The sequence below is a fragment of the Aristolochia californica genome, unplaced genomic scaffold (assembly GCF_029961685.1).
Source record: "Aristolochia californica isolate CCGP_79_NKW_82.1479 unplaced genomic scaffold, dmAriCali1.0.hap1 SCAF_14, whole genome shotgun sequence".
NCBI classification, from domain to species: domain Eukaryota; kingdom Viridiplantae; phylum Streptophyta; class Magnoliopsida; order Piperales; family Aristolochiaceae; genus Aristolochia; species Aristolochia californica.
This window is the reverse complement of record NW_027181815.1, coordinates 12,820,696-12,892,784: the sequence shown is the minus strand read 5'-3', so window position 1 is coordinate 12,892,784 and position 72,089 is coordinate 12,820,696. Positions and strand designations below refer to the sequence as shown.

Genomic DNA, 72,089 nt, shown 5'->3' with positions numbered 1-72,089 from the left:
CATTTCATATAAAAATATCATCTTCATCAACAGGTGGTCCTCGGGTAGTGAGGTCACCAAGTAGGTCTTTGGTTATGAGAAACCTCCTAACCGAGGTGGACCAACTCATAAAATTTGATACCCCACATAAGGGTATGGTGGTGAATCTCAGTATATCACCTTTGATATTCATATTATCATCAGCCATGATAGGCTCTTCTTCAAAAACTTTTAATAATCACAACATGTAGCACTTCTTCAATCACCTCGGTATATATGAATATAGGATCAATGCTAAATTATAAATTTTTTCAAAAAGCCACTCATAAGAGGCTCAATAGAAATCTTCTATATCAGGTAACTCTTATCCCATGAAAAACAAAATTCAATAATCTAAGTATGGACTGGTCTCGGCAAATAGAATTTCCAAACCGATAAAACTGTTTTGATAGCTCCTTCTAGATAGAGGGGCATGCATATCCATAAAATAATAAGATGAAAGAATTCACATATTCATCCTTGAATCATCATCTAAATTTGAAAACCAGTAGCATAAAAAAAATATTTTTGAACACTTATCTCTCGGCTAGTGTTCTTCCTTCATACAAGAGCCTTCTTTGATTGGTGTTGATCATCACTTCTCTAGAGCATTCTTTTGTCGAGGGATCCTAAATATACTGTTCTGATAGCATGTTGAATTTAGGATCCCTTTTCCATGATCACTAACAAGAAAAAGAAGAAAGAAAAAAAAGAGAAAAGGGAAGGAAAGGTCTCGGGTAGAGAGAAAAAAAATAAAAAGAGAAGAGGAGGTTGCGCCAAGCAAAGAGAGGAAGAGAGAGAACCAACTCGGGATTGAATGTGTCACTTGATTAATTCTGAATTACAACACCTCTATTTATAGTAGAGTACGAGGTAGAGTCCTTATACAACTTGTCCTTCAATCCTAATTACATTCCAACTCTAACTCTTTAAAATAAATATATTCAAACTAAACTACTAGACGACTAACTTAAGTTGTACTAGGAGTCCTTCATTATGTACATGAATGTAATGGATAAACCAGCTCGTAAGATATTTGTGGGTCCCACTTGATCTCCAAGTCTTCTAAATCAATTCAGCTTATGCTTGTTTATTCCTTAATTCGTGCTTGCTTTGGGTGAGGACTCTTCTTTGTGTCCCACGTCCTCTAGGACTCTTCTTGATGACCTACGTCCTCATGGTGGATCCCACCAGCTTGAGCACCATGGTGGGTCCCACAATGTAATAGATTCCGAATCCATAAGTCATTTCTTGTAAAAATATAGCCCGTTATGCATGATAAATCATTTTACAATCATTTAGGATTGCTAGGTGAGCTTTTTGTAAATGGGTAAAATAATTGTTTGTTTGATTCGGGTAAATATCCCACCGCACATTCACTTGAGAATTTAATAAGCGTTTGTTATTCTCTTTAAAAGGTTTGGATATATAGGTCATTTGCATCTTTAACATGTTTCAAGTATGCATATCCATTTTTAAAACATGTGTAGAAGAAATCTCTTTCTTATAAAATTCCAAGCTATTAGGTTTGAACTAGTGGAATTTCCCAAACATGGATACCAAAACTTTTGTGTTCATTTCTGGTGTGTTAATAAATTTTCTTTACTTACATTTGTTATTTTTTAAATTTTTTCCATGCATAAACTCTAAAATTTTTATTTTGTTGTGATCTATTTGCCTTTTTATCTCTTTTTGTTTACGAGATGAAGGGAGAGCAAAAACTCAATGTTTTGATTTATGAAAAAAGTATACATCTAAAACGGGAATGCACAATACACAAATATAGAGAGAGATAATTCCTAAGAGTGATAGTAATTTTTAGGTATTGTAAACTCTTTTTTGCTTTTATAATTAGGTTTTGCAATCATCCGGAAAAGGGAGAGGCGGGGGATTTTTAACTGAGTGTTGGCTCCCAATCCAGAAGTCATTTCTTAAAAAAATATAGCCTGTTACGCATGATAAATCACTTTACAATCATCTATGATTGTTAGGTCAACTTTTTGAAAATGGGCAAAATAATGCCGTGTTTGACTCAAGTAAATTTTCCACTACACGTTAACTTCAAAATTTAATGAGTGTTTGTTATTCTCTTTAAAAGGTTTGAATACATAGGTCATTTGCATCTTTAACATGTTTCAAGCATGCATATCCACTTTTAAAACCTGTGTAGAAGAAATATCTTTCTTATAAAATCCCAAGCTATTAGGGTTAAACTAGTGGAATTTTCAAACTTGGATAACGAAGCTTTTTTGTTCATTTGTGGTGTGTAAATAAATTTTCTTTACTTACATTTGTTATTGTTTTAAATTTTTTCCATACATAAACTCTTAAATTTTCATATTATTGTGATCTAACTGACCTATTTATTTCTTTTTTGTTTACAAGATGAAGGGAGAGTGAAAACTCAAAGTTTTGATTTAAGAAAAAAGTACACATCTAAAATGGGAATGCACGATATACAAATGTAGAGAGAGATAATTCCAAAGTGTGTCTGTAATTTTTAGGTATTGTAAACTCTATTTTTTTATATATTAGGTTTTGCAATCATCAGGAAAAGGGGGAGGAGGGCGATTTTTAACTGAGTGTTGACTCCCAATCCTTAAGTCATTTCGTAAAAATATATAGCCTGTTACACATGATAAATCACTTTAAAATCATCTATGATTGTTAGGTCAGCTTTTTGAAAATGGGCAAAATAATGGCTTGTTTGCCTCGGGTAAATATCCCACCACACGTTCACTTCAGAATTTAATGAGCGTTTTCTTTTCTCTTTAAAAGGTTTGGATCCATAGGTTATTTGCATCTTTAACATGTTTCAACCATGCATATCCACTAAAAAAACATGTGTAGAAGAAATCTCTTTCTTATAAAATTCCAAGCTATTAGGGTTAAACTAGTGGAATTTCCCAAACTTTGATAACAAAACTTTTGTGTTCATTTGTGGGGTCTGAATAAATTTTTTTTTACTAACATTTGTTATTGTTTTAAATTTTTACCATACATAAACTCTAAAATTTTCATTTTATTGTGATCTATTTGCCTTTTTATCTCTTTTTTGTTTACGAGATGAAGGGAGAGCGAAAACTCAAAGTTTTGATTGAAGAAAAAAGTGTACATCTAAAATGGGAATGCCCAATGCACAAATATAGAGAAAAATAATTCCAAAGAATGTCAGTAATATTTAGGGATTGTAAACTCTTTTTAGTCTTTATATATTATATCATCAAAAAAGGGGAGGTCGGGGATTTTTTACTCAGTATTGACTCCTAATCCATAAGTCATTTCTAATAAAAATATAGCCTGTTATGCATGATAAATCACTTTACAATCATCAATCATTGTTAGGTCAACTTTTGGTAAATTGGCAAAATAATGGCTTGTTTAACTCGGCTAAATATCGCACTGCACTTTCACTTGAGAATTTAATGAGCTTTTGTTATTCTCTTTAAAAGGTTTTGATCCATAGGTCATTTGCATATTTAACTTGTTTCAGGCATGCATATCCATTTTTAAAACACGTGTAGAAGAAATCTCTTTCTTATAAAATTCAAAGCTATTAGGGTTGACCTAGTGGAATTTCCCGAACTTGGATAACAAAACTTTTGTGTTTATTTGTGGTGACTGATTAAATTTTTTACCCACATTTGTTAATGTTTTAAAATTTTTCCATACATAAAGTCTAAAATTTTCATTTTTTTGTGATCTATTTACCTTTTTATCTCTTTTTTGTTTACGAGATGAAGGGAGAGAGAAACTCAAAGCTTTGATTTAAGAAAAAAATATACGTCTAAAATGGGAATGCGCTATACATAAATGTAGAGAGAGATAATTCCAAAGAGTGATTGTAATACTTAGGGATTGCAAACTCTTTTTACTTTTTATATATTAGGTTTCGTAATCAGCAAGCAAAGGGGGAGGCAGTGGATTTTTAACTGAGTGTTGCTCCCATCCATAAGTCATTTATTACAAAAATATAGGCTTTTACGCATAATAAATAACTTTACAATCATCTATGATTCTTAGGTGACCGTTTGGTAAATGGGCAAAACAATTGCTTGTTTGACTCAGGTAAATATCCCACCGCACGTTCACTTGAGAATTCATTGAGTGTTTGTTATTCTCTTTAAAAGGTTTGGATCCATAGGTCATTTGCATCTTTAACAATTTTCAAGCATGCATATCCATCTTTAAAACATGTGTAGAAGAAATCTCTTTCTCATAAAATTCCAAGCTATTAGGGTTGATCTAGTGGAATTTCCCAAACTTGGATAGCAATACTTTTGTGTTCATTTTTGGTGTGTACATAAATTTTCTTTACTCACATTTTTTATAGTTTAAAAATTTTATCCATACATAAACTCTAAAATTTTCATTTTGTTGTGATCTATTTGCCTTTTTATCTCTTTTTTGTTTGCGAGATGAAAGGAGAGACAAAAACTCAAAGTTTTGATTTAAGAAGAAAGCGTACATCTAAAATGGGAATGCATAATGCACAAATATAGTGAGAGATAATTCCAAAGAGTGTCTATAGTTTTTAGGGATTGTAAACTGTTTTTAGTTTTTATATATTATGTTTTGGAATTGTCGGGAAATGGTGGAGGTGGGGGATTTATAACTGTGTTGACTCCCAATCCATATGTCATTTCTTACAAAAATATAGCCCGTTACACAAGATAAATCACTTTACAACCATCTATGATTGTTAGGTCAGCTTTTTGAAAATGGGCAAAATAATGGCTTGTTTGACTATGGAAAATATCCCAACGCATGTTCACTTGAGAATTTAATGAGCGTTTGTTATTCTCTTTAAAAGGTTTGGATACATAGGTCATTTTTATCTTTAACATGTTTCAAGCATGCACATCCATTTTTAAAACATGGGTAGAAGAAATCTCTTTCTAATAAAATTCCAAGCTAATTAGGGTTGAACTAGTGGAATTTCCCAAACATGGATAAAAAAACATTTTTGTTAATTTTTACTGTGTGAATAAATTTTCTTTACTTACATTCGTTATTTTTTTAAATATTTTCCATACATAAACTCTAAAATTTTCATTTTGTTGTGATCTATTTGCCTATTTATCAGTTTTTTGTTTATGAGATGAAGGGAGAGCGAAAACTCAAAGTTTTGATTGAAGAAAAAAGTATACATCTAAATGAGAATGCACAATGCACAAATGTAGAGAGATACAATTCCAGAGAGGGTCTTTAGTTTTTAGGGATTGTAAACTCTTTTTAGTTTTTATATATTATATCGTCGGGAAAAGGGGGAGGCGGGGGATTTTGACTGAGTGTTGATTCCCGATCAATAAGTCATTTCTTACAAAAATATAGCCAGTTATGCATGATAAATCACTATATAATCATCTATGATTATTAGGTCAGCTCTTTGTAAATGGGTAATATAATGGTTTGTTTGACTCGAGTAAATATCCCACCACACGTTCTCTTGAGAATTTAATGAGCGTTTGTTATTCTCTTTAAAAGGTTTGGATCCATAGGTCATTTGCATCTTTAACATGTTTTAGGCATGCATATCCATTTTAAAAACACGTGTAGAAGAAATCTCTTTCTTTTAAAATTCCAAGCTATTAGGGTTGAACTAGTGGAATTTCCCAAACTTGGATAACAAAACTTTTGTTTTCATTTACTTTGTGTGAATAAATTTGCCTTTTTACATTGTTGTAAATTTCCCAAACTTACATTTTCTATTGTTGTAAGTTTTTTCCATACATAAACTCTAAAATTTTCATTTTGTTGTGATCTATTTGCCTTTTTATCTCTTATTAGTTTACGAGATGAAGGGAGAGAGAAAACTCAAATTTTTTATTTAAGAAAAAAGCATACGTCTAAAATGGGATGCATAATACACAAATGTAGAGAGAGATAATTCCAAAGAGGATCTGTACTTTTTAGGGATTGTAAACTCTTTTTAGTTTTTATATATTAGGCTTTGTAATCATCAAGAAAAGGGGGAGGCGGTGGATTTTTATCTGAGTGTTGACTCCCATTCCATAAGTAATTTCTTGAAAAAATAAAGCCTTTTACGCATGACAAATTACTTTACAATCATCTATGATTGTTTGGTGACCTTTTTGCAAATGGGCAAAATAATGGCTTGTTTGACTCGGGTAAATATCCTACCACACATTCACTTGAGTATTCAATGTGCCTTTGTTATTCTCATTAAGAGGTTGTGATCCATTGGGTATTTGTATCTTTCACATTTTTCAAACATGTGTAGAAGAAATCTCTTTCTTATAAAATTCCAAGCTATTAGGGTTAAACTAGTGGAATTTCCAAAATTTGGATAACAAAACTTTTGTGTTCATTTGTGGTGTGTGAATAAATTTTCTTTACTTGCATTTGTTATTGATTTAAATTTTTTCCATACATAAACTCTTAAATTTTCATTTTGTTGCGATCTATTTGCATTTTTATCTCTTTTTTGTTTACGAGATGATGGGAGAACGAAAACTCAAAGTTTTGATTGAATAAAAAAGTCTACATCTAAAATTGGAATGCACAATGCATTAATTTAGAGAGATACAATTCCAAAGAGTGTCTTTAGTTTTTAGGGATTGTAAACTCTTTTTAGTTTTTATATATTATATCGTCGGGAAAAGGGGGAGGCGGGGGATTTTTGACTGCTTGTTGACTCCCAATCAATAAGTCATTTCTTACAAAAATATAGCCCGTTATGCATGATAAATCACTATACAATCATCTATGATTGTTAGGTCAGCTCTTTGTAAATGGGCAAAATAATGATTTGTTTGACTCGAGTAAATATCCCAACGCACGTTCACTTGAGAATTTAATGAGCGTTTGTTATTCTCTTTAAAAGGTTTTGATCCATAGGTCATTTGCATTTTTAACATGTTTCAAGCATGCATATCCATTTTAAAAACACCTGTAGAAGAAATCTCTTTCTTTTAAAATTCCAAGCTATTAGGGTTGAACTAGTGGAATTTCCCAAACTTGGATAATAAAACTTTTGTGTTCATTTCTGGTGTGTGAATAAATTTTCTTTACTTACATTTGTTATTGTTGTAAATTTTTTCCATATATAAACTCTAAAATTTTCAATTTGTTGTGATCTATTTGCCTTTTTATCTCTTTTTAGTTTACGAGATGAAAGGAGAGAGAAAAATCAAATCTTTTATTTAAAAAAAAAAGCACACGTCTAAAGTGGGATGCACAATACACAAATGTAGAGAGCGATAATTCCAAAGAGGATCTGTAATTTCTAGGGATTGTAAACTCTTTTTAGTTTTTATATATTAGGTTTTGTAATCATCATGAAAAGGGGGAGGCGGTGGATTTTTATTTGAGCGTTGACTCCCATTCCATAAGTCATTTCTTGCAAAAACATAGCCTTTTACGCATGACAAATTACTTTACAATCATCTATGATTGTTTGGTGACCTTTTTGCAAATGGGCAAAATAGGGCTTGTTTGACTCGGGTAAATATCCCACCACACATTCACTTGAGAATTCAATGAGCGTTTGTTATTCTCTTTAAGTGGTTTGGATCCATTGGTCCATTTGTATCTGTCACATTTTTCAAGCATGCATAGCCATTTTTAAAACATGTGTAGAAGTAATCTCTTTCTTATAAAATTCCAAGCTATTAGAGTTAAACTAGGGGAATTTCAAAAATTTGGATAACAAAACTTTTGTGTTCATTTGTGCTGTGTGAATAAATTTTCTTTACTTACATTTGTTTTTGATTTAAATTTTTCCTTACATAAACTCTTAAATTTTCATTTTGTTGCAATCTATTTGCATTTTTTTCTCTTTTTTGTTTACGAGATGATGGGAGAGCGAAAACTCAAAGTTTTGATTGAAGAAAAAAGTCTACATCTAAAATGGGAATGCACAATGCAATAATGTAGAGAGAGATAATTCCGAAGAGTGTCTTTAATTTTTAGAGATTGTAAAATCTTTTTAGTTTTTATATATTATATCATCGGGAAAAGGGGGAGGCGCGGAATTTATGACTGAGTGTTGACTCCCAATCCATAAGTTATTTCTTACTAAAATATAGCCCGTTATGTAGGATAAATCACTTTACAGTCAACAATGATTGTTAGGTTAGCTTTTTGAAAATGGGCAAAATAATGGCTTGTTTGACTCGGGTAAATATCCCACCGCACGTTCATTTGAGAATTTAATGAGTGTTTGTTATTCTCTTTAAAAGGTTTGGATCCATAGGACATTTGCATCTTTAACGTGTTTCAAGCATGCATATCCATTTTTAAAACATGAGTAGAAGAAATCACTTGCTTATAAAATTCCACGCTTTTGGGGTTGAACTAGTGGAATTTCCAAAACTTGGATAACAAAACTTTTGTGTTCATTTGTGGTGTGTGAATAAATTTTCTTTACTTACTTTTGTTATTGTTTAAAAATTTTTCCATACATAAACTCTAAAATTTTCATTTTGTTGTGATCTATTTGCCTTTTTATCTCTTTTTTGTTTACAAGATGAAGGGAGAGAGAAAACTCAAAGTTTTGATTGAAGAAAAAAGTATACATCTAAAATGGGAATGCACAATGCACAAATGTAGAGAGAGATAATTCCGAAGAGTGTCTTTAGTTTTTAGGGATTCTAAACTCTTTTTAGTTTTTATATATTATATCGTTGGGAAAAGAGGGAGGCGGGGGATTTTTGACTGAGTGTTGACTCCCAATCCAAAGGTTATTTTTTACAAAAATATAGCCTGTTAGCATGATAAATCACTTTAAAATCGTCAATGATTGTTAGGTCAGCTTTTTGTAAATGGGTAAAATAATGGTGTGTTTTACTCGGGTATATCCCACGACACGTTAACTTGAGAATTTAATGAGCGTTTGTTATTCTCTTTAAAAGGTTTGGATTCATAGGTCATTTGCATCTTTAACATGTTTCAAGCATTCATGTCCATTTTTAAAACATGTGTAGAAGAAATCACTTTCTTATAAAATTCCACGCTATTGGGTTGAACTAGTGGAATTTCCAAAACTCTGATAAAAAATCGTTTGTGTACATTTGTGGTGTGTGAATAAATTTCTTTACTTACATTTTTTATTTTTTAAAATATTTTCCATATATAAACTCTAAAATTTTAATTTTGTTGTGATCTATTTGGCTTTTTATCTTTTTTTTGTTTACGTGATGAAGGGAGAGCGAAAACTCAAAGTTTTGATTTAGTAAAAAATTATACATCTAAAATGGGAATGCACAATGCACAAATGTAAAGAGAGAAAATTCCAAAGAGTGTCTGTAATTTTTAGGGATAGTAAACTCTTTTTATTTTTATTTTTTAAGTTTTGCAATTGTCAGGAAAAGGGGGGGACGGGGGATTTTGAACTGTGTCTTGAATCCCAATCCATAAGTCATTCCACAGAAAAATATAGCCTGTTACGTATGATAAATCACTTTACAATCATCTAAGATTGGTAGGTTTGATTTTTTTAAATGTGAAAAATAATGGCTTGTTGGACTCGGGTAAATATCCCACCGCACGTTCACTAGAGAATTTAATGAGCAATTGTTATTCTCTTTTAAAGGTTTGGATCCATTGGTTATTTGCATCTTTAACATGTTTCAAGCATACATATCCATTTTTAAAACATGTGTAGAAGAAATCTCTTTCTTTTAAAATTCCAAGCTATTAGGGTTGAACTAGTGGAATTTCCCAAACTTGGATATCAATACTTTTGTGTTCATTTGTGGTGTGTGAATAAATTTTCTTTACACACATTTGTTATTTTTTAAAAAATTTTCCATACATAAACTCTAAAATTTTCATTTTTTTCTGATCTATTTGTCTTTTAATCTCTTTTTTGTTTACAAGAAGAAGGGAGAGCGAAAACTCAAATTTTTTATTGAAGAAAAAATTATACATAAAAAATGGGAATGCATAATGAAAAAATGTAGAGAGTGATAATTCCAAAGAGTTTCTTTAATTTTTAGGGATTGTAAACTCTTTTTAGTTTTTATATATCAGGTTTTGCAATCGTCGAGAAAAGGTGGAGGTGGGGGTTTTACAATTGAGTGTTGACACCCAATCCATAAGTCATTTCTTACAAAAATATAGGTCGTGGAGCATGATGAATCACTTTGCAATCATCTATAATTGTTAGGTCAGCTTGTTGAAGAAGGGAAAAATAATGGCTTGTTTGACTCGGGTAAATATCCCACTGCTCCTTCACTTGAGAATTTAATGAGCGTTTATTATTGATATAAAGGGTTTGGATCCATAGGTCATTTGCATCTTTAAAATTTTTCAAGCATGCATATCCACTTTTAAAACATGTGTAGAAGAAATCTCTTTCTTATAAAATTCCGAGCTACAAGGGTTGAACTAGTGGAATTTCCCAAACTTGGATAAGAAAACTTTTGTGTTCATTTTTGGTGTTTGAATAAATTTTATTTACTTACATTCGTTATTGTTTTAAATATTTTCCATACATAAACTTCAAAATTTTCATTTTGTTGTGATCTATTTTCCTTTTTATCTCTTTTTTGTTTACGAGATGAAGGGAGAGTGAAAACTCAAAGTTTTGTTTAAGATAAAAGTATACATCTAAAATGAAAATTCACAATGCACAAATGTACAGAGAGATAATTCCAATGAGTATCTAAAACTTTTAGGGATAGTAAACTCTTTTTAGTTTTTATATATTAGGTTTTGCAAACGTTGGGAAAAAGGAGGAAAGGAATTTTTAACTGAGTGTTGACTCCCAATCCATAAGTCATTTCTTACAAAAAAATATAGCCAGTTACGCAAGATAAATCACTTTACAGTCATTTATGATTGTTTTGTAAATGGGCAAAATAATGGCTTGTTTGACTCGGGTAAATATCCCACCGCACGTTCACTAGAGAATTTAATGTGCGTTTGTTATTCTCATTAAAATGTTTGGATCCATATGTCATTTGCATCTTTAACATGTTTTTAGAAAGCATATCCATTTTAAAAACATGTGTAGAAGAAATCTCTTTCTTATAAAATTCCAAGCTAAGAGGGATGAACTAGTGAAATTTCCTAAACTTGGATAACAAATCTTTTGCGTTCATTTGTGGTGTGTGAATAAATTTTCTTTACTTACATTTGGTATTGTTTTAAATTATTATCATATATGAACTCTAAAATTTTCATTTTGTTGTGATCTATTTGCCTTTTTATCTCTTTTTTTTTAGAGTTGACGTGATAGAAAAATCTCAAAGTTTCTATTTAAGAAAAAAGTATACATCTAAAATGGGAATGGAAAATGCACAAATGTGGAGAGAGATAATTCCAAAGTGTGTCTGTAATTTTTAGGGATTGAAAACTCTTTTTTGTCTTTACGTCTTAGGTTTTGCAATTATCAGGAAAAGGGGGAGGCGGGGGATTTTTAACAGAGTGTTGACTCCCAATCCATAAGTTATTTATTACAAAAAAAGAGCCCATTACTCATGATAAATCACTTTACAATCATCTATGATTGTTACGTCAGCTTTTTGAAAATGGGCAAAATAAGTCTTGTTTGACTAAGGTAAATATCCCACCGCACGTTCACTTGAGAATTTAATGAGTGTTGTTATTCTCTTTAAAAGGTTTGGATCCATAGGTCATTTGCATCTTTAACATATTTCAAGCATGCATATCCACTTTTACAACATGTGTAGAAGAAATCTCTATCTTATAAAATTCCAACCTATTAAGATTAAACTTGTGGAAATTCTCAAACTTGGATAGAAAAACTTTTGTGTTCATTTCTAGTGTGTGAATAAATTTTCTTTACATACATTTGTTATTGTTTTAAATATTTTCCATACATAAACTCTAAAATTTTCACTTTATTTTGATTTATTTGCCTTTTTATGTCTTTTTTGTTTACGAGATGAAGGGTGAGCGAAAAACTCAAAGTTTTGATTGATGAAAATAGTATACATCTAAAATGGGAATGAACAATGCACAAATGTAGAGAGAGATAATTCCAAAGAGTGTCAGTAATTTTTTAGGGATTGTAAACTCTTTTTAGTTTTTATTTATTATATCATCGGGAAAAGGGGGAGGCGGGGGATTTTTTATTGAGTGTTAACTCCCAATCCATATGTCATTTGTTACAAAAATATAGCCCGTTACGCATGACAAATCACTTTACAATCATCTATGATTATTAGGTTAGCTTTTAGTAAATGGGCAAAATAATAGCTAGTTTCACTCGGGTAAATATCCCACCGCATGTTTAGCTTCAGAATTTAACGAGCGTTTGTTATTCTCTTTAAAAGGTTTGGATGCATTGGACATTTTCATCTTTAACATGTTTCAAGTTTGCATATCCATTTTTAAAATTGTGTAGAAGAAATCTCTTTCTTATAAAATTCCAAGCTTTTAGGGTTTAACTAGTGAAATTTCCCAAACTTGGATAACAAAACTTTTGTGTTCATTTGTGGTGTGTGAATAAATTTTATTTACTTACATTCATTGTTGTTTTAAATTTTTTCCATACATAAACTCTAAAATTTTCTTTTTGTTGTGATCTATTTGCCTTTTTATCTCTTTTTTGTTTACGAGATGAAGGGAGAGCGAAAACTCAAAGTTTTGATTTAAGATAAGAAGTATACATCTAAAATGGAAATGCATAATGCACAAATATAGAGAGTGATAATTCCAAAGAGTATCTATTGTTTTTAGGGATTGTAAACTCTTTTTAGTTTTTATATATTAGGTTTTGAATCATCGGGAAAAAGGAGGAGGGGTGGGATTTTTAACTGAGTGTTGACTCCCAATCCATAAGTGATTTCTTACAAAAATATAGCTCGTTATGCATGATAAATCACTTTACAATCAGCTTTGATTTTTAGGTCAACTTTTTGTAAATGGGCAAAATAATGGCTTGTTTGACTCGGGTAAATATCCCACCGCACGTTCACTTGAGAATTTAATGAGCATTTGTTATTCTCATTAAAAGGTTTTGATCCATAGGTCATTTGCATCTTTTAACAAGTTTTTGGCATGCATATCCATTTTTAAAACATGTATAGAAGAAATCTCTTTCTTATAAAATTCCAAGCTATTAGGGTTGAACTGGTGGAATTTCCCAAACTTGGATAACAAAACTTTTGTTTTCAATTGTGGTGACTGAATAAATTTTATTTACTCACATTTTTTATTGTTTTAAATTTTTTCCATACGTAAACTCTTAAATTTTCTTTTTGTTGTGATCTATATGCCTTTTTAACTCTTTTTTTTTTTTTTTGAGAGAAGGTTGAGCAAAAACTCAAAGCTTTGATCTAAAAAAAATGTTTACATCTAAACTAGAAATTCACAATGCACAAATGTAGAGAGAGATAATTCCAAAGAGTGTCTGGAATTTTTAGGGATTGTAAACTCTTTTTTGTTTTTATATATTAGGTTTTGCAATCATCAGGAAAAGGGGGCGGTGGGGGATTTTTAACTGAGTGTTGACTCCCAATCCATAAGTTATTTCTTACAAAAATATAGACCATTACGCATGATAAATCACTTTACAATCATTTGTGATTGTTGGGTGAGCTTTTGGTAAATGGGCAAAATAATGGCTTGTTTGACCTGGGTAAATATCCCACCGCACGTTCACTTGAGAATTTAATGAGCGTTTTTTATTCTCTTTAAAATTTTTGGATCCATAGGTCATTTTATTTTTAACATGTTTCATTCATGCATATCCACTTTTAAAACATGTGTAGAAGAAATCGCTTTGTTATAAAATTCCAAGCTATTGAGGTTGAACTAGTGGAAGGTCCCAAAATTGGATAATAAAACTTTTGTATTCATTTCTGGTGTGGGAATAAAATTTTTTTACCTACATATGTTATTGTTTTAAATTTTTTCCATACATAAACTCTAAAATTTTTATTTTATTGTGATTTATTTGCCTTTTTATCTCTTTTTTGTTTACGAGATGAAGGGATAGCAAAAACTCAAAGTTTTGATTTAAGAAAAAAATATACGTCTAAAATGGGAATGCACAATACACAAATGTAGAGAGAGATAATTCATACGAGTGTATGTAATTTTTAAGGATTTTAAACTCTTTTTAGTTTTTATATTTAAGGTTTTGAAATCGTCAGGAAAAGGGGGGGAGGGGGGGGGGGGGGGGATTTTTAACTGCGTGTTGACTCCAATTACATAAGTCATTTCTTAAAAAAATATAGCCCGTTTTACATGATAAATCACTTTAAAATCATCTATGATTGTTACGTCAGCTTTTTGTAAATGGGCAAAATAATGGGTTTTTTTACTCGGCTAAATATCCCAGTGCACGTTCACTTGAGAATTTAATGAGCTTTTGTTATTCTCTTTAAAAGGTTTGGGTGTTAGTGTATCAATGCCCACCTCTCACGAGTTATTGCTAATCTAATGTATTCACTGGCCCCCAATTAAGAGGAGCGCCAATGTCGATAGTGAGTAAATTAGTTAGCCGTTCTGGCTTAGACGCTGATGAGGTCAAATTGTGACTGCAATGATTATTTGTGAAGAAATTGTAAAATGAAGGCTGGGTTCGGGGCGTCAGCCCCAACGGGGGTCCAAGGGGGCTGGCCCACTTGGCGGCAGGGTCTGGGGATGCCCTTAGTCTCGAATGGGAGACCCAAGCGTGAAAAAAAAATTAAAAGGACTCAAGTGTGAACGGGAATTAATGGAAGCAGTGAAAAAATAGAGGTGCACTCTCTACTGACCATCACAGTGGACAGAGGCATCCATCGGCTCCAGAAGAGAAATGAAGCTTCATTTCCCTTATTTTCGTAGTTGTCTCCCAACTATCTTCCTCGATTCAGTGCTGGAAATCACCTATTAATAGAGGTGTTCTTCAGCAACAAATCGCATCGAGAGTAATACCTATTTCCTTATTCGTTTTATTTTAGTTTCTTCTTCTGTAAGTCCGGAAGCCATTGAAGCTCTTCTAAGAACGTGTGGTGGGACGAAATCAGCTGTATTGAAATAAAGTTCAGCGTTGGCTTTCTTCTTGATTGTTGTTTAGATGTTCCTGGGTTGAGCTTACTCTATTTTACATTGGGTCCATAGGTCATTTGAATTTTTAACTTGTTTCAAGCATGCATATCCATTTTTAAAACATGTGTAGAAGAAATCTCTTTCATATAAAATTCCAAGCTATTAGGGTTGAACTAGTGGAAATTCCCAAACTTGGATAACAAAACTTTTGTGTTCTTTTGTGGTGTGTGAATAAATTTACATTACTTACATTTGTTATTGTTTTAAATTTTTTCCATACATAAAATCTTAAATTTTCATTTTGTTGTGATCTGTTTACCTTTTTATCTCTTTTTAGTTTACGAGATGAAGGGAGAGCGAAAACTCAAGTTTTGATTTAACAAAAAAGTATACAACTAAAATGGGAAAGCACAATGCACAAATGTAGAGAGATAATTCCAAAGAGTGTCTGTAATTTTTAGGGGTTGTAAACTCTTTTTAGTTTTTATATATTAGGTTTTTCAATAGTTAGGAAAAGGGGGAGGTGGGGAATTTTTAACTGAGTGTTGACACCCAATCCATAAGTCATTTAATACAAAAATATTCTCCATTACCCATGACAAATCACTTTACAATCATCGATGATTGTTAGGTCAGCTTTTAGTAAATGGGCAAAATAATGGCTTGTTTGACTTGGGTAAAAATCTCACCGAACGTTCACTTGAGAATTTAACGAGCGTTTGTTATTCTCTTTAAAAATTTGTGAAGCATAGGTCATTTGCATGTTTAACATGTTTCAAGCATGCATATCCATTTTTAAAACATGTGTAGAAGAAATCTATTTCTTATAAATTCCAAGCTATTAGGGTTGAACTAGTCGAATTTCCCAAACTTGGAAAACTAAACTTTTGTGTTCATTTGTAGTGTGAGAATCAATTTTCATTTTTATATTTGTTTTTTTTTTTTTTAAATTTACATACATAAACTCTAATATTTTCATTTTGTTGTGATCTATTCGCTTTTTTATTTATTTTTTGTCTACGAGATGAAGGGAGAGCAAAAACTCAAAGTTTTGATTTAAGAAAAAAGTATACGTCTAAAATGGGAATGCACAATTTACAAATGTAGAGAGAGATAATTCCAAAGAGTGTCTGTAATTTTTAGGGATTGTCAACTTTTTTTAGTTTTTATATATTAGGTTTTGCAATTGTCGAGGAAATGGGGAGTCTGAGGATTTCTAATTGGGTGTTAACTCCCAATCCATAAGTTATTTCATAAAAAAATATGGCCTGTTACGAATGATAAATCACTTTACAATCATCTATGATTGTCAGGTAAAGTTTTTGTAAATGGCCAAAATAATGGATTGTTTGACTCGGGTAAATACCCCACTGAGCGTTCACATGAGAATTTAATGATCATTTTTATTCTCTTTAAAAGGTTTGGGTTCATAGGTCATTTGCATCTTTAACATGTAGAAGAAATCTCTTGCTTATAAAACTCTAAGCTATTAGGGTTAAACTAGCGGAGTTTCCGAAAGTTGGATAACAAAGCTTTTTGTGTTCATTTGTTGTGTGTCAATAAATTTTCTTTACTTACATTGGTTGTTGTTTTAAATTTTTTCCATACATAAACTCTAAAATTTTCATTTTGTTGAGATCTATTTGCCTTTTTATCTCTTTTTAGTTTATGAGATGAAGGGACAGCAAAAACTCAATGTTTTGATTTAAAAACCAACTATACATCTAAAATAGGAATGCACAAAGAACAAATGTGGAGAGATATAATTCTGAAAAATGTATATAATTTATAGGGGTTGTTGTAAAGTCTTTTTAGTTTTTATATATTAGGTTTTGCAATCGTCTGGAAAAGGGGAAGCCTGGGGATTTTTAACTGAGTGTTGATTTCCAATCCATAAGTCATTTCTTACAAAAATATAGCCCGTTACGCATGAAAAATCATTTTACAATCATCTATGATTGTTACGTCAACTTTTTGAAACTGGGCAAAATAATTGCTTGTTTGCCTCGGTAAATATCCCACCACACATTCACTTGAGAATTTAATGAGCGTTTGTCATTCTCTTTCAAAGGTTTGGATGCATAGGTCATTTGCGTCTTTAACATGTTTCAAGAAAGCATATCCAATTTTAAAACATGTGTAGAAGAAATATCTTTCTTATAAAATTCAAAGCTATTAGGGTTAAACTAGTGGAATTTTCCAAACTTGGATAAAAAAACTGTGTTCATTTGTGGTGTGTGAATAAATTTTATTTACTTACATTTGTTATTGTTTTAAATTTTTTCAAGCCATAAATTCTAAAATTTTTATTTTATTGTGATCTATTTGCCTTTTATCTCATTTTTGTTTAAGAGATGAAAGGGCAGCGAAAATTCAAAATTTTGATTAAAGAAAAAAGTAAACATCTAAAATGGGAATGCACAATGCACAATTGTAGAGAGAGAAAATTCCATAGAGTGTGTGTAATTTTTAGGGATTGTAGACTCTGTTTAGTTTTTAAATATTATATCATCGGGAAAAGGGGGAGGACGGGGAATTTTTATTGAGTGTTGACTCCAAATCCATAAGTCATTTCTTACAAAAAAAAATATAGCCCGTTATGCATGATAAATAACTTTACAATCATCTATGGTTGTTAGGTCAACTTTTTGTAAATGGGAAAAATAATGGCATGTTTGACTCGGGTAAATATCCCACAACATGTTCACTTGAGAATTTAATGAGTTTTTGTTATTCTTTTTCAATGTTTTGGATCCATTGGTCAATTGCATCTTAAACATGTTTCAAGCATGCATATCCATTTTTAAAACATGTGTAGAAGAAATCTCTTTCTTATAAAATTCCAAGCTATTAGGGTTGAACTAGTGGAATTTCCCAAACTTGGATAACAAAACTTTTGTGTTCATTTGTGGTGTGTGAATAAATTTTCTTTACTTATATTTGTTAATGTTTTAAATTTTTTCCATACATAAACTCTAAAATTTTCATTTTTTGTGATCTATTTGCCTTTTTATCACTTTTTTGTTTACGAGATGAAGGAAGAGCAAAAACTTAGAGTTTTGATTTAAGAAAATAGTGTACATCTAAAATGGGAATGCACAATGCTAAAATATAGAGGGAGATAATTACAAAGATAGTCTATAATTTTTAGGGATTGTAAACTCTTTTTAGTTTTTATATATTAGGTTTTGCATTCGTCTGGAAAATGGGGAGACGGGGAATTTTTAACTGAGTGTTGACTCCCAATCCATAAGTTATTTCTTACAAAAATATCACCCGTTACGCATTATAAATCACTTATCAATCACCTATGGATGTTAGGTCAGCTTTTTTAAAATGGGGAAAATAATCGCTTGTTTGACTCGGGTAAATTTCCCACCGCACCTTCACTTGAGAATTTAATGAGCGTTTGTTATTATCCTTATAAAATTCAAAGCTATTAGGGTTAAACTATTGGAATTTCCCAAACTTGGATAACAAAACGTTTGTGTTCATTTGTGGTGTGTGAATAAATTTTCTTTACTTACATTTGGTTATTGTTTTAAATTTATTCCATACATAAGCTCTAAAACTTTCATTTGATTATGATCTATTTGCCTTTTTATCTCCTTTTTGTTTACGAGATGAAGAGGCAGTGAAAACTCAAAGTTTCGATTAAAGAAATAAGTATACATCTAAAATGGGAATGCGCAGTGCACAAATGTAGAGAGAGATAATTCCAAAGAGTGTCAGTAATTTTTAGGGATTGTGGACTCTATTTAGTTTTTATATATTATATCGTCGAGAAAAGGGGGAGGAGGCGGATTTTTTACTGAGTGTTGACTCCTAATCCATAAGTCATTTTGGACAAAAAATGTAGCCCGGTATGCCTGATAAATAACTTTACAATCATCTATGGTTGTTAGGTTAGCTTTTTGTAAATGGGCAAAATAATGGCTTGTGTTACTCGGGTGAATATCTCACCACACGTTCACTTGAGAATTTAATGAGAGTTTGTTATTCTCTTTAAAAGGTTTGGATCCATAGGTCATTTGCATCTTTATCATGTTTCAAGCATGCATATCCATTTTTAAAACATGTGTACAAGAAATCTCTTTCTTATAAAATTCCAAGCTATTAGGGTTGAACTAGTGGAATTTCCCAAACTTCGATACCAAAACTTTTGTGTTCATTTGTGGTTGTGTATAAATTTTCTTTACTTAAATTTGTTAATTGTTTAAATTTTTTCCACACGTCAACTCCAAAATTTTCAGTTTGTTGTGATCGATTTGCCTTTTTATCTCTTTTTTGTTTACGAGATGAAGGGAGAGCGAACACTCAAAGTTTTGATTTAAGATAAAAGTATACATATAAAATGGAAATGCACAATGCACAAATATGGAGAGAGAAAATTCCTAAGAGTGTCTGTAATTTTAAGGTATTGTAAAATCTTTTATGTATATATATATATTAGGTTTCGCAATCGTCGGGAGAAAGGGAGAGGCGAGGGATTTTTAACGAGTATTGACTCCCAATCTATAAGTCATTTTTATAAAAATACAGCATGTTATGCATGATAAATCACTTTACAATCATCTATGAATGTTAGGTCAACTTTTTGTAAATGGGAAAAATAATGGCTTGTTTGACTCGGTTAAATATCCTACTGACGTTCACTTGAGATTTTAATGAGGGTTTGTTATTCTCATTAAACGGTTTGGATCCATAGGTCATTTTCACCTTTAACATGTTTCAAGCATGCAGATCCATTTTTGAAACATGTGTACAAGAAATCTCTTTCATATAAAATTCGAAGCAATTAGGGTTGAACAAGAGGATTTGACTGGATAACAAAACTTTTGTGGTTATTTGTGGTGTGTGAATAAAGTTTCTTTACCTACAATTCTTATTGTTTTAAATTTTTATCATACATAAAGTCTAAAATTTTCATATGGTTGAAATCTATTTGCCTTTTTATCTCTTTTTTATACAAGATTAAGAGAGAGTGAAAACTCAAAGTTTTGATTTAAGAAAAAAGTATACATCTAAAATGGGAATGCACAATGCACAAATGTAGAGAGAGACAATTCCCAAGAGTGTCTATAATTTTTAGGGATTGTAAACTCTTTTTAATTTTTATATATTAGGTTTTGTAATCGTCAGGAAAAGGGGGAGGCGGGGGACTTCTAACTAAGTATTGACTCCCAATCCATAAGTTATTTCTTACGAAAATATAGCCCGTTACGCATGATAAATCACTTGGTCAAGTCAACTTTTTGTCTATAGGCAAATTAATGGTTTGTTTGACTCAGGTAAATATCCCACCGCACGTTCACTTGAGAATTTAATGTGTGTTTGTTATTCTCTTTAAAAGGTTTGGGTCCATAGGTCATTTGCATTTTTAACATGTTTCAAGCATGCATATCCATTTTTAAAACTTGTGTAGAAGAAATCTATTTCTTATAAAATTCCAAGTTATTAGGGTTAAACTAGTGGAATTTCCCAAACTTTAAAAAAAAAACTTTTGTGTTCATTTGTGGTGTGCGATTAAATTTTCTTTACTTACATTTTTTATTGTTTTAAATTTTTCTATATATAAACTTTAAAATTTCATTTTATTGTGATCTATTTGCCTTTTTATCTCTTTTTTGTTTACGAGATGAAGGGATAGTGAAAACTCAAAGTTTTTATTGAAAAAAATAGTATTCATCTAAAATTGGAATGCACAATGCACAAATTTAGAGAAAGGTAATTCCAAAGAGTGTCTATAATTTTTAGGGATTGTAAACTCTTTTTAGTTTTTATATATTATAGCTTCGGGAAAAGGGGGAAGTGAGGGATTTATGATTGAGTGTTGACTCCCAATCCATAAGTAATTTCTTACTAAAATATAGCCCGTTATGTATGATAAATCACTTTACAATCATCTATGGTTGTTAGGTCAGCTTTTTGTAAATGGGCAAAATAATGGATTGTTTGACTCGGGTAAATATCCCACCGCACCTTCACTTGAGAATTTAATGAGCGTTTGTTGTTCTCTTTAAAAGGTTTGGGTCCATAGGTCATTTTCATCTTTAACATGTTTCAAGCATGCGTATCTATTTTTAAAACATGTGTAGAAGAAATCTCTTTCTTATAAAATTGCAAGCTATTAAGGTTGAACTAGTGGAATTTTCCAAACTTGGATAACAAAACTTTTGTGTTCATTTGTGGTGTGTGAATAAATTTTCTTTACTTACATTGGTTATAGTTTAAAAAAATTTCTATACATAAACTCTAAAATTTTCATTTTGTTGAGATCTATTTGCCTTTTTTTTTTTTTTTAAGAAGATGAAGGGAGAGAAAAAACTCAAAGTTTTGATTTAAGAAAAAAGTATACATCTAAAATGGAATGCACTACACACAAATTTAGAGAGAGATAATTCCAAAGAGTTTTTGTAATTTTTAGGGATTTTAAACTCTTTTTAGTTTTTATATATTAGTTTTTGCAATCTTCAGGAAATGGGGGAGCGGTGGATTTTTAACTGAGTGTTGAGTCCCAATCCATAAGTCATTTCTTACAAAAATATAGTCTTTTACACATGATAAATCATTATGAAATAATCTATGATTTTTAGGTGAGCTTTTTTTAAACGGGTAAAATAATAGCTTGTTTGAATCGGGTAAATATCCCATTGCACGTTCACTTGAGAATTTAATGGGAGTTTGTCATTTTCTTTAAAAGGTTTGGATCCATAGGTCATTTGCGTCTTTAACATGTTTCAAGCATGCATATCCATTTTTAAAGCATATGTAGATGAAATCTCTTTCTTATAAAATTCGAAGCTATTAGGCTTGGGAGACCGAAAACTCAAAGTTTTGATTTAAGAAAAAAGTATAAATCTAAAAATGGAATCCACAATGCACATATGCATCCAAAGAGTGTCTGTAATTTTTAGGGAGGCAAGGGATTTTTAACTGAGTATTTACTCCCAATCCATAACTCATTTCTTAAAAAAATACAGCCCATTACGCATGATAAATCACTTTACAATCATCTATGATTTTTAGGTCAAATTTTTGTAAATTGGCAAAATAATGGCTTGTTTGACATGGGTAAATATTCCACTGCACGTTCGGTTGAGAATTTAATGAGCGTTTATTATTCTCTCTAAAAGGTTTGGATCCATAGGTCATTTGCATCTTTAACATGTTTCAAGCATGCATAACCTTTTTTAAAACATGTGCAGAAGAAATATCTTTCTTATAAAATTCCAAGCATTTAGGGTTGAAGTAGAGGATTTTCCAAAACTTAGATAACAAAACTTTTGTGTTCATTTGTGGTGAGTGAATAATTTTTTTTACCTACAATTCTTATTGTTTTAAATTTTTATCATACATAAACTCTAAAATTTTCATTTTGTTGTGATCTATTGGCCTTTTTATCTCTTTTTTGTAAGAGATGAAGAGAGAGCAAAAACTAAAAATTTTGTTTTAGAAAAAAAGTTTAAATCTAAAATGGGAATGCACAATTCAAAAATGTAGAGAGAAATAATTCCAAAGAGTGTCTGTATTTTTAGGGATTGTAAACTCTATTTAGTTTTTAAATATTAGTTTTCCAATCGTCGGCAAAAAGGGGGAGGCAGCTGATTATTAACTGATTGTTGACTCACAATCAATAAGTTATTTTTTAAAAAAATATAGCCCGTTACGCATGATAAATCTTTTAACAATCATCTATGATTGTCAGGTCATCTTTTTGTAAATAGGCAAAATAATGACTTGTTTGGCTCGGATGAATATCCCACCGCACATTCACTTGAGAATTTAATGAGCGTTTGTTATTCTCTTTAAAAGGTTTGGGTCCATAAGTCATTTGCATCTTTAACATGTTTCAAACATGCATATCCATTTTTAAAACATGTGTAGAAGAAATATCTATCTTATAAAATCCAAGCTATTACAGTTAAACTAGTGGAATTTCCAAAACTTTAATAACAAAACTTTGTGTTCGATTGTGGTGTGTGAATCAATTTTATTTACTTACATTTTTTATTGTTTTAAATTTTTTTTGATACATAAACTCTAAAATTCTCATTTTATTGTGATATATTTGCCTTTTCATCTCTATTTTGTTTACGAGATGAAGGGACATCAAAAACTCAAAGTTTAGATATAAGAAAAAAATATACATCTAAAATGGGAATGCACGATGCACAAATGAAGAGAGAGATAATTCCAAAGAGTGTCTGTAATTTTTAGGGATTGTAAACTCTTTTTAGTTTTTATATATTATATCGTTGGGAAAAGGGGGAAGTGGGGTATTTTTGATTGAGTGTTGACTCCCAATCCATAAGTTATTTCTTACACAAATATAGCCTGTTATGCATGATAAATCACATTACAATCATCTATGGTTGTTAGGTAAGCTTTTTGTAAATGGGCAAAATAATAGCTTGTTTGACTCGGGTAAATATCCCACCGCACGTTCACTTGAGAATTTAATGAGCGTTTGTTATTATCTTTAAAAGGTTTGGACCCATAAGTCATTTGCATCTTGAACATATTTCAAGCATGCATATCCATTTTTAAAACATGTATAGAAGAAATCTCTTTCTTATAAAATTCCAAGCTATTAAGGTTGAACTAGTGGAATTTCCAAAACTTGGATAACAAAACTTTTGTGTTCATTTGTGGTGTGTGAATAAATTTTCTTTACTTACATTGGTTATTGTTTTAAATTTTTTTGTACATAGACTCTAAAATTTTCATTTTGTTGTTATCTATTTGCCTTTTTATCTCTTTTTTGTTTACGAGAAGAAGGAAGAGCGAAAACTCAAATTTTTGATTTAAGAAAAAAGTATACATCTAAAATGGGAATGCATAATACACAAATATAGAGGGAAATAATTCCAAATAGTGTCTATAATTTTTAGGGATTGTTAAATCTTTTTAGTTTCTATATATTATATTGTCGGGAAAAGGGAGAGGCGGGGGATTTTTACCTGAGTGTTGCCTCCCAATCCATTCGTCATTTCTTAAAAAATATAGCCGATTACACATAATAAATCACTTTAAAATCATCTGTAATTGTTAGGTCATTTTTTTAAAATGGGCAAAATAAAGGCTTGTTTGACCCGAGTAAATATCTCACCGCACCGCACGTTCACTTGATAATTTAATGAGCGTTTGTTATTCTCTTTAAAATGTTTGGATCCATTGGTTATTTTCATCTTTAACATGTTTTAAGCATGCACATCCATTTTTAAAACATGTGTTGATGAAATATCTTTCTTATAAAATTCCAAGCTAGTAGGGTTGAACCAGTGGAATTTCCCAAACATGGATAACAAAACTTTTGTGTTCATTTGTGGAGTGTGAATTAATTTTTTTTACTCACATTTGTTACTTTTTAAATTTTTTTCCATACATAAACTCTAAAAATTTTTTTTGTTGTGATTTATTTGCCTTTTTTGTTTACGAGATGAAGGGAGAGCGAAAACTCAAAGTTTTTATTTAAGAAAAATGTTTACTTCTAAAATGGAAATGCACAATGCACAAATGTAGGGAGAAGGGGGAGGTGGGGGATTTTAAATTGAGTGTTGACTCCCAATCCATAATTAATTTCTTTCAAAAATATAGCCTGTTACGCATGATAAATCACTTTACAATCATTTATGATTGTTAGGTCAGCTTTTGTTAAATAGGAAAAATAATGGCTTGTTTGACTCGGGTAAATATCCCACTGCACGTTCACTTGAGAATTTAATGAGCATTTGTAATTTTCTTTTAAAGGTTTGGATCCATAGGTCCTTTGCTTCTTTAACATGTTTCAAGCATGCATATCCATTTTTAAAACATGTGTAGAAGAAATTTATTTCTTATAAAATTCCAAGCTATTAGGGTTGAACTAGAGGAATTTCCCAAACTTGGATAAAAAAAACTTTTGTGTTCATTAGTGGTGTGTGAATAAATTTAATTTTCTTACATTTGTTACTTTTTAAAAATTTTGAAACGTAAACTCTAAAATTTTCAAAGTTTGTAATTTAATAAAAAACTATACATCTAAAATGGAAATGCACAATGTACAAATGTAGGGAGAGATAATTCCAAAGATTGTCTATAATTTTTAGGTATTGTAACCTCTTTTTTGTTTTCATATATTACGTTTTGGAATAATCGGGAAAAGGGGGAGGCAAGGGATTTTTAATTGAGAGTTGAATCCCAATCCATAAGTCATTTCTTATAAAAATATAACCCGTTACATATGATAAATCACTTTACAATCATCTATGATTGTTTCGTCAGCTTTTTGTAAATTGGCAAAATAATGGCTTGTTTGATTCGGTTAAATATCCCACCGCACGTTCACTTGAGAATTTAATGAGTGTTTGTTATTCTCTATAAAAAGTTTGGATCCATAGTTCATTTGAATCCATAATATGTTTCAAGCATGCATATCCGTTTTTAAAACATGTGTGGAAGAAATCTCTTTCTTATAAATTTCCAAGCTATTAGGGTTGAACTAGTGGAATTTCCCAAACTTGGATAACAAAACTTTTGTGTTCATTTGTTGTGTGTGAATAAATTTTCTTTACTTACATTTTTTATTGTTTAAAATCTTTTCCTTACATAAACTCAAAAATTTTCATTTTGTTGTAATCTATTTGCCTTTTTATCTCTTTTTTTGTTTACGAGATGAAGGGAGAGCGAAAGCACAAAGTTTTGATATAAGAAAAAAGTATACATCTAAAATAGCAATGCACAATGCATAAATGTGGAGAGAGATAATTTCAATGAGTGTTTGTAATTTTTAGGGATTGTAAACTCTTTTGAGTTTTTATATATATTAGGTTTTCCAATCATCGGGAAAAGGGGGAACAAGGGGATTTTTAACTGAGTGTTGACTCCCAATCCATAAGTCATTTCTTACAAAAATATAGCTCGTTACGTATGTTAAATCACTTTAAAATCATCTATGATTGTTAAGTCAGCTTTTTGTATATGGGCAAAATAATGGCTTCTTAAACTCGGGTAAATATCTCACTACACATTCATTTGAGAATTTATTGATCGTTTCTTATTCTCTTTAAAAGGTTTGTTTCATAGGTCATTTGCATCTTTAATACGTTTCAAGCACACCTATCCATTTTTAAAACTTGTATAGATGAAATCTCTTTCTTTTAAAATTCCAAGCTATTAGGGTTGAACTAGTGGAATTTCCCAAACTTGGATAAAAAAAAATTTTGTTCTTTTGTGGTGTGTGAATAAATTTTTTTTACATACATTTGTTATTGTTTTAAATTTTTTCTATACATAAATTATAAAATTTTCATTTTGTTGTGATCTATTGGCCTTATCTGTTTATGAGATGAAGGGAGAGCGAAAACTCAAAGTATTTATTTAATAAAAAAGTATACATCTAAAATGGAAATGCCTAATGCGAAAATATAGGGAGAGATAATTCCAAAGAGTGTCTGCAATTTTTAGGAATTGTAAAATCTTTTTAGTTTTTATATATAAGATTTTGGAATCGTCGGGAATAGGGGGAAGCGGGGGATTTTTAATTGAGTGTCGACTCCAAATCCATAACTCATTTCTTACAAAAATATAGCCCGTTACACATGATAAGTCAGTTTATAATCATCTATGATTGTTAGGTCAGCTTTTTGTAAATGAGCAAAATAATGGCTTGTTTGACTCGGATAAATATCCCACCGCACGTTCAGTTGAGAATTTAATGAACGTTAGTTATTCTCTATAAAAGGTTTGGATCCATAGGTCATTTGCATCTTTAACATGTTTCAAGCATGCATATCCTTTTTTAAAACATGTGTAGAAGAAATCTCATTCTTATAAGATTCCAAGCTATTAGGGTTGAACTTGTGGAATTTCTCAAATTTGGATTACAAAACTTTGGTCTTCATTTGTGGTGAGTGAATAAATTTTCTTTACTTACATTTGTTATTATTTTAAATTTTTTCCATACATAAACTCTAAATTTTTCATTTTGTTGTGATCTATTTGCCTTTTTATCTCTTTTTAGTTTACAAGATGAAGGGAGAGAGCAAAAACTCTAATTTTTTTTTAAAAAAATAGGTACATCTAAAATCGGAATGCACAATGCACAAATTAAGAGATAGATAATTCCAAAGAGTATCTATAATCTTTAGGGATTTTAAACTCTTTTTATTTTTTATATATTAGGTTTTGCAATCGTCGGGAAAACGTGGAGCAGAGGCAATTTTAACTGAGTGTTCACTCCCAGTCCATAAGTCATTTCTTACAAAAATATAGCCCGTTATGCATGATAAATCACTTTACAATCATCTATGATTGTTAGGTCAGCTTTTTCTAAATGGGATAAATAACGGCTTGTTTGACTCGGGTAAATATCCCACCGCACGTTCACTTGAGAATTTAATGAGTGTTTTTTATTCTTTTTAAAAGGCTTGGATACATAGGTCATTTGCATCTTTAATACATTTCAAGCATTCATATCCATTTTAAAAACATGTGTAGAGGAAATCTCTTTCTTATAAAATTCCAAGCTATTAGGGTTGAACTAGAGGAATTTTCCAAACATGGATAACAAAACTTTTGTGTTCATTTGTGGTGTGTGAAAAAAATTTCTTTACTTACATTTTTTATTGTTTTAAATTTTTTGATACATAAACTCTACATGTTTCATTTGTTGTGATCTATTCGCCTTTTTATCTCTTTTTTGTTTACAAGATGAAAGGAGAGCGAAAACTCAAAGTTTTGATTTAAGAAAAAAGTATACAACTAAAATGGCAATGCACAATGCACATATGTGGAGAGAGATAATTCCAAAGAGTGTCTATAATTTTAAGGGATTGTAAACATTTTTTAGTTTTTATATATTAGGTTTTGCAATTATCGGGAAAAGGGGGAGAATGGATTTTTAACCGAGTGTTGACTCCCAATCCATAAGTCATTTCTCATAAAAATATAGCCCATTACGCATGATAAATCACTTTACAATCATCTATGATTGTTAGGTCAGCTTTTTGTAAATGGGCCAAATAATGGCTTGTTTCACTCGGGTAAATATCCCACCGAACGTTCACTTGAGAATTTAATGAGCGTTTGTTATTCTCTATAAAATGTTTGAATCCATAAGTCATTTGCATCCTTAACATGTTTCAAACATGCTTAACCATTTGTAAAACATGGGTAGAGGAAATCACTCTCTTATAAAATTCCAAGCTATTAGTGTTCAACTAGTGGAATTTGTCAAATTTGGATAACAAAATTTCTGTGTTCATTTGAGGTGTGTGAATAAATTTTCTTTACTTACATTAGTTCTTATTTTAAATTTTTTCCATACATAAATTCTAAAATTTTCATTTTATTGGGATCTATTTGCCTTTTTATCTCTATTTTGTATACAAGATGAAGGGAGAACGAAAACTCAAAGGTTTTATTTAAGAAAAAAGAATACATCTAAAATAGAAATGCACAATGCAAAATTTTAGAGAGAGATAATTCTAAAGAGTGTGTGTAATTTTAAGGGATTGTAAAATCTTTTTAGGTTTTTAATATTAGGTTTTTCAATCGTCGTGAAAAGGGGGAGGTGGGGGATTTTGAATTGAGTGTTTACTCCCAATCCATAAGTTATTTCTTAGAAAAATATACCCCGTTATGCATGATAAATCACTTTAAAATCATCTATGATTGTTAGGTCAACTTTTATTAAATAGGCAAAATAATGTCTTGTTTGACTCGGGTAAATATCCCACCGGACGTTCACTTGACAATTTAATGAGCGTTTGTTATTCTCTTTAAAAGTTTTGGATCCATAGGTCATTTGCATCTTTAACATGTTTCAAGCATGCATATCCATTTTTAAAACATATGTAGAAGAAATCTCTTTCTTATAAAATTCCAAGCTATTAGGCTTGGGAGAGCCAAAACTAAAAGTTTTTATTTAAGAAAAAAGTAAAAATCTAAAATGGGAATGCACAATGCACATGTGCATCCAAAGAGTGTCTGTAATTTTTACGGATTGTAATCTCTTTTTAGTTTTAATATATTTGGTTTTTGTTACGGTCCCGAGTCATGGATCGAGTAACACGGCGTGGGATTTGTGAATCCAGCACTCAGAATTTACTCACTTCACGTCAAGGGTCTGTGTACGAGTATTTCTCCTTAACCAATGCTTGGCCAGGAGGAAAGATCCTCTTTTGAGGGTCCTACCGAGTTGTTGTGCTAGGTAGAAGACCCCACAACAATGCTGACCTTGCTAGAGCAAGGTGCTCTTTTTCTTGGTCACGGAAAAGAGGGTTTGGCCCTCTTTGTTGCTGCTCTAGCTAAGAATGCAATCCTTCTTTCTTAAATAACTTGAAACAAGAGTTTGGGATAGATTAATACCTCTTCTTTGATGCTATGATCAGCACCCACGTTGCACCAGGAATTGCTCAAGATTTGAGGATAAAAATCCTCACTTTGCTGCTTGGTAAGGGAGGAATTGGGCCTCTCTTGTTGCTGCTGCCAAGAAGGAGGATACACCTCCTCTTTGGGCTCGGAAAAGGGGCAGGAAGCTCCTTTTCTTAATAGGGATGATGGTGGATGAATTTGGGTGAAGATGGATAGCAATGGAGGGTGAATGATAGGTTGGATTTTTGGAGTAAACCCTAAACTCGGGATCAAGAGGTGATCCCAACCTATTTAGACTAGGTTATTCTAAAATCTCAAAGCTTACCTATTTCATTCATACTTATCCCTTAAATAGGGAGTTTTAGGGTTAGGGTTACAATAATTCCCCATAATGCCCTTACATAAAAAGTAATTAGAAATAACTCCTACTTAAAACAATATAAGAAATAAATCCTACTTAAAACAATATTAGAAATAAATCCTACTCAAAGAAATACAAGAATTAAATCCTATTGAGTGAGTTGTTGTTGTCTTCTTCGTTGTGTGACTCGGTGTGCTATTGAGTCCACAACATCTGCCTCCCCATGGAGAAAGAGCTTGTCCTCAAGCTCAAAAGCTGGGTAGACTTGTTTGAAGATGTCCACACGTTCCCATGTTGCAGCATCAGGGTCAGTGTCCGTCCACTGAACGAGAATCTCCCAATGATCATTGGTCAGCCGTGCACGTAACACCGCAGCTGGGTTAAGAATAACCTCACCATGATCAACTGGTGGTAGGAATGGAGTGGATGTAGGCTGTGCTCCGGAATGCGGCTTCAAAAGAGAGACATGAAACACATCGTGAATTTTGGCGGTGTCCGGTAATTTGAGTTGATAGGCGACTGGTCCCACGCGTCGAAGAATGGGAAACGGCCCAAAAAATCGGGGTGAGAGCTTATGACGTGGAGGTCCCACTAGAGACTGCTGACGGTAGAGCTGGAGCCGTAGCCACACATACTTTCCAACCTCAAAAGAGACCTCACGGTGGCCTCTGTCGTATACATCCTTCATCCGAGCTTGGGCACGTCGTAGCCGTTCTGTGATATTCTGTAGCAGTAGATCCCTGTCTATGAGTGCCTGATCAATCGTGTCCACGCGGGTGGACCCTGGGTTGTACGAGAGGAGGCGAGGTGGATCCCGGCCATATATAACCCGAAAAGGAGTGGATTGCAATGCAGAGTGGAATGAAGTGTTGTAACAATATTCGGCCCACGGAAGCCATTGAACCCATTGCCGCGGACGATCCCCCACCAAGCACCGTAGATACATCTCGATGGTGCGGTTCACCACCTCAGTCTACCCGTCTGTCTGTGGATGATAGGCGGAGGAGAACTTCAATTTCGTCCCACTCAGGCGAAATAGTTCCCGCCAAAAGGTGCTCGTGAAAACTGCATCTCTGTCACTCACAATGGATTCTGGAATGCCATGTAAGCGGACTATCTGCTCCATGAAAGTCTGAGCAACCCGTGTTGCTGTATACGGATGAGCCATCGGTATAAAATGCCCGTACTTGGAGAATCGATCAACCACTACGAAAAGTACGGATTTGCCAGCTGACAGGGGTAGGCCTTCCACAAAATCCATTGAAATGTCGGCCCAAACCTGCGTTGGAAGGGCCAGAGGCTGGAGAAGACCGGTTGGACTCAAGTGCTCGGCTTTGTTGCGCTGGCATACCTAACAGTCGCCAACATAAGTCGCAATAGTCGCAATAGAGGCTTTCATGGCTTGCCAGTAAAAATCAGCTCGAATTCTGTGCAAGGTCTTCTGGATCCCCTCGTGTGTACTGTCGTGGTAGGCCGAGAGAATAACTGGAATCAACTCAGACTCAGGTGGAAGGAAAATCCGATGCTTATAATAAATAAGTGAATCCTGGATGGACCACTTCACATTCATTGTCCCTTCTGAGATCTGCTGATGCAGTTCCTGTAGTGCAGGGTTAGTAGCATGTGCTTCTCGCACCAAGTCTATAATGAGAAATCTCGGCTGGCTGATAGAATAGACCGACTGCTGATCTTCAAAACATCGTGACAAGGCATCTGCCGCCTTATTTAATCTCCCCGCACGATACTCCACTAAGAAGTCAAACCCCAACAACTTACTGATCCAGTGTTGTTGTGGCGACGTCGTCAAACGCTGTTCTAGTAAGAATTTAAGGCTGTAGTGATCCGTGCGTATGAGAAAAGCCCGGCCCCAGAGATAAGGCCTCCAATGTTGGACCGCTTTGGCCAACCCAATCAATTCGCGCTCATAGGCTGCCAGTTTGTGATGGCGGACTGCCAACTGTCTGCTAAAATAAGCAATAGGATGGCCCAGCTGCTGTAAAACGGCCCCCATGCCCACGTCCGAAGCGTCGCACTCTACCACGAATAATTCGTCGAAGTTGGGAAGTTGTAATACTGGCGCGGATGCGAGGGCAGCTTTGAGTGCCACAAATGACGTGGTGGCCCCTTCATTCCAAATAAAGGAATTTTTCTTGAGTAAACTCGTCAATGGTGCTGCCACTGGCCCATAGTTCTGAATAAATTTACGGTAGTAGCCCGCAAGACCCAGAAAACCCCGTAATGCAGAACACGACTGTGGTTGCGGCCACTCGTGAATAGCTTGGATCTTCTCGGGATCCACCGTAACCCCCTCATGTGAGATAATGTGTCCCAGATATCCCACGTGTGAAGCCGCAAAAAAACACTTGGAGTGTTTCAAATAGAGTTGATGTGCTCTTAACAAGTCGAAAACAATCCTCAAGTGTGCCAAGTGCTCCTCAACCGACTTGCTATATATCAAAATATCATCGAAAAATACAAGAACAAATTTTCGAAGATATTGGCTAAATACCTCGTTCATCAAAGCTTGAAAAGTGGAGGGTGCATTGGATAACCCGAACGGCATGACGACGAACTCAAAGTGGCCATGGTGCGTGCGGAACGCCGTCTTCTCGATATCAGAGGGGTGCATCCGGACCTGATGGTATCCCGAACGGAGGTCGAGTTTAGTGAATAACCACGACCCATGTAACTCATCCAGAAGCTCATCCACTACCGGAATCGGGAACTTGTCTTTTACTGTCTGCACGTTCAACTCCCGATAATCCACGCAGAACCTCCATGTCCCATCATGTTTCTTCACAAGTAAGACGGGTGAAGAGAACGGGGAGCGGCTGGGACGAATAAGACCTTGTTTCAACATCTCATGGCACTGACGCTCTATCTCATCCTTCTGAAGGTTTGGGTAACGGTATGGTCGCACGACCACTACCTCAGAACCTGGTTTCAGACAGATCTTGTGGTCACAGTGCCTCATGGGAGGCAACCCCGAAGGCTCCTGGAAGAGGTCATAGAACTCCTCAACCAGACCATCACTAGTACTGTGTGTCTGCAAAGTGTGTATGCGGTGGGCCCTGTCCACTTGACAGCCCTGTAAGAGCACCCGACTTCCGGCCAAATCAAAGCTCATGGTAAAAGCCAAAAAGTCCCACAGAATGGGCCCCAATGTTTGTAACCATTTAATGCCTAAAACCATATCAAATCCCGCTAGGGGAATAACAAAAAATTCCGCATTAAATGAAGTAAATCCAATGGAAAAAGTTACCGCCTTACTAATCCCATAGCTAGGGACCTTCTCGCCATTGGCCACTGAGACGGTGGCTGTCGGATGAGTGTGTATCTGGAGCTGGAGATGCTGTGCGGCTGTTAAACTCAAAAAATTGTGTGTACTCCCCGAGTCGACTAGTCCCACCAGTTCTCGGTCAATGACATGAGCTCGGACTTGCATTGTAGTAGGCGATTTCTGCCCAGTAATAGCATGCAAGGATATCTCTGGTGGTTCCTCCTCGATAATATCCTCTGGTTCCTCTGGATCCTCTGAATCCTCCATCTCGAGCCAAAATAATCGTTTACATTGGTGTCCGACCCGATACTGCTCATCGCAGTTATAATAGAGATTTTTGGACCGCCTTTCTGCCATCTCCGCACTCGTCAATTTTTTTATAAAGCTCGGTAGGGAATTACCACGGCGGGGATCGGCTACCCGAGTCGTAGTCGAAGTGTGTCTGGATGGTGCTGCTGTAGATGTTCCCTGAGATGAATTATAGCGGCGCCCTTGCCACGTGGAGGAAGTGTTCCTCTCACTCGACCAACCCGACTTACGTTGCTGCAACTGTTGTCGTTGTTCCATTGCTCGGGCCATATTCATGGCATGAGCTAGATCCGTGGGCATAAGGAGTTCTACCTCTAGCCGTAAATACTCATTGAGACCTGCTGTGAATAAGGAGACCTGCTGGTCAACCAATACCCTCTCTCCAGCATGAGCCAACTTTTCCTGGAAGAGTTTTTGATAGTGTTCCACCGAACCCGTTTGTCTCAATAGGACTAACTCTCCCAAGGGGTTGCTGTTGGCGGGAGGCCCAAATCTAACTGTGCATAGATTTTTAAATTCTCCCCAAGTCATTCCCGGTCTCTCTTTCTCTACTTGAGTCACCCATAACATGGCTTCATCTGTCATATGGAAAGAGGCTAGTTGCACCTTATCCCATTCAGTAGTCCCTTGGTTCAAAAAAAAATTTTCACATCTATGCAACCAAATTACGGGATCCACAGAACCATTGAAAGAGGGAAACTCTAACTTGGTGTACCTTGGGATTGTGCCTCCATGCTGAGGTGCTTGGACAGCAGTGCGCCCAGGCCACTGCTCCCCTCTTCTGTGATATGGTTGAGCAACCTCTCTCACCTCTGGACTCTGATGTCTCTCTGCCCTCAAATCCTGTAGCATGCTAATGATTCGGCTCATCTCTTCTTCCAAACCACAAACCTTTCCCAACACTGGTTGTGTTGTTTCAAGGCTATCTTCTATCTTTTGTATCCTGATTTGGATTTCTTCATTGCTGATATTATCCCCCATGTTACCCTGCTCTGATACCAAGTTGTTACGGTCCCGAGTCATGGATCGAGTAACACGGCGTGGGATTTGTGAATCCAGCACTCAGAATTTACTCACTTCACGTCAAGGGTCTGTGTATGAGTATTTCTCCTTAACCAATGCTTGGCCAGGAGGAAAGATCCTCTTTTGAGGGTCCTACCGAGTTGTTGTGCTAGGTAGAAGACCCCACAACAATGCTGACCTTGCTAGAGCAAGGTGCTCTTTTTCTTGGTCACGGCAAAGAGGGTTTGGCCCTCTTTGTTGCTGCTCTAGCTAAGAATGCAATCCTTCTTTCTTAAATAACTTGAAACAAGAGTTTGGGATAGATTAATACCTCTTCTTTGATGCTATGATCAGCACCCACGTTGCACCAGGAATTGCTCAAGATTTGAGGATAAAAATCCTCACTTTGCTGCTTGGTAAGGGAGGAATTGGGCCTCTCTTGTTGCTGCTGCCAAGAAGGAGGATACACCTCCTCTTTGGGCTCGGAAAAGGGGCAGGAAGCTCCTTTTCTTAATAGGGATGATGGTGGATGAATTTGGGTGAAGATGGATGGCAATGGAGGGTGAATGATAGGCTGGATTTTTGGAGTAAACCCTAAACTCGGGATCAAGAGGTGATCCCAACCTATTTAGACTAGGTTATTCTAAAATCTCAAAGCTTACCTATTTCATTCATACCTATCCCTTAAATAGGGAGTTTTAGGGTTAGGGTTACAATAATTCCCCATAATGCCCTTACATAAAAAGTAATTAGAAATAACTCCTACTTAAAACAATATAAGAAATAAATCCTACTTAAAACAATATTAGAAATAAATCCTACTCAAAGAAATATAAGAATTAAATCCTATTGAGTGAGTTGTTGTTGTCTTCTTCGTTGTGTGACTCGGTGTGCTATTGAGTCCACAACAGTTTTGCAGTTGTTGGGTAATGGGGGAGGCGGAGGATTTTTAACTGAGTTTTGACTCCCAATCCATAAATCATTTCTTACAAAAATATTGCTTGTTACGCATGATAAATCATTTTTCAGTCATCTATGATTATTAGGTCAGCTTTTTGTAAATGGGCAAAATAATGGCTTGTTTGACTCAAGTAAATATCCCACCGCACGTTCACTTGAGAATATAATGAGCGTTTTTTATTCCCTTTACATGGTTTGGATCCATAGGTCATTTGAATCTTTAACATGTTTAAAGCAAGCATATCCTTTTTTAAAAAATTGTTTAGAAGAAATCTCTTTTTCTTATCAAATTCCAAGCTATTAAGTTTGAACTAGTGGAATTTCCCAAACATGCATAACAAAACTTTTGTGTTCATTTTTGGTGTGTGAATCATTTTTATTTACTTACATTTTTTATTGTTTTAAAATTTTTCTATACATAAACTCTAAAATTTTCGTTTTGTTGTGATCTATTTGCCTTTTTATCTCTTTTCTATTTACGAGATGAAGGGAGAGCGAAAACTCAAAGTTTTGATTTAATAAAAAAGTATACATCGAAAATGGGAATGCACAATGCGCAAATGTGGAGAGAGATAATTCCAAAGAGTGTACGTAATATTTTGGCAATGTAAACTCTTTTTAGTTTTTCTGATATATCAACTCAAAAAGTTACGCAAAACAATGGGCATAAATTCAGAATTTTCAATACAACAGAATACTAGCATGACCTTTTATTCTTCCAATGCGAATATATCTTTAAATATAGATCAGATTGACATGAAATTTTCTTCATCAAAAATAAAATTTAAATAAATTTCGTCCAAGTATAACATCACTTGATAATATATAATTATAGGAAGATAAATAATCTGATAGGTTTCGGTCTCTGTCATATGGCCGAACTAAGTTTTGTTTCTCCTGTTTTTCCAGAAAGACCATTGACTATTCCAAGATCAATATCTCCTTATAGAAAAATCATATTGAGAATTGGTTGAATATTTAAGAAAATAGACTTACGTATATTTATTTTTATATATAATTCTCCATATAAAGTCTCTTTCTTGATAGCATAAAATACCTCAAAAGTTGAAGTTTTCTTTTGCCGCTTGAACCACTTTTTGAATCTGACCTTTACTGCTTCAAATATCGATTTTTCTTTGTAGATAACTCAGATAAAAAATTGGTTGAATAGGTAAAAGAATAGAATTATAGATATTTCTTTTGATATATATTTCTCCATATAAATTCTAGTTCTTGATAGCAAAAAATACCTCAGAATCTGAAGATTGCTGCTGTTGATCGAACCTTTTTGTAATCTGACATTCAAATATCAAATATCTCTTTGTAGATAACTCAGATTGGAACAAATAGGTTTTCTTTAGAAAGCAAACTCAAATATATTTTCGTCATTATATATTTTGAAATATAGAAAACTATGTATAGAGGTAAAAAACTCAAAGCAAACTACGGGTGTAGGGACTAAAAAAATTAACTACGAACCTAGACCTAGGGTTTAGGGTTTTGAGAAAAGGATCACATTACCTCCATGAGTTGACCAAGTCAACTCACAAAACCTACTCTAATACCATGTTGAATTTTTGGAAAAGTGAAATACTTCATTGACATCAATAACTTGTTGTAATTAGAGTACATGAACCTCTATTTTATAGTAGAGGAGGATGAAGAGTCCTTATACAACTTATCATTCAATCCTAATTACATTACAACTCTAACTCTTCAATTTTAGTAAGTCTAATTTAAGTAAGTCTATCTAAACAACTAGAAGTCTAACTTGAGTAGAACTAGGAGTCCTTCTTGATCTTCCAATTGATGTGATAAGGATGCCAGCTCATGGTAATCATTGTGGGTCCTACTTCTTATGGGCTTGGGTCCGTCTTGTGGGCCTTCCTTGGTTATGCGGGCTTGAGCTTATCTTCCAACATATGGCAACAGGCCTTCCGACCAACAATCCCCACCACCTCCATCCCCATTGCCTCCTCTACGCCCAGCACCTCATAGCCAAAGGAGGGGGGGGGGGGGGAGTCCGTGCGCCTAGCTACTCCACCGTGCCTAGGTATACCAAACTAGATTTTCCAACGTATGATAGGTCCTCCAACCCTTTATTATGGTTACATCACTGTGACCAATTTTTTTCGAATCAAAGAACCCAAACCGATGATAGGGTTCCTTTAGCTGCCTTCCACATGCTCGATGAAGGGAAGTTGTGATACCATCAATTTGATTATGAACACCATATCAATGAATGGGATATTTTTAAGGATTATTGCATGGTGCGGTTCGGTCCACCAGCCCGCATTAATCCTTTGGGGGATTTGGTCAATCTCTTACAAACCAGATCCATTGAGGGTTATTAGAAACAATTTCAGGAACGGCTTGCACGAGCCAATAGGTATGTCCCTCCTACTTAATATGTTAATTTATTTATTGCTGGATTAGTGGAAGCACTTCAACTAGAAGTGGAATTACATGACCTACCAGACTTAGCACATGCTATGAATCTGGCACGTACACTGGATGCCAAGCAGAGGGTCTTGAAAGAATCTCTGGGGCCGCATGGCAAGGCTGAGTCGCTACCGGGACACTACACACAACGACCTCTCCTTTGTGCCTAAGCCCCAACACTGATCCACCATCAAAGGCAAATAAGCTAACACCACTAGCACAATATGTTCGCCGCCTTTCACGGTGAGAGATGGACCAGAGGTGGGCCAAAGGGCTCTGTTACAATTGTGATGAACAATACCTGCCTGGCCACTTATGCCAACGACTATTTTGGTTAGAGGTGGATGATCCCGAGGATACACCACCACTTGAGGAAATGGAAGAGAAGAACTAGCAATTTCCCTCCATACTATGACGGGGTTGCACAGTACTAACACGATGTAGGTCCGCACTGGCCTCCACCACCTCATGTTGCTTGCATTAGCTGATTCGGGCAGCACCCACAATTTCATTTGCCAACCAGCAGAACAACAACTTTGCTTGCCAATTCAGCACAACTCTGGCATTCCGGTCTCGGTCACAAATGGGGACAAGATTACCAGTGCTGGAATTTTTTTAGTAGTACCTTTTTTTATTGAAGGCAACACATTTGTGGTGGATTTCTTGGTCATTCCACTGGCAAGGTTTGACATGGTTTTGGGTATTAAATGTTTGCAGCAGTTGGTTCCAATTTTATGTAATTTCCAGTCCCTCAATATGAGTTTTACGTCTGACCAGCAATCTATTATTCTTCATGGGGCTCATGCACCATCCCCATGCACTCTTCAGCACTTCCAAGTTCAGGACTCAGACCACTGTAAGTTAATTTCCCTCATTATAGAATTTGCAGATTTATTTTCGGAGACAGCAGCTCTTCCAGCTATCCGAGACTGTGACCATTGACGTAAAATTTAGTTACATCGGCTTTAATACCTCACAAGCGTACGAATCGTTCATGTAATCTAGCAGTAAGCTAGGGTCATATCCATAGGGAGGATTGAATTCTGTGTATTCTTCAATCAACTAGCCTAACCAAATATGATGAATTAATCTGAACTAAACACTAATTATATCCTAAATTATCAAACAATAATCTAATTAACTACTTGCACAATAGGAAATGTAACCTCTGGATTTTACCGTTATTCGTGCCTCTCGAACGCCACGTAACCACGAATCCGGATTCTCAATCCTTGCGTCTAGCCCCTCTCGGGCGCCTAGAGTTAATGACAAAGAGCGGATTACAATAGAATGAAGAGAATCAATTTCCTATTGTGATGATGCTAAAATTATCAACTCTGGATTTTACCGTGATTCATGCCTCTCTCGAGTGCCACGTAATCACGAATCCGATTTCTCAATCCTTGCGTCTAGCCCCTCTCGGGCGCATAGAGTGAACGACAGAAATCGGATTAAAATACCAAAATCCAACCTCAATTATAATCCTACCCTAATTAGCTAATTTAATCAAATATCCAGAAAACAAATCTTAAATAAATATTAATTATCAAATCAGATTCAATTAACATTCAAAACCTAAGTTCAAACCATATAAAAAATTAAATTCAATAATGACGAATTACTCCCCTTCTTCTTCCTCTCGCTCGGCAGCAACTCGTTCTCACGGGTGCTGCAATTTCCCGAAATCAATGGCTTCAGGTTGGCAAGAGTGAGTGGCCGGAGGTAGAGACGACGCCGGCGACGAAGGTTGGAAGCCGACGGATGGAGGGAACGTCCGGCGAAGAACGAAACAGAGCTGACGTTCTCTAACCAGCTCTCTCGAGTCTCGGTTGGAGTCGGAATAGCTCCGGGAATGGTCAGAAATACGTAACCGACGTAGGAGGATGGTCGGAAAGCGGAAGTTGCATCGGAGAAGCCCTCTCAGATCACTTCTCGGTCTAGCGAGCGACGACTGTCGAACTCACCTCGACGGAGACTCTCTCGAGTTCTCCTCGGGTTTGTTCTAGGTTGCTGGACGGCGGTGGACGATGGTGGCGTGGCGAAAGACAGTGGTCCGGCGAGCGACGGTGGGAAACTCCTCTCGGGTCTCCCCTGTTTCCGGTGCTCTGTTCTGGCGAGCAGAAACTATCGAACTCACCTCGACGGAGACTCTCTCGAGCTCTCCTCGGGTTTGTTCTCGGTTGCTGGACGGCGGTTGACGGCGGTGGACGATGGTGGTGCGGTGAACGAGGTGACGTGGCGACCGACGGAGGGAAACTCCTCTCGGGTCTTCCCCTGTTTCGGTCGACGGTCGTGCTCTGTTTTGTCTTCCCGCTCGGGTCTCCCCTCTCGGGTTTTCCCTCTCGGGTCTACCCCGTCCCCCCTCTTTTGACGCTCCCCCTTGCTTTAAATATGATTTTTCTTATTTTAAAACGATTTGCCCTAGCAATTACCTCCATTTCACTAAGGGCATTTTGGTAAATATCTTCTTCTCCACCCAAATTCTCTTGAAATTCCATAATTGAATCTATAAAAAGCATTTTAGGAAGAAATAAAACTAAAAAATAATAAAATATAATTCAGGAGAGAGAAATATGCAATATCGATAGTGATTAATTCCAAATTCAATAAATGTTCATTTCATTTGAAAACCGATAAGTAACCACCTATAACATAATTATAAAGGTTATTCTATTATAATTAACCTAGTTCTCATGTCGGAATATGGCATCTATCACACCCCCAAACCTAAATCTTTGCTAGTCCCTAGCAAAACAACAATCGAACCAAAATTAAGCCTAGGAAAACAAAATGCCACTTTCGTAGGGAGCACGATTGCATTTAGCGCATGCAACAAGCCGTTAAACCCCTACTCTGCAGTAGTGGATGAGTTATGTCTCGTGAGGGTTTGCATGGAATTTACCCACAAAATTCATCTAAATCAATAATATAAAAAGAAAAACTGAAGAAAATTTACTCCTCATTAGCATATGACTAACACTTAGTATCGTAAAATATCTGAAAATCATATGAGATCTTGCGAAATATTAAAAAATGTGTAAAATATAGCCTATTATCAATCCAAATACACTCATTGTTACTCCACCTGAACCAATGTGACCCATAAGCTATTACTTCAACAGAACAAAGAGGCGGCAAATAACAATAAAATCCTGGTCACATCACAATTAAGAAAAAATAGTAAAGTAAGCCTGTTGTCTTACAATCTCACAAAAGAAATATACCAATTTCAATCTTGACTTGCAACTTCTTTCAAATTACAATTCATCATCAAAGTTAAAGAAACATCATTGCCTCCAGATTTAAAACCATTTTACGCTATTACCAGCACACTTTTGCTATTACCAGCGTAATTTTTGTTTCACTGAATACTTTTGGTATTACCGCCATTTTGTATTCGTCTTCACTGCACATGCACTTATTTTTAAGTAACCGACTGTTCCGGTGCATGTCCCTGGGTTTGCCCAGGCTGTTTCTGAAGTTATATGTCTTTTGCAAGCAAGAGCATTTCCATTTGCATTCATACATTACAACAAGGAATTTCACTGAGGTATAAAAAGGAATGAGTTCAAACAGGCATACAAGACTATTCAGACTAACATAGATCAACACTAGATTTACATGTTCTCTTTTGCAACTAAGTTCCAAGTCTAATGCAATAGTAAGTTATCCCATTGAATTCTCATGAATCACAACAAATGATATCAGATTTCTAATAGGCATATTCTACACAAATTTACGAAAAAAATTTGAAACACATTTGAACAACTTATTTTAACTCTACTAATGTTAACCACATACTAAGAGGAGTAATTTGAAAACCGGGAACAGAAATCAAAAGAAAATTATTGCTAAGACAAAAAAGAGTCATTCCCTCCCCCCCCCCCCCCCCCCCCCCAAACCTAAACCCGACGTTGTCCTCAATGGGGAAAAGTTAAAACACTAGAACGACTACAAAAAGGAATAACAACTTAGCTAGTTATACTCCAGCAGGTTGAGGGTTAACCTCCCTCAGGGCTCCTAAATCCATAGGTGGGACCATATGTGTTTGGTCATCAACAATAGTACCGAAAAGTCAATAAAGACCCCCAAGAATGATACATAGTCTCCCTCGAAGAGGATTTACTCGTATCAGCCGTACCCGTAGGTAATCATCCGTAGATGAAACCGCTATCCCACATCACACTTTGAAGAAATCTTCGTGTGACTGGCCACTGAAGGCAGCAGGAATCACGCGCTGAACACAAGTCCTTAAGTTACTCACCATAAGGTTTTCATTCAATACTTCAAGATTGAACTGGTCAATCCCAGAACGGTTGTTTGAGTACAGACCTCTCAAACTAGGGACCAAAAGTCTGGTCATCGACTATCAGAACCATTTATGCTCTCAGTCGGCAAATAAGAATGAATAAACCAAACAAAAAATTAAAAAAATAAAAATAAATAAAAAAATGAAATAAAATACTAAAAAAAATAAAATAAAATAAAATAAAAATAAAACTGTAATGTAAAAAGGGATAGAAATGTGGGGATTGCCCACAATGTGCTAAGTTTATAGTCGTAAGCAAGACTCTGACGCATTCAAGATGAAATGACAGGTTCCTCCAAGAAAATCACCATCACCTCCTTCGGTGTGGGGACATTCTCAAGATACGGTTTGAGCCTCTGACCGTTAACTTTGAAGACCGACCCGTCTCTGTGATTGCGGATCTCAATAGCGCCATGAGGAAACACCTGTGTAACTTCAAATGGACTGGACCACCTGGATCTTAGCTTCCCTGGAAACAAATGCAATCGTGAGTTATAAAGTAAAACATTCTGCCCAACAGTAAAAGACTTGCGAAAAATAGATTTATCATGTAAAAGCTTTGTTCGCTCCTTATACAGTTTGGCATTCTCATAAGCATCATGACGCATCTCCTCCAACTCATTCAATTGCAACTTTCTCTCCTCACCCGCTTGAGTTAAATCAAAATTTAAAGCCTTAATGGCCCAATAAGCTCTATGCTCAAGCTCAACAGGTAGATGACATGCTTTGCCGAACACTAGGCGAAATGGAGACATCCCAATCGGAGTCTTATAAGCGGTTCGATAGGCCCATAAGGCATCGTCCAATCGAGTGGACCAATCTTTCCTATCAAAGCGAACCGATTTCTCCAAAATCCGTTTGATCTCCCTATTAGAGATTTCCACTTGACCACAAGTTTGCGGGTGGTACAGAGTGGACACCCGATGAGTGATGGAATATTTCTTCAATAAGGTCTCAAATGCTCTATTACAAAAATGAGATCCCCCATCACTGATGATCGCTCTCGGGGTACCAAACCGATTAAAGATATTTTCTTTTAAAAACTTTACCACCACTTTGTGATCGTTTGTCTTACATGATATAGCTTCAATCCATTTAGAGACATATTCAACAGCAACAAGAATGTATTGATAGCTGAACAAGACAGGAAAAGGACCCTTGAAGTCAATACTCCACACATCAAACAATTCAACAATAAGAATGGGTTTAAGAGGCATCTTGTTCTTCCTACACAAACAACCAGTTCGTTGGCATTTATCACACACCTGACAAAACTCATGGGCATCTCTAAATAATGAAGGCCAATAGAAACCACATTGCAAGACTTTAGCCGTTGTCTTTCTAGCACCAAAATGTCCACCACATGCATGGGAATGACAAAATTCAAGAATGTTGGCAAAGTCTTGCTCATGTACACAACACCTAATGACTTGGTCAGAACACACCTTGAACAAATAAGGGTCATCCCAAAAAAAATGTTTGACTTGGGAAAAGAATTTCAACCTATCTTGTTTACTCCAATAATCAGGAATCTTATGAGTTACAAGATAGTTGACTATGTCAGCAAACCAAGGCAACTGGGATACTTGGAGAAGTTGTTCATCAGGGAAGGAATCATTTAAAGGAAGGAATCCTTCCTGAGGTACTACACAGATCCTAGATAGATGATCAGCAACAACATTCTCACAACCCTTCTTATCTCGAATTTCAAGGTCAAATTCTTGCAATTGCAAGATCCATCTAATCAAGCGAGGTTTAGTGTCCTTGATGGATAATAAGTACTTCAAAGCAGAATGATCAGTGAACACTATAACCTTTGACCCTATCAGATATGATCTGAATTTTTTCAAGGCAAACACAACAGCTAGCAACTCCTTCTCAGTGGTAGTGTAATTCAATTGAGCATCATGAAGAGTGCGGCTAGTATATTGAATGACACAGGGCATTTTATCCGTCTTTTGCCCCAAAACAGCCCCCAATGCATAGTCAGAGGCATCACACATCAACTCAAAAGGCAAAGACCAAATAGGGGGTTGGACAATGGGTGCAGTGGACAAACATTTCTTCAGTGTCTCAAAAGCATGAATACAGGCATCATCAAAGGCAAAAGCAACATCTTGAGCAAGTAAATTCGTCAAAGGACGAGAAATTTTGCTAAAGTCTTTAATGAAATGCCTATAGAACCCAGCATGGCCAAGGAAAGAATGCACCCCCTTCACAGAAGTGGGTGGTGGCAGATTGGCTATTAGATCAACCTTGGCTTTGTCCACTTCTACACCCCACTCAGACACTACATGTCCTAAAACAATTCCTTCTTTCACCATGAAGTGGCATTTCTCCCAATTCAAGACTAAATTGGACTTAATGCAACGTGACAATACGAGTGAAAGATTGTGCAGACATGTATCAAAACTAGAGCCAAACACAGAAAAGTCATCCATAAAGACCTCTAAAAATTCACCAATCATGTCAGAAAAGATACTCATCATGCACCGTTGGAAAGTGGCGAGCGCATTGCATAAACCAAAAGGCATGAGTCTGTAAGCATAGGTGCCAAACGGACACGTGAATGTGGTCTTTTCCTGGTCTTCTGGAGCAATGGGATTTTGATTGTAGCCGGAGTATCCATCTAAGAAGCAATAAAAATTGTGGCCGGCCAATCGCTCTAGTACCTGATCAATGAAAGGTAGTGGGAAGTGATACTTCCTAGTGGCGGAATTAAGTTTTCTATAGTCAATGCAGACACGCCACTTGGTGGTAGTTCTTGTGGGAATCAATTCACCACTCTCATTTTTCATTATAGTTATCCCCCCTTTCTTAGGGACAACTTGAATTGGACTCACCCAGGTGCTATAGGAAATAGGGTAAATGATTCCTGTCACAAGCAGCCTGATGACTTCTTCTCTCACAACCTCCAGCATATGGGGATTTAACCTACGTTGCATCTCACGTGAGGCTTTAGTCCCCTCCTCCAAATGAATATGATGCATGCATATGGAGGGGCTAATCCCTTTTAAGGCATCAAGAGTCCACCCCAATGCCTCTCTGTGTGCTTGTAAAACTTCAGTCAATTGTTCCTCCTGCTCAGTACTCAAATCAGAGGAAATAATGACTGGTAATGAGTTCATGGGTCCCAAGAACGCATACTTCAATGTGGGAGGAAGTGGCTTAAGATCTAGCTTGGAAGTTTCAAGAGGTTTGTCCAAGTCAAGAGGAAGATCCTGTGGATGTTCAGTTGTGATAACCTCATAAGCTTCCTCCAACAGAGGTACAGAATTGAGTAAAGAATTAACCTCTCGGAAATATGTTTCCTCATCAAAATAGTCCCTGTCTAAAGATGTTATGCAAGACTCAAAAGATTCAAAAGTGGATTCGTCATCAAGCATAACAGTTTCTATCTTAAATGCAGGACTCAGATCATCAGACTCAAGTGGGTGGTGCCCGGCATTAAATACATTCAATGAGACCTTAAAATTTCCAAAAGACAACTCCAACTCACCATTTTTACAATGAATGATAGCATTAGATGTGGCTAAGAAGGGACGTCCTAGGATGACAGGAATTTGGTTGGTCACATTGACTACTGGTTCTGTATCAAGAACAATAAAATCAATCGGGAACAGAAATTTGTCCACTTTTATCAAAACATCTTCAACTATTCCTCGTGGTATCTTGATAGAACGGTCAGCTAGTTGAAGTGTGATGGGGGTAGGCTTCAATTCCCCCAAACCTAATTGTTGGTACACAAAGAAAGGAAGCAAATTCACACTTGCCCCTAAGTCAAGAAGAGCTCTCTGGATGGTATGTTCACCAATGACAAATGAAATTGTGGGACATCCAGGATCTTTAACTTTAGGAGGAGTGTTGTGCTTCAGAATTGAGCTTACATTCTCAGTAAGAAAGACCTTTTTGTTAACATGTTGTTTTCTCTTCTGTGTACAAAGGTCTTTCAAAAATCGGGCATAGGTAGGGACTTGCCTAATAGCATCAAGAAGTGGAATGTTAATGTGAACCTTACTAAATAGTTCCAATGTTTCATGCATGCTATCTCCTTTCCTAGGTGGGCCCGATAACCTCTGTGGATAAGGAGCTAGTGGGACTTGGTTAGGGATCTGCTTGGCTGTTGGTGGAGAACTTGGAGGTTCTTCACTCAATGATGTGTCCCCATTGTCATCCTTTGACTCCTTAGACTTAGTGGTCCCTACCCCATTGTTCAACTCACGACCACTCCTAAGGGTGGTTATGGCTTTGGCTTGCTCATGGTGGGGTTTGGAACTCAACCCACTCTCATGTGTGCTTTTGGGGTTAGGAATGGTTTGACTCGGGAGTCTATTTTGTGCTTGTTCACTCATGTGGCTGGCTAACTGACTCACTTGCATTTCAAGTTTAGCAATGGAGGACTGTGTATTCTGCATGAATAATTGAAGTGTATCCTCAAGTGAAGGTTTTTGTGGAATCAATGGCTGTTGAGTGAAGTGTGGGAGTGGAGCTTGGGGTTGAGTAAACCCTGGAGGACCCCCAACCTGTGGGCCCTTGGACCATGAGAAATTTGGGTGCCTAGCCCAACCCGGATTATATGTTTCTGAAAAAAGATCGTTCCGGTTTGGTCTATGAAAATTTTGGACTGCATTCCAAGTCCTCAATGAGCTCTGGGTAGGATGAACTAGATGGACACATTTGTGTGGGATGAGAGGAACCAGAGCATATGGCACAGACAGTAGATGGGTGAGGAGCAGGTGAACTCTTGGACACCATAAGGGCATCAATTTTTCTAGTCAACCCCTCAATCTTGGCCATGAGCATAGGTGTTTCACTAACCTCGTAGAGACCCCCTCTTTTGGCTTCGTGGGATCTCCTATCGACATTAAATGACGAACCCCATTGCTGAGATTGATCACTCAACGTTTCAAAGAAGTCCCACGCCTCACTAGCACTCTTACCCATCAAACTCCCACAACTCGTTGCATCTACCATGGATCTAACCTGGGGTGTAAGACCTTGATAAAAGTATTGCACTAAATGCCATTTCTCAAACCCATGATGCGGACACCTACGGATCAAATCCTTCCATTTCTCCCAAGCCTCATAAAAGTGTTCACCCTTCTGCTGCATAAAGTTGGAGATTTCTCTCCTGAGGGCTGTAGTTCTCTGAATGGGAAAGTATTTGGACAAAAAATTTGTGACTAATGTGTCCCATGAAGTAATGCTGCCCACCTCTAAGGAATTAAGCCAAGACTTGGCCTTATCCTTAAGTGAAAATGGAAAAAGTCTTAACCGGATAGAGTCATCTGAGAAATTCTGGAATTTGAAAGTTGCACAAATATCTAAGAATTCCTTGATGCGGTAATATGGGTCCTCCTTCTCCAACCCATAGAATGTAGGGAGGAGTTGGATCACAACCGGTTTCAACTCATAACTGGCGGCAATAGTGGGTGGCAATATAATGCAAGAAGGTGATGTGAAGTGGGATGGGATAGAATAATCCCTCAGGGCTCTACGGTCACCTGCTGCAGGTAACTATAATGGTTCGCCCTGATTGGCCATGGTAGCTCCTAACTTGACTTCGGGTGTTTTCCTACAAATATGTTCTACCTCTTCAAAAAAGGGAGCTAATGATCCACCTAGGGAGCGGCGCCCGTGCATAAAAACACAAAAAGAAACAAAATGAACTATCAAATTAAGCTAACAAACTCACTACTAAAAATATGAACTAACTAGAAGAATTCCATAAAAAATACCAAACTAAAATTATGAACACAAAAAAAAATAAAAAATAAAAATAAAATAAAAATAAAAATAAAAAAAATAAAAAAATAAAAAAAATCTAACCTAAGACTATGGAGAACAAAGAAATACGCTTAATAAGTGCCTCCCCGGCAACGGCGCCAAAAACTTAATGTGAAATTTAGTTACATCGGCATTAATACCTCGCAAGCGTACGAATCGTTCGTGTAATCTAGCAGTAAGCGAGGGTCATATCCACAGGGAGGATTGAATTCTGTGTATTCTTCAGTCAACTAGCCTAACCAAATATGATGAATTAATCTGAACTAAACACTAATTATATCCTAAATTATCAAACAATAATCTAATTAACTACTTGCACAACAGGAAACGTCAACTCTGGATTTTACCGTGATTTGTGCCTCTCTCGAGCGCCACGTAACCACGAATCTGGATTCTCAATCCTTGTGTCTAGCCCCTCTCGGGCGCCTAGAGTTAATGTCAAAGAGCGGATTACAATAGAATGCAGAGAATCAATTTCCTATTGTGATGATGCTAAAATTATCAACTCTGGATTTTATCGTGATTCATGCCTCTCTCGAGCGCCACGTAATCACGAATCCGATTTCTCAATCCTTGCGTCTAGCCCCTCTCGGGCGCATAGAGTGAACGATAGAAATCGGATTAAAATACCAAAATCCAACCTCAATTATAATCCTACCCTAATTAGCTAATTTAATCAAATATCCAGAAAACAAATCTTAAATAAATATTAATTATCAAATCAGATTCAATTAACATTCAAAACCTAAGTTCAAACCATATAAAAAATTAAATTCAATAATGACGAATTACTCCCCTTCTTCTTCCTCTCGCTTGGCAGCAACTCATTCTCACGGGTGCTGCAATTTCCCGAAATCAATGGCTTCAGGTTGGCAAGAGTGAGTGGCCGGAGGAAGAGACGACGCCGGCGACGAAGGTTGGAAGCCGACGGATGGAGGGAACGTCCGGCGAAGAATGAAACAGAGCTGACGTTCTCTAACCGGCTCTCTCGAGTCTCGGTTGGAGTCGGAATAGCTCCTGGAATGGTAGGAAATACGTAACCGACGCCGGAGGATGGTCGAAAAGCGGAAGTTGCACCGGAGAAGCCCTCTCGGATCACTTCTCGGTCTGGCGAGCGACGACTGTCGAACTCACCTCGACGGAGACTCTCTCGAGTTCTCCTCGGGTTTGTTCTCGGTTGCTGGACAGCGGTGGACGACGGTGGCGCAGCGAAAGACAGTGGTCCAGCGAGCGACGGTGGGAAACTCCTCTCGGGTCTCCTCTGTTTCCGGTGCTCTGTTCTGGCGAGCAGAAACTATCGAACTCACCTCGACGGAGACTCTCTCGAGCTCTCCTCGGGTTTGTTCTCGGTTGCTGGACGGCGGTTGACGGCGGTGGACGACGGTGCCGCGGCGAACGATGGTGACGCGGCGACCGACGGAGGGAAACTCCTCTCAGGTCTTCCCCTGTTTCGGTCGACGGTCGTGCTTTGTTTTGTCTTCCCGCTCGGGTCTCCCCTCTCGGGTTTTCCCTCTCGGGTCTACCCCGTCCCCCCTCTTTTGACGCTCCCCCTTGCTTTAAATATGATTTTTCTTATTTTAAAACGATTTGCCCTAGAAATTACCTCCATTTCACTAAGGGCATTTTGGTAAATATCTTCTTCTCCACCCAAATTCTCCTGAAATTCCATAATTGAATCTATAAAAACCATTTCAGGAAGAAATAAAACTAAAAAATAATGAAATTTAATTCAGGAGAGAGAAATATGCAATATCGACAGTGATTAATGTCAAATTCAATAAATGCTCATTTCATTTGAAAACCGATAAGTAACCACCTATAACACAATTATAAAGGTTATTTTATTATAATTAACCTAGTTCTCATGTCAGAATATGGCATCTATCAACCATCGGATTCCTTTAAAAATGGGAACTGAGCCAGTAGTCGAGCAGCCCTACCGCTACCCCCATTTGCGAAAAGATGAAATCGAGCGGCAATGTCAAACTATGTTAGTGCAAGGCATTATTCAACCCAGTCGGTCTCCATGTTCTTCATCGGTCTTATTAGTGAAGAAACTTGACAACACTTGGCATTTTTGTGTGGACTACAGAGAGTTGAATGCTCATCAAGGATAAATTTCCCATATCTGTGGTGGACGAACTCTTGGAAAAATTACATGGGGCAGCATTATTTACTAAACTGGATTTAAGATCTGGGTACCACCAGATTCGGGTCCACCCTCCATATGTGGAGAAGACGGCCTTCCGCACGCATCATGGCCACTTTGAATTCCTTGTCATGCCATTTGGGCTATCCAATGCCCTCTCCACATTTCAGGCCCTTATGAACGAGGTATCTCTTCCTCTCTTACGACAATATGTTCTAGTTTTCTTTGATGATATTTTGATATATAGCAAGACTAGGAGGACCATATTCAGCACCTGCACCATGTCTTCAACCTTCTATGTTCACATCATTTATTTTTCAAGCAATCCAAGTGCTCCTTCGGTGGTACCGAAGGAGCTTATCTGGGACATGTCATCTCAACCTCGGGAGTTAAGGCCGACAGTAGCAAAATTCAGGTAGTTGTTGACTAGCCCTCTCCCGATTCCGTCACTGCCTTACGGGGATTCTTAGGCCTCGTCGGGTACTATCGAAAGTTTATTCACGACTATGGCCTGCTCGCAGCCCCTCTCAACAATTTACTGAAGTGTAACGCTTTCCATTGGTCAGAAGCTGCTGCCTCCTTTTTTGATCAGTTGAAGCACGCCTTAGCCACAGCTCCGGTGCTCCAACTTCCAAATTTTGACGAACCATTTATTATAGGATGTGATGCCTCCAGAGGCAGCATAGGCGCGGTCTTATAACAACAGGGCCATCCCATTGCATATTTCAGCAGGCACCTCGCCCCACACCATCACAAATTAGCCACTTATGAACGGGAGCTTATTGGGTTAGGCAAAGCCATTCAGCATTGGCGGCCATATCTTTAGGGTTGACTCTTTGTTATCCGTACCGACCACTGCAGCTTGAAGTATCTTTTAGAACAACGCATAACCAGCCTCCCCAGCAGCATTGGCTTAGTAAATTGATGGGTTTCAATTTTAAGGTGGAATATAAACCGGGATGACTCAATAAGGGGGGCGATGCCTTATCCCGCTGGGAACTGTCGGAGCCACAGCTACATGCAATTAGTCAACCACGGTTTCTTTTTCTGGATTCACTTCAGGATGAAATTCAGAAAACACTGGTGCTCCTTGATCTGTTTCACAGCATTGAGCAGCAGACCATGGACAGCAACTGGGCCCTCCAAGATAGACTCATACTGTACAAGAATTGGGTTTATCTATCTCCTACTTCAGCCCTACTCCCTACCATCATATCAACAAATCATGACAGCACTCATGAAAGTCAGCAAAAGACCTATTTCCGACTTAGTCGGGCTTCTATTGGCACGACATGAAACACATGGTGGCGGAATATATGTCAGCATGTCAGGTCTGCCAAAGGAACAAAACCAAATCATTAAACCCAGCAAGCTTGCTTCAGCCTCTCCAGCTCCCATCTTAGGTATGGGCAGATATTTTAATGGATATAATTGATGGCCTCCCAAAGTCCTCCGGTAAATCTATTATATTGGTAGTGGTGGATCACTTCTCCAAATATGGTCACTTCATTCCCCTGTCGCACCCTTACATGGGGTCATACGTGGCTCAGATTTTTATGGATCAGATTGTCCGCCTTCATGATTTACTGGAGTCCATTACCAGTAACCTGGATGTGGTGTTCACTAGTACCTTTTGGAAAGAGCTTTTCACTTTACATGGCACTAAATTGGCTTGCTTGTCCACCTGCCACCCATAGACGGAAGGCCAAAATGAGGTGGTCAACCATTGATATGTATTTGCGTTGATTCGTGGAGGATAATCCAAAAAGTTGGGTCAGTTGGCTCACCTGGGCCGAGTTTTGTTACAATACCTCCTATCACACAGCCCTCCAGACTACACCTTTCAGAGTGGTATATGGTCATGAACCCCCTCAACTATTATCATATGTGGCTCGCTCTTCTCGCGTGGCTGCTCTAGACCAAACTTTGGGGGAACGTGATCGTATGGTCGACCAGGTCAAGGCTCGCTTGTAGCAAACTCAGGCTACAATGAAGAACACATATGACAAAAGACATCGTGACCACTCTTATGCTTCTGGGGACTATGTCTGGCTTCGTCTTCAAAATTACCGCCAACTTTCACTAACAACCTCCAAACGTCACAAACTTTCACCAAAATTCTATGGGCCATTCCAAATTTTGGATCGTGTTGGCAGTGTGGCTTATCGGCTGGACCTCCCCCTAGACGCCAAGATTCATAATGTCTTCCATGTCTTTCTTTTGAAGTCATTCAAGGGTGACTCGCCTATGTTGCACACACCCTTTCCGGGTTAGAGGATGGCCATGTTTTGCTCACTCCAGCTCAGGTTTTGCATGCTTGCCGTGACGGTGGTTGGTGGGAGATTTTAGTTCATTGGGTAGAGAAGGACCCTATATAAGCCTCCTGGGAACATTTAGATGCATTCAGGACACTCTACCCCAACTTTGAGCTTGAGGACAAGCTCTTTCTCCAAGAGGGGGGTAATGTTATGGATTCCATAGCAAGTAGAGTAGTTAGTAGACGGCGGGGTTAACTTATGTATTTTCAGGTTTAGGCACTTGGCCGGTTTAGATGTAATTTCTCTCAATTTAGTGGGGCCTTTTTTTGGCCTTTGCTATGGACGTCAACCCTAATCTCCTATTATAGGGAGAATGGGTGTTGGAAAAAAAATTAAGCAATTGATCAATAGTTTAGCCCATAGATCGGATTTTCTCTCCCAACGAGGTCCAAGGTGCAAGCTTCCTTTGAAAGCTTGATTATCATCAGCAAGAGGGCGTTCTAAAAATCACAAGTCCTCCTCCTCAAGGTTGTATTTCAACCTGGAATCAAGGGGAGATCATCGGGTGACTCGATCCATGGCAAGGGAGTTTAACAAATTGTGAGGTCAGCTTTTTGTAAATGGGCAAAATAATGGCTTGTTTGACTCAGGTAAATATCCCACCGCACGTTCACTTGAGAATTTAATGAGGTTGGGATCCATAGGTCATTTGCATCTTTAACATGTTTCAAGCATGTGTATCCATATTTAAAACATGTGTAGGATCAATTAGAAATCTCTTTGTTATAAAATTCAGAGCTATTAGGGTTGAACTAGTGGAATTTCCCAAACTTGGATAACAAAACTTTTGTGTTCATTCGTGGTGTTTGAATAAATTTTCGTTACTTACATTTGTTATTGTTTAAATTTTTTTGCATACATAAACTCTAAAAATTTCATTTTCTTGTGATCAATTTGCCTTATCTTTTTTTTTTATGAAATAAAAGGGGAAAGTGTAAATTCAAGTTTTGATTTAAGAAAAAACTATACATCTAAAATGGAAATGCACAAAAGTAGAGAGAGATAATTCCAAGAAGTGTCTATACTTGTTAGGGATTGTAAACTCTTTCTATTTTTTATATATCAGGTTTTCCAATCGTCGGGAAAAAGGGGGCGGGGGATTCTTAATTGAGTGTTGACTCCCAATCCATAAGGCATTTCTTAAATAAATATAGCCATTTACGCATGATTGACTGATAAATCACTTTACAATCATCTAGGATTGTAAGGTCCGCTTTTTGTAAATGGGAAAAATAATGGATTGTTTGACTCGGGTAAATATCCCACCACATGTTCCCTTGAGAATTTAATGAGGTTTGGATCCATAGGTCATTTGCATATTTAACATGTTTCAAGCATGCATATCCATATATTAAAACATGTGTAGGATCAATTAGAAATCTCTTTCTTATAAAATTTCAAGCTATAAGGATTGAACTAGTGGAATATCCCAAATTTGGATATCAAAACTTTTTTTTTTCATTTGTGGTGTGTGAATAAATTTTCTTCTTTTCCATTTTTTGTTGTTTTATATTTTTTGCATACATAAACTCGAAATTTTCATTTTGTTGTCATCTATTTGCCTTATCTTCTTTTTTTTCACAAGATAAAGGGAAAAGTGAAAACTCAAGTTTTGATTTAAGAAAACAGTGTATATCTTAAATGGAATTGTACTAATGTAGAGAGAGATTATTCCAAAACGTGTCTGTAATTTTTAGGGATTGTAAACTCTTTCTACTTTTTATGTATCAGATTTTGCAATCATCAGGAAAAGGGGGAGGCAGGGGATTTTTAACTGAGTGTTGACTCCCAATACATCAGTCATTTCTTACTAAAATATAGGTTGTTATGCATGATTAACTGACAAATTACTTTACAAATCATCTATGATTGTAAGGTCAGCTTTTTGTAAATGGGCAAAATAATGGTTTGATTGGATCGGGAAAATATGCCATGACCTGTTCACTTCATAATTTAATGAGGTTTGGATCCATAGGTTATTTGAATCTTTAATATGCTTCAAGCATGCTTATCCATATTAAAAATATGTGTAGGATCAATTAAAAATCTCTTTCTTATAAAATTCCAAGCAAATAGGGTTGAACTAATGGAATTTCCCAAACGTGGATATCAAAACTTTTGTGTTCATTTGTGGCGTGTGAATAAATTTTCTTTAGTTACATTTGTTGTAGTTTTAATTTTTTTGCATACATAAACTCTAAAATTTTAATTTTGTTGTGATCTATTTGCCTTATCTTTTTGTTAACAAGAAAAAGGAAAAGTGATTCAAGTTTTTATTTTAAAAAAAAATATACATCTAAAAAGAAAATGCACAAATGTTGAAAGAGATAATTCCAAAAAGTGTCGGTAATTTTAAGACATTGTAATCTCTTTCTAGTTTTTATTTATTAAGTTTTGCAAACATCGGGAAAAGAGGGAGGTGGGGGATTTTTTACTGAGTGTTGACTCCCTATCCATAAGTTATTTCTTAAAAAAATAATGCCCGTTACGCATGATTGACTGATAAATCATCTATGATTGTTAGGTCAACTTTTTGTCAATGGGCAAAATAATGGCTTGTTTGACTCAGGTAAATTTCCCACCGCACGTTCACTTGAGAAGTTAATGAGATTTATATCCATAGATCATTTGCATCTTTAACTTGTTTCAAGCATGTGTATCCATATTTAAAACATGAGTAGGATCAATTAGAAATCTCTTTCTTACAAAATTCCAAGCTATAAGGGCTGAATTAGTGGAATTTCCCAAACTTTGATATCAAAACTTTTGTGTTAATTTGTGGTGTGTGAATAAATTTTCTTTACTTATATTTTTTGTTGTTTTATATTTTTTGCATACATAAACTCTAAAATTTTCATTTTGTTGTGATCTATTTGCCTTATGCCTTATCTTTTGGTTTACGAGATAAAGGGAATCAAAACTCAAGTTTTGATTTAAGAAAAAAGTAAACATCTAAAATGCAAATTAACAAATGTAGTGAGAGATAATTCTAAAAGTGTCTCTAATTTTTAGGGATTGTAAACTCTTTCTTGTTTTTATATATTAGGTTTTGCAATCATCGGGAAAAGGGAGAGGCGAGGGATTCTTAACTGAGTTTTGACTCCAAATCCATAAGTCATTTCTTTCCAAAATATTGCCCGTTACACATGATTGACCGATAAATCACTTTACAATCATCTATGATTGTTACGTCAGCTTTTTTTTAAATGGGCAAAATAATGGCTTGTTTGACTCGGGTAAATATTCCACTCCACGTTCACTTGAGAATTTCAAGAGGTTTGGATCCATATGTCATTTGCATCTTTAACGTGTTTTAATCATGCTTATCCATATTTAAAACATGTGTAGGATCTATTAGAAATCTCTTTCTTAAAAATAATTCTTAGCTATTATGGTTGAACTAGTGGAATTTCCCAAACTTGGATATCGAAACTTTTGTGTTCATTTGTGGTGTGTGAATAAATTTTCTTTACTTACATTTGTTGTAGTTTTAAATCTTTTGCATACATAAACTCTAAAATTTTCATTTTTTTGTGATGATCAATTTGCCTTATCTTTTTGTTTACTGGATAAAGGGAAATGTGAAAACTCAAGTTTTGATTTAATTAAAAAGTATACATCTAAAATGGAAATGCCCAAAAAGTGTCTATAATTTTTAGAGATTATAAACTCTTTCTAGTTTTATATATCATGTTTTGCAATCGTCAAGAAAATGGGGAGGCGGGGGATTCTTAACTGAGTGTTGACTTCTAATTCATAAGTTATTTCTTACAAAAATATGCATACATATTTAAAACATGTGTAGGATCAATTAGAAATCTTTCTTATAAAATTCAAAGCTATAAGGTTGAACTAGTGGAATTTCTCAAACATGGATCTCAAAACTTTTGAGTTCATTTGTGGTGTATGAAAATATTTTCTTTACTAAGATTTGATGTTTTTTTAAATTTTTTGCATCCAAAAACTCTAAAATTTTCTTTATGTTGTGATGTTTTTGCCTTATTTTTTTGTTGACGGGATAAAGGGAAAAGTGAAAACTCAAATTTACATTTAAGAAAAAAGTATACTTCTAAAATGGAAATGAACAAATATAGAGAGAGATCATTCAAAAAAGTGTTAGTAATTTTAGGGATTGTAAACTGTTTCAAGTGTTTATATATAAGGTTTTGCAATCGTCGGGAAATGGGGGAGGGAGGAGATTTTTAACTGAGTATTGATTTCCAATCCATATGTCATTTCTTACAAAAATATAGCCCGTTACGCATGGTTGAATGATAAATCACTTTACAATCATCTATGATTGTTAGGTCAGCTTTTTGTTAATGGGCAAAATAATGGCTTGTATGACTTGGGTAAAAATCCCACCTTACGTTCACTTGAAAATTTATTTAGATTTGGATCCATAGGTCATTTTCATCTTTAACATGTTTCGACATGCATATCCATATTTAAAACATGTGTGGAATCAATTATAAATCTCTTTCTTATAAATTCCAGGCTATTAGGGTTGAACTCGTGGAAGTTCCCAAACTTGGATATCAAAAATTTTGTGTCCACTTGTGGTGTGTGAATAAATTTTCTTCACTAACATTTGTTGTTGTTTTAAATTTTTTGTATACTAAAATTTTTGTTTTGTTGAGATCTATTTGCCTTATGTTTTTGTTTACGAGATAAAGGGAAAAATGAAAACTGAAGTTTTAATTTAAGAAAAAATATACATCTAAAAATGAAATGCACAAATGTAGAGAGAGATAATTACAAAAAGTGTCGGTAATATTTAGGAATTGTAAACACTTTCTAGTTTTTATATATTTGGTTTTACAGTCGTCGAGAAAAAGGGGCGACATGTATTTTTAACTGAGTGTTGACTCCAAATGCATAAGTCATTTCTTACAAAAATATAGCCCATTACACATGATTGACCCATAAATCACTTTACAATCATCTATGATTATTAAGTCAGATTTTTGTAAATGGGCAAAATAATGGCTTGTTTTACTCGAGTAAATATCCCACCGCACGTTTACTTGAGAATTTAATGAGGTTTGGATCCATAGGTCATTTGTATCTTTAATATGTTTCAAGCATGCATATTCACATTTAAAACAAGTATAGGATCAATTAGAAATCTCTTTCTTATAAAATTCAAAGCTATTAGGATTGAACTAGTGGAATTTTCCTAACTTGGATATAAAACTTTTGTGTTCACTTGTGGTGTGTGAATAAATGTTCATTTTGTTGTGATCTATTTGCCTTATCGTTTAGTTCACGAGATAAAGGAAAACGTAAAAACTCTAGTTTTGATTTAAGAAAAAAGTATACATATAAAATGGAAATGCACAAATATAGAAATAGATAATTCCAAAAATGGTCGATAATTCCAAAAATTGTCTGTAATTTTTAGGGATTATAAAATCTTTCTAGTTTTTATATAAGGTTTTGTAATCATCGGGAAAAGGGGGAGGCGAGGGATTTTTCACTGAGTGTTGACCCCCTATCAAAAAGTCAGTTCATACAAAAATATAGCCCGTTACACATGATTCACAGATAAATCACTTTACAATCATAAAAAATTATTGGGTCAACTTTTTGTAAATGGGCAAAATAATGGCTTGTTTGACTCGGGTAAATATCCCACCGCACGTTCACTTGAGAATTTAATGAGATTTGGATCCTTAGGTCATTTGCATCATTAACATGTTTAAAACATGCATATCCATATTTAAAACATGTGTAGGATCAATTAGAAATTCCCTTCTTATTTTTTTCCATGCTATTAGGGTTGAAGTTGTGGAATTTGTGGTGTGCGAATAAAAACTTTTTTACCTACATTTGTTGTTGTTTTAAATTTTTTGCATACATAAACTCTAAAATTTTCGTTTTGTTAGGGAAAAGTGAAAATTCAAGTTTTGATTTACAAAAAAAGTACACATCTAAAATGGAAAGGCACAAATGTAGATAGAGATAGTATCTATAATATTTAGGGATAGTAAACTCTTTCTTGTTTTAAAATATTAGGTTTTTCAATCTTTGAAAAAGTGGGAGGCAAGGGATTTTTAACTTAGAATTGACTCCCAATCCATAAGAGATTTCTTACAAAAATATAGCTTGTTACTCATGATTGACCAATAAATCACTTTTCAATCATCTATGATTTTTAGGTCAGCTTTTTGTAAATGGGCAAAATAATGGCTTGTTTGACACGGGTAAATATCCCACTGCAAGTTCACTCTAGAATTTAATGAGGTTTGGATCTATAGGTCATTTGCATCTTTAACATGTTTCAAGCATGCATATCCATATTTAAAACATGTGTAGGATCAATTTAGAAATCTCTTCTTACAAAATTCCAAGTTATTTGGGTTAAACTAGTGGATATCAAAACTTGGATATCAAAACTTTTGTGTTCAATTGTGGTGTGTGAATAAATTTTCTTTACTAACATTGTTGTTGTTTGAAATTTTTTTCACACATAAACTCTAAAATTTACATTTTGTTGTGATCTATTTGCCTTTTATTTTTCTTTACAAGATAAAGAGAAAAGTGAAAATACAAGTTTTCATTTAATAAAAAAGTATACATCTAAAATGGAAATGCACAAATGTAGAGAGAGATAATTCGAAAAAGTGTCTGTAATTTTTAGGGATTGTAAACTCTTTTTAGTTTGAAAATTTTAGGTTTTGCAATCTTTGAAAAAGGTGGAGGCGAGGGATTTTTAACTGAGTGTTGACTCCCAATCCATATGTCATTTCTTACAAAAATATAGTCTGTTACACATGATTAACAGATAAATCAGTTTACAATTATCTATCATTGTTAGGTCAGTGTTTTTTAAATTGGCAAAATCATGGCGGGTTTGACTCGGGTAAATATCCCACCGCACTTTCACTTGAAAATTTAATGAGTTTTGGATCCATAGATCATTTGCATCTTAAGCATGTTTCAATCATGCATATCCATATTTAAAACATGTGTAGGATCAATTACAAATCTCTTTCTTCTAAAATTCCAATCTATTAGAGTTGAACTAGTGGAATTTCCAAAACTTGGATATATAAACTTTTGTGTTCAGTTGTGGTTTGTGAAAAAATTTCTTTCCTTACATTTGTTATTGTTTTAAATTTTTTGCATACTAAAATTATCATTTTTTTGTGAACTATTTGCCTTTTCTTTTTGTTTGCAAGAAAAAGGGAAAGGTGAAAACTCAAGTTTTGATTTAAAAAAAAAGTATAGATCTAATATGGAAATGAACAAATGTTGTGAGATAATTCCAAAAAGTGTATGTAATTTTTTGGGATTGTGAACTCTTTCTGGTTTTATATATTAGGTTTTGTAATCATTGGGAAAAGAGGAAGGTCGAAGATTTTTAATTGAGTGTTGACTTCCAATCCATAAGTCATTTCTTTAAAAATTATAGCTTGTTATACATGATTCGCCTACAAATCACATTATAATCATCTATGATTGTTAGGTTTGCTTTTCAAATGGGAAAAATAATGGCTTGTTTTACTCGGGTAAATATCCCACCGCACGTTCACTTGAGTATTTATTGAGGTTTGGATCCATAGGTCATTTGCATTTTTAACATGTTTCAAGCTTTCATATCCATATTTAAAAAATGTGTAGGATCAGTTAGAAATCTCATTCTAATAAAATTCCTAGCTATTAGGGTTGAACTAGTGGAATTTCCACAACTTGGACATCAAAACTTTTGTTATCACTTGTGGTGTGTGAATAAATTTTCTTTGCTTACATTTTTTGTTTTTTTAAATTTTTTGCATACTGAAATTTACGTTTAGATGTGATCTATTTGCCTTATCTTTTTGTTTACGAGATAAAAGGAAAAGTGAAAAATCAAGTTTTTATTTAAGAAAAAAGTATACATCTAAAATGGAAATGCACAAATGGAGAGAGAGATAATTCAAAAAAGTGTCTATAATTTTTAGGGATTGTAAACTATTTCTAGTTTTTATATATTAGTTTTTGCAATCGTCAGGAAAAGGGGGAGGCAGGGGATTTTTAACATAGTGTTGACACCCAATCCATAAGTAATTTCTTACAAAAATATAGCCCATTACGCATGATTGATAATAAATCTCTTTATAATCATCAATGATTGTTAGGTCAGCTTTTTGTAAATGGGCAAAATAATGGCTTGTTTGACTCGGGTAAATATCCCACCGCACGTTCACTTGAGAATTTAATGAGGTTTGGATCCCTTGGTCATTTGCATCTTTAACATGTTTCAAGCATGCTTATCCATATTTAAAACATGTGTAGGATCAATTAGATATCTCTTTCTTTTTAAATTTTTAGTTATTGTGGTTGAACTGGTGGAATTTCCCAAACTTGGATATCAAAACGTTTGTATTCATTTGTGGCATGTGAATAAATTTTCTTTACTTACTTTTGTTGTAGTTTTAAATTTTTTGCATACTTAAACTCTAAAAATTTTCGTTTTGTTGTAATCTATTTGCCTTATCTTTTTGTTTATGAGATAAAGGGGAAAGTTAAAATTCAAGTTCTGATTTAAGAAAAAAGTATACATCTAAAATGGAAATGCAGAAATGTACAGAGAGATTATTTATGTTAATGAGAAAAATAATGGCTTGTTTGACTCAGGCAAATATCCCACCGCACGTTCACTTGAGAATTTAATGATGTTTGGATCTATTGGTCATTTGCATCTCTAACATGTTTCAAGCTTGCATATCCATATTTAAAACATGTGTAGGATCAATTAGAAATCTCATTCTTATAAAATTCTAAGCTTTTAGGGTTGAACTAGTGGAATTTCCACAACTTGGATAACTAAACTTTTGTGTCACTTGGGGTGTGCACACTAAAATTTTTGTTTTTGTGTGATATATTTGCCTTATCTTTTTGTTTACTAGATAAAGGGAAAAGTGAAAACTCAAGTTTTTCTTTTAGAAAAACTATACATCTAAATTGGAAATGCACAAATGCAGAGAGAGATAATTCCAAAAAGTGTCTGTAATTTTTTGTGATTCAAAACTCTTTCTATTTTTTTATCCATTGTGTTTTGTAATCGTCAGGAAAAGGGGGAGGCGAGGGATTTTTCACTGAGCATTGACTCCCAATCCATATGTAATTTTTTACAAAAATATAGCCCGTTTGCATGATTGACCGATAAATCACTTTACAATTATCAATGATAGTTAGGTCAGCTTTTTGTAAATGGGTAAAATAATGGCTTGTTTGACTAGGGAAAATATCCCACCGAACATTCACTTGTGAATTTAATGAGGTTTAAATCCATAGGTCATTTGCATCTTTAGCATGTTTGAAACTTGCATATCCATATTTAAAACATGTGTAGGATCAATTAGAAATCTCTTTCTTTTAAAATTCCATGCTATTAGGGTTGAACTAGTGGAATTTACCAAACTCTGATATCAAAACTTTTGTGTTCACTTGTGCTGTGTGAATAAATTTTCTTTGCTGACATTTGTTGTAGTTTTAATTTTTTTTCATACTAAAATTTTTTTTTTTTTGTGATCTATTTTCCTTATATTTTTGTTTACGAGATAAAGGGAAAAGTGAAAAATCAAGTTTTGATTTAAGAAAAAAGTATACATCAAAAGTGGATATGCCCAAATGTAGAGAGAGATAATCCTGAAAGTGTCTGTAATTTTTAGGGATAGTAAACTCTTTCTAGCTTTTATATATTAGGTTTTGCAATCCTCCGGAAAAGGGGGAGGTAGGGGATTTTTAACTGAGTGTTGAGTCCAAATCCATAAGTTATTTCTTACAAAACTATCGCCCATTACGCATGATTGACCGATAAATCACATTACAATCTTCTATGATTGTTAGGTCTGCTTTTTGTAAATTTGAAAAATAATGGCTTGCTTGACTCAAGTAAATATCCCACTGCACGTTCACTTGAGAATTTAATGAGGTTTTGATCCATAGGTCATTTGCATCTTTATGATGTTTCAAGCATGCATATCCATATTTAAAACATGTGTAGGATCAATAAGAAATCTCTTTCTTATAAATTTTGTTGATTTTCAGGACTCCATGAATTTAGCACAAGAAGAAAAAGTGAAAGAAACCCATTGCTCCCCTTGAAGCTCAATTTATAGATTTATGAAACTATAATATTACGATAATAGCCCTGAACTTTGGGTTTAGGGTTTAGGGTTTTAACCCTGGAACTTTAACATAATTGCATCAATGCCATCTTGACCCTTTATTTACAATCCTGCCATCATTGTATGTGGACCAATGGGCCTTCTCCTTGATTTGTGGGCCTTGAGCCCGTCTTCTATTTGTCTTGGAACCGTGTGTCTTCCTTGGTCTTATGGGCTTGGGCCCATCTTCTAATACACTTTGATATGTCAGCCTTCCTTGGTCGTGGGCTAGGGCCCTATCTTCCAACACTCCTCCTCATGCTGAGGGTGAGAGAATAACATGAACTCCCAACTTGATGCAAATGATGTATAAAATAGTTATTGTATAATATGCCTCCATCTTCACACTCCCCCTCACGGTGGTGCTCTCGTTCATGACACCCAGCTGGTATAATATCAGTGAGTGTAAATCACTTCTAGCCGCTATGATATTAATGGCGGGCTAGTCACATTAATATAACAATAAGTTCCTCCGTCATGGACTTCCAACCATAAAAATTTTAATATTTTTTATGGGGATGAATTTCCTCCGCCATGGACTCCCAACCACAAATAAATTTAATTCTTTTTTTTATGGGGATGAAGTTATTTCGTCATGGACTCCCAACCACAAATAAATTTGATTCTTTTTTGGACGAGGATGAAGTTCATCCGTCATGGACTCCCAACCAAAAAAAAAATTTGATTCTTTTTTTAACGGGGATGAAGTTCCTCTGTCATAGACTCCCAACCAAAAATAAATTTGATTCGTTTTTTTTTACAGGGATGAAGTTCCTCCGTCATGGACTCCCAACCAAAAACAATTTGATTCTTTTTTTTACGGGGATGAAGTTCCTTCGTTATGGACTCCCAACCAAAAATAAATTTGATTCATTTTTTTGACGGAGATGACAATAAATAAATGTATGAGGCTACCTCTTCTTCAATAATAATGTCTAATCAACAGCGACACAATAGCAGCAGCTGAAATGGGCTTGGCTTGGGCCCACTTAACATGACCCAAAATAATCATGGTAATATCACCCATGAAATAATCCAATACAAATATGTAGACCAAATAATATGTTGACCAAGGAATAATTTTTCAATTCTTCAAAAAAAAAATTCCAGCCTAAATAAAAAAATTTAAGGAGTCGCACTGAAATCTTGGGCACATTTACCTAGGCATAAAAAAGTGGGCCGAATTAGGTTTACCTGGACCGAGTTGACTTGGTCTTGCTTAGAAAAGTGGTTAGCTAGGTTAACTCAGCGCTGGCTTGACTCGGGCACGCTGAGTTGACTCAGGCGAGTCAGGATTGTGTTGGCACTGAACCTGGCTAAAATACGTTTCCTAAGTTAGGAAACGTTTAATTTCTAAACAGTAGCTTCGTCTTCTTCGACACTTCGGCTCCGAACAAAGCATAAAAACAAGGGAAACTTTCTGGCACGATGATAACTCCTGATCTCTAAAAAGGAAACTTTTCGTCAGCAATGAAAGCTTCCGAATCAGAGCAAAACAGTGGTGAGAGATCTCGGACGACAATTACAGCAATACGTCTTACTTTCGGCCGAACAGTGCGGAAACAAAAAAAATTTCAACCAAAAACGTCAACCATGTGCTATTAGGGTTGAACTTGTGGAATTTCCCATACATGGATATCAAAACTTTTGTGTTCACTTGTGGTGTGCGAATAAATTTTTTGTACTTACATTTGTTGTTGTTTAAATTTTTTTGCACACATAAACTCTAAAATTTTTGTTTTGGTGTGATCTATTTGCCTTATCTTTTTGTTTACAAGGTAAAGTGAAAAGTGAAAACTCAAGTTTTGATTTAAGAAAAAAGTATACATATAAAATGGAAATGCACAAATGTAGAGAGAGATAATTCCAAAAAGTGTTTGTAATATTTAGGGATTGTAAACTCTTTACAGTTTTTAAATATTATTTTTGGAAATTATCGAGAAAAGGGGGAGGCGGGGGATTTTTAACTGAGTGTTGACTCCCAATCCATAATCTTACAAAAATATAGCAAGTTACGCATGATTGACCTATAAATCACTTTACGATCATCTACGATTGTTAGGTCAGCTTTTTGTAAATGGGCAAAATATTGGCTTGTTTGAATCGGGTAAATATCCAACGGCACGTTCACTTGAGAATTTAATGAGGTTTGGATCCATAGGTCATTTACATCTTTAACATGATTCAAGCATGCATATCCATATTTAAAACTTGTGTAGGATCAATTAGAAATCTCTTTCTTATAAAATTCTAGGCAATTAGGGTTAAACTAGTGGAATTTCCAAAACTTGGATATCAAAACTTTTGTGTTCACTTTTGGTGTGTGAATAAATTTTCTTTGCTTATATTTGTTGTTGTTTTAAATTTTTTGCATACCTAAACTCTAAAAGCTTTGTTTTGTTGTGATCAATTTGCCTTATCTTTTAGTTTACAAGATAAAGGGAAAAGTGAAAACTCAAGTTTGTATTTAAGAAAAGTATACATCTAAAATGGAAATGCACAAATGTAGAGAGAGATAATTCCAAAAAGTGTCTATAATTTTTAGGAATTGTAAACTCTTTCTTGTTTTTATATATTTGGTTTTGCAATCATCGGGAAAAGGGGGAGATGGGGGAGTTTTAACTGAGTGTTGAATCCAAATCAATAAGTCATTTCTTACAAAAAGGTAGCACGTTACGCATGATTGACCGATAAATAATTTTACAATCAACTATGATTGTAAGGTCAGCTTTTTGTAATCGGGAAAAATAATGACTTATTTGAGTCGGGTAAATATCCCATAGCATGTTCACTTGAGAATTTAATTAGGTTTGGATCCATAGGTCATTTGCATCTTTAACATGTTTCAAGCAAGCATATCCATATTTAAAACATGTGCAGGATCAATTTGCAATCTCTTTCTTATAAAATTTCTTGCTATTAGGGTTGAACTAGTGGAATTTCCCAAACTTTGATATCTAAACTTTTGTGTTCACTTGTGGTGTGTGAATAAATTTTCTTTACTAACATTTTTTGTTATTTTAATTTTTTCCATACATAAACTCTATAATTTTCGTTTTGTTGTGAGCTATTCGCCTTATCTTTTTGTTCACGAGATAAAGGGAAATGTGAAAACTCAAGTTTTGGTTTAAGAAAAAATTATACATCTAAAATGGAAATGCACAATTGTAAAGAGAGATAATTTCAAAAAGTGTCTATAATTTTTAGGGATTGTAAACACTCTCTAGTTTTTATATATTAGGTTTTGCAATTGTAGGGAAAAGGGTGAGGCGAGGGATTTTTGTCCGAGTGTTGAACCCAAATCCATAAGTCGCTTCTTACAAAAATATTATGTCAACTTTTTGTAAATAGGCAAAATAATTGCTTGTTTGACTCGGGTAAATATCCTTCCACACGTTCACTTGAGAATTTAATGAGGTTTGGATCCATAGGTCATTTGCATCATTAACATGTTTAAAACATGCATATCCATATTTAAAACATGTGTAGGATCAATTAGAAATATCCTTCTTATAAAATTCCAAGGTATTATCATTGAACTTGTGGAATTTACCAACCTTATATATCAAAACTTTTGTGTTCAATTGTGTTGTGTGAATAAAATTTTTTTACCTACATTTGTTGTTTTTAAAATTTTTTGCACACATAAACTCTAAAATTTTCATTTTGATGTGATCTATTTGCTTTTTACTTTTCTTTTGCATCTTTAACATGTTTCAAGCATGCATATCCATATTTAAAACATGTGTAGAATCAATTTAGATATCTCTTCCTATAAAATTCCAAGCTATTAGGGTTAAACTAGTGGAATTTCCCAAACTTGGCTGTCAAAACTTTTGTGTTCATATGTGGTGTGTGAATAAATTTTCTTTACTTACATTTGTTGTTGTTTTAAATTTTTTTCACACAAACTCTAAAATTTACTTTTTGTTGTGATCTATTTGCCTTTTCTTTTTCTTTAGAAGATAAAGGGAAAAGTGAAAACTCAAGTATTCATTTAAGAAAAAAGTATACATCTAAAATGGAAATGCACAAATGTAAGGAGAGATAATTCCAAAAAGTGTCTATAATTTTTAGGGATTGTAAACTCTTTCTAGTTTTAAAATTTTAGGTTTTGCAATCGTTGAAAAAGGGGGAGGCGAGGGATTTATAATTGAGTGTTGACTCCCAATGCATATGTCATTTCTTATAAAAAAAAAGTCTGTTACGCAGGATTAACAGATAAATCACTTTTCAATCATCTATCATTGTTAGGTCAGCTTTTTGTAAATTGGCAAAATAATGGTAGATTTGACTCGGGTAAATATCCCACCGCACGTTCACTTGAAAATTTAATTAGTTTTGAATCCATAGGTCATTTGCATCTTAAGCATGTTTCAAGCATGCATATCCATATTTAAAACATGTGTAGGATAAATTACAAATCTCTTTCTTCTAAAATTACAAGCTATTAGGGTTGAACTAGTGAAATTTCCCAAACTTGGATATCAAAACTTTTGTGTTCACTTGTGGTTTGGGAAAAAATTTCTTTCCTTACATTTGTTGTTGTTTTAAATTTTTTGCTTACTAAAAATTTTGTTTTGTTGTGAACGATTCACCTTGTCTTTTTGTTTACGAGAAAAAGGGAAAAGTGAAAACTCAAGTTTTGATTTAAGAAAAAATTATACATCTAATACAAAAATGTACAAATGTTGTGAGCGAAAATTCCAAAAATTGTCAGTATTTTTTTGGGATTGTGAACTTTTTCTTGTTTTTATATATTAATTTTTGCAATCATTGCGAAAGGGAGAGGCAGAAGATTTTTAACTGAGTGTTGACTCCTAATCCATAAGTCATTTCTTTAAAAAATATAGCCCGTTATGTATGATTCACCTACAAATCATTTTACAATCATCTATTATTGTTAGCTTTGCTTTTTGTAAATGGGCAAAATAATTGCTTGTTTGACTCGGGTTAATATCCCACCACACGTTCACTTGAGTATTTATTTAGGTATGGATTCATAGGTCATATGCATCTTTAACATGTTTCAAGCTGGCATTTCCATATTTAAAAAATGTGTAGGATCAATTAGAAATTTCATTCTAATAAAATTCTTAGCTATTAGGGTTGAACTAGTGGAATTTCGACAACTTGGACATCAAAACTTTTGTTATCACTTGTGGCTGTGAATAAATTTTCTCTGTTGACATTTTTTGTTTTTTTAATTTTTTTGCATACTAAAATTTTCGTGTTGTTGTGATCTATTTGCCTTTTTCTTTTGTTTACGAGATAAAGTGAAAAGTGAAAAGTCAAGTTTTTTTTTTTAAGAAAAAAGTATACATCTAAAAATGAAATGCACAAATGGAGAGAGATAATTCTAAAAAGTGTCTTTAATTTGTAGGGATTGTAAACTCTTTCTAGTTTTTATATCATAGGTTTTGCAATCGTCAAGAAATGGGGGAGACAGGGGATTTTAACTGTATGTTGACACCCAATCCATAAGTCATTTCTTAAAAAAATATAGCCCGTTACACATGATTGACCAATAAATCACTTTACAATCATCTATGATTATTAGGTCAACTTTATGTAAATGGACAAAATAATGGCTTGTTTGACTCGAGAAAATATCCCACCACACGTTCACTTGAGAATTTAATGACATTTGGATCCATTGGTCATTTGCATCTTTAACATGTTTCAAGCATGCATACCCATATTTAAAACATGTGAAGGATCAATTAGAAATCTCATTCTTATAAAATTTCAAGCTATTGGGGTTGAACTAGTGGAATTTTCCAAACTTGGATATCAAAACGTTTGTATTCATTTGTGGTGTGTGAATAAATTTTTTTTACTTACATTTGTTTTGTTTTAAATTTTTTTGCATACATCAACTCTAAAAAAATATCATTTTTTTGGGATCTATTTGACTTATCTTTTATTTTACAAGATAAAGGCGAAAGTTAAAATTCAAGTTTTGATTAAAGAAAAAAGTATACATCTAAAATGGAAATGCACAAATGTACAGAGACATAATTCAAAAAAGTGTCTGTAATTTTTACGGAATATAAACTCTTTCTAGTTTTTATAGATTAGGTTTTGCAATCGCTGGGAAAAGGGGGAGGCTGGGGATTTTTAACTGAGAGTTGACTCCCAATCCATAAGTCATCTCTTACAAAAATATTGCCCATTAAGCATGATTGACTGATAAATCACTTAGAAATCTTTTATGATTGTTAGGTCAACTTTATGTTAATGAGCAAAATAATGGCTTGTTTGACTCGACGAAATCTCCCACTGCATGTTCACTTGAGAAATTAATGATGTTTGGATCCATTGGTCATTTGCATCTCTAACATGTTTCAAGCTTGCATATCCATATTTATAACATGTGTAGGATCAATTAGAAATCTCATTCTTATAAAACTCTAATCTTTTAGGGTTGAACTAGTGGAATTTCCACAACTTGGATATCAAAACTATTGTGTCACTTGGGATGTGTGAATAAAGTTTCTTTGCTTACATTTGTTGTTTTTTAAATTTTTTGCATACTAAAATTTTTGTTTTGTTGTGATCTTTTTGCCTTATCTTTTTGTTTACTAGATAAAGGGAAAAGTGAAAACTCAATTTTTTCTTTAAGAAAAAAGTTTACATCTAAAATGGAAATGCACAAATGCAAAGAGAGATAATTCCAAAAAGTGTCTATAATATTTTGAGATTCGAAACTCTTTCCAATTTTTATATATTATGTTTTTTAATCGTCGAGAAAAGGGGGAGGCGGGGGATTTTTAACTGAGCATTGACTCCCAAGCCATAAGTCATTTCTTACAAAAATATAGCCCGTTATGCATGATTGACCGATAAATCACTTTACAATTATCAATGATAGTTAGGTCAGCTTTTTGTAATTGGGTAAAATAATGGCTTGTTTGACTCGGAAAAATATCCCACTGAACGTTCACTTGAGAATTTAATGAGGTTTGGATCCATAAGTCATTTACATCTTTAACATGTTTCAAGCTTGCATATCCATATTTAAAACATGTGTAGGATCAATTAGAAATTTATTTCTTTTAAAATTCCATGCTATTAGGGTTGAATTAGTGGAATTTGCCAAACTTGGATATCAAAACTTTTGTGTTCACTTGTGGTGTGTGAATAAATTTTCTTTGCTTACATTTGTTGTTGTTTTAAATTTTTTGCATACTTAAATTTTTGTTTTTTGGTGATCTATTTTCCTTATCTTTTTGTTTACAAGATAAATGGAAAAGTGAAAACTCAAGTTTTGATTTAAGAAAAAAGTATACATCTAAAATGGAAATGCACAAATGTAGAGAGAGAAAATTCCGAAAGTGTCTGTAATTTTTAGGGATAGTAAACTCTTTCTTTTTTTTATATTAGGTTTTGCAATCATCCGGAAAAAAGGGGAGGCGGGGGATTTTTAACTGAGTGTTGACTCCCAATCAATAAGTCATTTCTTACAAAAATATAGCACATTACACATGATTGACCGATAAATCACATTACAATCGTCTATGATTGTAAGGTCTGCTTTTTGTAAATTGGTAAAATAATGGCTTGCTTGACTCAAGTAAATATCTCACCGCACGTTCACTTGTGAATTTAATGTGGCTTTGATCCATAGGTCATTTGCATCTTAATGATGTTTCAAGCATGCATATCCATATTTAAAACATGTGTAGGATCAATAAGAAATCTCTTTCTTATAATTTTTTTTTTATTTTCTAGACTCCATGAATTTAGCTCATGGAGAAAAAGTGAAAGAAACCCATTGGGAGAAAACTAGAGGAAGAAGGGTTATGGAATTGATTCTTCCTTACCCTCCCCCAGAAGCTTTATTTATAGATTTATGAAACAAAATATTAGAATAATACCCCTGAACTTTGGGTTTAGGGTTTTAACCCTGGAACTTTAACATAATTTCATCAATGTCATCTCTATGAGATGACCCTTTATTTACCATCCTGCCATCACTGTATGTGGGCCTAAGGGCTTTCTCCTTTATTTGTGAGCCTTGAGCCCGTCTTCTATTTCTCTTGGATCCATGGGTCTTCCTTGGTCTTATGGGCTTGGGCCCATCTTCTAATACACTTTGATATGTGGGCCTTCCTTGGTCGTGTGGGTTTGGGCCCTGTCTTCCAACACTCCCCCTCAAACTGGGGGTGAGAGAACAGCATGAAATCCCAACTTGCTGCAAATAATGTATAAAATAGTTTTGTATAATATGCCTCCATCTTCCAACACTCACCCTCACGGTGGTGCTCTCGTTCATGAGACCCAACTAGTATAATATCTCTGAGAGTAAATCACTTCTAGCCGTTGTCATGGACTCCCAACCAAAAAAAATTGATTATTTTTATTTCGGGGATGAAGTTCCTCCGTCATGGACTCCCAACCAAAAATAAATTTGATTCTTTTTTTTACGTGGATGACAATAGATAATGGTATGAGGCTACCTCTTCTACATTAATAATGTCTCATCAACAGAGATACAATAGCAGCAACTGAAATGGGCTTGGCTTCGACCCACTTAACACCTCCCAAAATGATCATTGTAATATCACGCATGAAATAATCCAATGCACATATGTAGACCAAATAATATATTGACCAAGGAATAATTTTTCAATTCTTTAAAAATAATAATCGAACCTGAAAAAAAATTTACCGAGTCAGAAAAAAGTTGCCCAAGTTAGGTTGACTTGGTGTGACTCAAAACAATGGTTGGCTGGGTTAACTTGGCGCTGGCTTGACTCTAGCAAGTTAGCGTTGCGTTGGTGTTGAACCTAGCTTTAATACGTTTCCTAAGTTAGGAAACGTTTAATTTTTAAACAATAACTTCGTCTTCTTCCTTACTTCGGCGCCGAACAAATTGGAAAAACTAGGGAAACTTTCCAGCCCAATAATAACTCCCGCAAGCTAAAAATGAAAATTTCCGTCTGCAATGCTAGCTTTTGAATCAGAGCATAATAGTGGCGAGAGATCTCAAACGGCAATCACGGCAATTCGTCATACTTTCGGCCGAACAGTGCGGAAACAAAATTTTCTTCATCCAGAAACGGCAACCATGTGCCATAAGGGTTTAACTTGTGGAATTTCCCAAACATGGATTTCAAAACTTTTGTGTTCACTTGTGGTGTGTGAATAAATTTTCTCTACTTATGTTGTGTAAAATTTTTTTGCACACACAAAATCTAAAAAAAAATTTTGGTGTGATCTATTTGCCTTATCTTTTGATTACGAGGTAAAGGGAAAAGTGAAATCTCAAGTTTTGATTTAAGAAAAAAGTATACATATAAAATGGAAATGCACAAATGTAGAGAGAGATAATTCCAAAAATTGTATGTAATTTTTAGGGATTGTAAACTCTTACTAGTTTTTAAATATTATGTTTTACAATTGTCGGGAAAAAGGGGAGACGGGTGATTTTTAACTGAGTGTTGATTCACAATCCATAAGTCATTTCTTACAAAAATTTAGCCTGTCACGCATGATTGACCGATAAATCACTTTACAATCATCTATGATTGTTAGGTCAACTTTTTTAAAATGGGCAAAATAACGGCTGGTTTGATTTGGGTAAATATCCAACCGCACGTTCACTTGAGAATTTAATGAAGTTTGGATCTTGAATATGTTTCAAGCATGCATATCCATATTTAA

At 34.9% G+C, this 72,089-nt stretch overlaps 1 protein-coding gene and 1 non-coding gene across 2 annotated transcripts; one reads left to right on the top strand and one right to left on the bottom strand.

Annotated features, from left to right (window-relative positions):
* Positions 1–41,642: 41,642 nt before the first annotated feature.
* LOC137949407 (uncharacterized) lies at positions 41,643–46,010 on the bottom strand (the record flags this gene model as incomplete). The annotated part of the gene is made up of 4 exons (XM_068795468.1): positions 41,643–41,651; positions 42,687–42,798; positions 43,411–43,541; positions 45,072–46,010. Coding segments are annotated over 4 exons (1,191 nt in total), but the record flags the coding sequence as incomplete, so codon positions are not given.
* Positions 46,011–47,041: 1,031 nt separating this feature from the next.
* LOC137950966 (small nucleolar RNA R71) lies at positions 47,042–47,148 on the top strand. Its single transcript, XR_011112052.1, has one exon. It is a non-coding gene; the product is annotated as a small nucleolar RNA R71 (small nucleolar RNA).
* The last annotated feature ends 24,941 nt before the right edge of the window (positions 47,149–72,089 follow it).